The following is a 71,180-nucleotide window of genomic DNA, read 5'->3' as shown; positions in this document are numbered from 1 at the left end:
CATAAAATGATGATTAATGAATTTATTGGCCGCTGCTCATCAAACAAGGGCTGGAGAGCTCCCGTCCTCACTGGCGGCCTGACGGCGGCGCTCAGCACAGCTGGGGTACGGCCTAGAGGGCGGGGGGTGCTCAGCGCTGCAAGGGTTTCCCCTAGCGCCTGGCCCTGGGCGCTTTCCTTGACTTTAGCTGCTTTCTGCTGGCCAACCCTGCATTCAGGGCGACTCCAGACGTGCTACCATCGCCCCCCTGCGGGCGGGCTGCTCAGGCCTGGGGCGGGGGTGGGGGGGGTGGGGCGGTGGAGAGACTGGACTCCCGCGGCTGCAGGCCCAGAGCGGGCAGCAGCCTCTCCAGCCTCAGCCCTGTAATAGCTGGGACGAGTGTGACCAGGGAACCCCAGGCAGCCCGAGGATGGAGACGAGGGCTCTTGTCCAGAGACGTTATGGCTTCCTGCTTGGGTGCTTGGGCCTTGGTGGCTAAGTCCTATCATCTGTAAAATGAGGTTTGTACCACCCCTGGTTTTGCCAGAATTCTAGTGAGTGGCACACAGTTGTCCTTCAGTATAGTTACTGGGGCCACGCTCTTTTAAGACTACTTCATGAGAGACAGTAGCCAAGGCCTGGGAATAAGGGGAGTGTAGGAGACTGAGACTTTGAGTTCTGTCTTGGGGAGGATCCTTTCGAGAATGGCTGATGTTCCTTAGCAGTCCCCCCTCCTCCCACCTTCTTCCACCACACTGTACTCCCTGGGGCTTGAAAGGCGGGGGCGGGAGGACACTGGGTGCCTAGGAAGGCAGTTAGACAGAGGAGTGACCTGATGATCAGAGCTGAGCTTCGGGAAGCTGGCTGGACCTGCTCTGGGGTACACTCGGTTTCAGATCAGTCCTCTGGGTGGTTCTGAGCTCCTCCCACTCACAACCTATCCTTTGTCTGCAGGGTCCTGTCTTTTGGAATCTGTCCACAAGGGCCTTTTAGCTTCCTCTGGTCTCCATCAAGAAGTTGCAGCCCATGAACTTGTAAATTCGGCTGAGATTCTTTATCTCCACTGCCTACCTTGTTTCCCCCACGTTGCCCCACCTTGATCTCCCAAGAGCCTGCTCTACCTTTGACTCCCCAGGACATCCTGTCCTGCTGAAATAGTGCCAGAAAGACCTTGGCATTGACCCCCCCCCCCCCCCCCCCCCGCCAGTGGAATGCTTAGATTAGCCTCTGGATTAGTGCAGTTCTGCTTAACCTGTTCTGTTCCCTTCCTCCAATATATACTAATTGAGCACCTAAAATATCCCGGATGAGCCATTCCAGGTGTGATTTTGCAGCGGTGAACAAAACAAAGCTTGCCCTTGTAGACCTTCTACTGTGGAGGGGGAGACAGAAAGTGAACAGATGAGTGTGATGATGGCATCTCACAATGTCCGGGTGATGAGTATTGGCAGAAAAATTAAGTAGGGTGAGGACGTGGAAGGAAGTGTGCTCTTTTAGCCAGGGCAGTCTGGGAAGCAACCCTTAGGAGGGGGCACTTGAGCAGATACCTGAAAGAAGTTGGAGAGTAGGCCATGAAGATATTGGAGGGAGCAATTTCTGGGCAGAAGGAACAGCAAGTGCAAAGATCCTGAGGTAGGAACAGATTTGAGCAACAGCAAAGGGACCTTTGTGGGAGGTGATGAGGCCAAGGCAAAGCCAGGTTCAGGTTATGGGGCCTTTATTGGTCCTGGTGAGATCTTTGGGTTTAATGATGAGAGAGAGAAAAGAAGAGAGGGATGGTCTGGGCGGGGGGGGGGGGGTTGAGTGACAGGATTTAATTTATGTCTTCAAGGCATCCCCAGGTGTGAGGAGTTGAGGCTCTGGGTGGGCAAGACAGAAGCAGGGCCCAGTTAGGAGGCTGATGGGAGAATCCAGGGGGAGGTAATGCTGGACCTTGGACCGTGGTGGTCACCAGAGAAGTGGTGGTTGCTCCTAGTGATCAGGTTTAGGCTATATTTTGAAAGTAGAGTCAACAAGCTTTGCTGATAGATTGAATGTACGGGCGTGTGCGGAGGGGAGTTCTGGATGCCTCCAAGGATTTGGGCACTAGGGGCTTGAGAGATGCCATTTGTTGAGATGTCAAATATAAGAGAGGAACGGGGATTTTGTTTTATTATTTATTTTATTTTATTTTTTTAGAGGGAGAAAGTAAGACACTATTTGACCTGACCTCCATGCCCTTTGGCCCAAAAGAGCTGCTCCCATGGACATGCTGGGCCTCCAGTGACAAACCCTAAAATGAACACACTGTGTTCCCTCCTGAAACCAGACATCTCAGAGCTCCCTGACCACCACATCTGCCCTTTTATTTCTTTTTTTTTTCTTTTTCTTTTTTTTTAATCAGTGGAGCCACTGAGTCCAGAAAGTGAAAATGACTCGCCCAAGCTCACACAGTGCAGAACCGAGCCGGAAATCCAGGTCAGCTAACTCCTCCGCTGTGGTCTGCCTGGGCCTCACCCAAGCTACATTCTCTGGGATATCTGTATTTTAACAGAGAACTGGAAACAAAATGCCTTAACGGAGAGGAATGAATTTATAATGGTGGAATCTCAGACACGGTGACAGGCTGTCAAGGGAGATATTTTTAGGCTCGGCCGGGAAATATCTTAGCCCTCTTCCAACGCTGCTGGAGAACGGCTGCCTCTTCACGACTCCGTGTGTGAAGTACAGATGAGGGGAGAGCTAGGAATGTGCTGTCTCTCCCAGACACTCAACAGCAAGGAGGGACTGAGCCTGCTGCCCCTGCCAAGGAGGGCTTTCTTCCGTAAATCATTGCTATCTGAAAAGATTTGCTCATTTCTCCTGTTGGAAGTGACGGTCCACCTGCTTGCCATTATCCGACATAATGCAAACAAAAATCAATGTTCCTTTACCCCGAGGTTCACAGAGCAACTCCTATCAAACAAAGATTTGAGTAGGGGGCAAGGTCCTGAATCATGGATCTTTCATGTATTTATTTTTGAATTCCTTCCTTCCCCCTTCCCTCGCCCCTCCCTCCCTCCATCCCACCCCATTCCTTCCTTCCTTCCTTCCTTCCTTCCTTCCTTCCTTCCTTCCTTCCTTCCTTCCTTCCTTTCTTTCCCTCCCTCCGCCCCTTCCTCCCTCCCTCCCTCCCTCCGCCCCTTCCTCCCCCCCCTTCCTTCTCTTCCTTATGTCTCAGCTTGACTGTTTTGTTTTTTTTTCCTCAAGTCTTTTCTTGACTTCTTGTGTTGGATATATGGTCGTCAGCTTGGGCATTTTTTCTGTAAAACTATCAGTGGCTTTGTCCCCAAGGGAACCCACAGGCCCTTAGGAACAGCGTCTTGACATCTTTCAAGCAGAGTGAGACATCTGTTAGCCCTAGATTCCAAATACCCTCACAGTTCCAGAGCATCCCAGACACCTTCCCAGCTAACTTGGTTTGACATCAGACTTACCACACAGTTGTCATTTCTGAGACTTCTTTTTTTTTTTTTTTTTTAGATCCAAACCACAGGGTTTTGGTTTTTTTCTTCTTTTTTTTTCTTTCTTTTTGTTTGTTAGTTTTGTTTGCCCTCTATTTGTATCAAGCATCTAAATCCAAACCCTGTGGTAATAGGTGGCTCTAACGCGCAAAGATGTTCATTGGCCGTTGAGGACCGATTTTCCTGGATCACATAAAAGCGTGGATTAGTGGCAACTTGGAGAAAAGGGCTCATTTAGAATAAACACCACCTCTTTGCTCTCTTGAAGAGTGTGGTAGAAAAATCACTAGCCTGGTTTATTTTGGTTGGTGGGGTTGTTTTTTCTCTCCAGACTTTTTTTTTCTCTCACTTTCTTTTTCCTTTTTAATTTTCCCTTTTGTTCTGGCAAACACCTGCCAGGTCCTATACCATGCAGGAGGAATGTCTGAGAAGGTTCCATAGGACTTGAGTCTGTAAGGAATGAGCCCTTACTTTGCGCAGCGCTCCTCAAAACCCTCAGGGCTCCCACCCTCCACAGCCCTGTCCCAGCCTCCAACGATTGCAACTATTATTTCCATAATAACTTCCTTCGAGTTTTGGAGTTTTGTCACCACCTACTTATTTTGAAAGGAATATTTATACTGCTGCCGTAACTGAAAAACAAGTACCACCTGCCATTGACACAAAACAATGATAGAAAGCAAATTCGTGAAACGAGGTTCTTGGTGCCCTGGGCGAGCAGCATCTCTCAGAGTCTCTGGTTGGTCCCAGAGCCCCCCACCCCCACCCCATTCCTCTGCTTTGCAGGCTGCCTTCAAAGTTACATGGGCCACATGAGCTTCCTTTCGCCCAACCTAATACCACCTCATGTGGCCCCGGAGATGGGCTTACCACACTTTGGAAAATGGTAACTGTTCATTTTCTAGATATGGGAACAGAGGCCCTGACTTGTTCAATGTGCTCAAGATCACAAAGCTGTTTGGTGACAGAGCCAGGGATGGCTGCCTCCCCATCCCCAGCCTGCTTCCCCCGTGCTCCTTTCTTAATAAATCCCTTGCACAGTAATCCTCGTCTCCACGTCCGCTTTGGAGAAGGCAGGACCAAAGTGGGGGGGGATCTCTGCAAAGCTGCTGGGCTGTTGGTCCTTCGGTCCCCCTAGATCTGCAAGGCCGGAGCCCTTTTTTTCTTGTCTGTTGGTCACTCTTTGGGGGTAAATGGCCAAGACCAACTACCCAATGTGCCTTTTCACACCACAAAAGACTCTGGTCCTTCTTTCCTTCTTTAGGGAAAGGAGAGGGGGCTGGGGCCTCCAGCTCTGAACAAAGTTGTGGGGAGGGTGGTGGACTTGAGGGGGTGGCCCCTGCCCCCCATGTCCTCTTTCTCCAGCTGCTCATAAGTACCAAGTTTCCATGCCATTCCCCTCTTTCCCGAAGCCACCCACGGTGACGCATGGCAACCTTGTTTACTGTGAATAAGTGGGAGACCGTTGGGGCCCCGGCTGTAATGTCACATGAGGTCAACACTCCCCACATCTCGCCTCTTCCCCCTCTTTTCTCCCTGAGTGAGGACCTTCTGCCCAGCTTGCTCACCTGGTGGGCCCTCCCCTCGGTGGAAGAACTTCAAAAACAGGCCGCCACCTCTCTTTCCTCACATAGCCTCACTCCCTAGGTCCCGGAGACCCTTCCAGGGGATCCCATTCAACGGCCTCCTCTCTGCTGCTTTGGTCTGAGCCTTTGGCATCTGTCACATGGACTATCACACATCCTCCTGACCATCTCCCTGCCCCAGTCACCTTCGTAATACCAACACAGAGTCCAAAGCCTGACGGGGCCAGAGGATTCAATACATGTTAGTGGAAATGCAAACAAATGAATGGATCCCGAGCCAATGCACCGGTCTGTATTGTCCCACAGAAATATGAATTTTGAAACAGTTCTGGGGTCAGACCAAAGTGAGTTCAAACCCGCATGGCACTCTGTTATCCGGAGTATATTTGTGAACCAGATTTAGCGACTGAGAAATCTACACAGAGAGGCCCAGGAGCTGTGGGGATTGAACAGGTGGACCCGAGGGCCAGTCTGCCTGGCTTCCGTTCCCATCTGGGCGGTTTGCGGGCTGTGCAATCCAGGGAGATTTCCTTAACCTCTCTGAAATTCAGTGTCCTCATCTATAAAACAGGGATAACAGTCGTACTTACCTCAGAGGTGAGGATTAAATGAGATAATGTGAGCAAAGCTCACCAGAGCACGTGGTTGACGCTCCAGAAATGTACGCTTTTCCTAATATTACTCCATCCATACAGTTTCGTTTGGTCGAAACCGACTTCACCTGAGAATTTCTAAAATTGCGTGGTGTGTTTTTCCCTCGTCTTAACTACTTCACATCTTTTTGCTGACCAGCAATGGTTAAGATGTCTAGAGTTAAGGGGAAAAAAAAGCTTATTTTAAGAATCACTCCTTGGAACATTATTTCATTACTTAAACTTTCTGCTGACTCATCTATTCCTTGGTGACTGAGTCTTTACCAATAACTTTAATTACATCAATCACTCATTCCAAAAACTGCTGAATAATGAGAAACTCCTAGAGGTGACACTGTGGACTTCTGTCACACAAGCAGGGGCCTGTGGAAAGGGAACTGGTTTTTCTTCCCATTTCTTTCTTTCTTCCTCCCTTCCTCCCTCCCTCCCTCCCTCTCTCTCTCTCTCTTTTCTTTCTTTCTTTCTTTCTTTCTTTCTTTCTTTCTTTCTTTCTTTCTTTCTTTCTTTCTTTCTTTCTTTCTTTCTTCTTTTTCTTTCTTTTTCTTTTCTTTTCTTTCTTTCTTTCTTTCTTTCTTTCTTTCTTTCTTTCTTTCTTTCTTTCTTTCTTTCTTTCTTTCCTTCCTTCCTTCCTTCCTTCCTTCCTTCCTTCCTTCCTTCCTTCCTTCCTTCTTCTTCCCCTCCTTTTTTTAATAGCAATCAGTACTTCAAAGAGAGAACGCATGTTTAGCTTTCACGATTTACTGTCTGCCCACCTATCCCTCCATCCATTTATAGTTAGCAATCTCCACAGCGGGGAGAATGACAATTCATAACTTCTTGAGTCGAATCGAGTGGAATTTGTTTTATCTTCTGACATTTTTTTTAAGTCCAACGGCCCACCTGCCTCCACCTCGTGGCAGGCGGGGAGGAGGGGGGAGGACTGTAAAATACATAATATTTGAGAAGCCCAACCCCCATTCTTTTGCTAAGAGCTGCTAGTCACATGGTTCAAGGGTGAACGTATTACTTAAACAATTATTTGGTTATCAACAGTAACGGCTACCTTACTGAACGACTAGTATATGCCCGTTATTAGACGAAAGTTTTTACGTATGTGATCTCAGGAGAACCTCATCGAACCTCTGGAGTGGGCACTCTCAGTATCCCCCACTTTACAGATGAAGAAACCAAGGCACTGGAGGATTTACTTGCCCGAGTCGGTGCCGGAAATGAGCCCCTAGGAATGTCTGACCCTTTATTTTCTGGGACTCGATGGAACGAGGAAGGAGTTGTTGGCTGCTCTTTGCTGTTTTAGGCAGTAGCTAAAAAAGCTGGCTCTTTGCGGCTCCCTTCTGTGAGTAGAATAAGGTACCTGCTCATTGCTAAACTGGAAAGGTTATCTGATGCTGCCAGGAAGCAGTGACGCTTACTTGGGTGAGAGTAGTAGGGTGCCAGTGGGGGGCTTCCCTCAGAATCCTGCCCCAGAGTGTGTTCTCTTCCTTTCTCGCCTCCTCGGCACACTTTGTCCTCTCCCTCTTGGACTGTGATGCCTAATAGGTCTATCTCCAGGCTTTCCCCCACATCTTTTCATCTACATATGAGAGTACTCACCAGGAGACGGTAGCCAAGGGAGCTACAGAAGGTTGTAGAGCAGGAGAGTGACAAAATCAAAGCTGCACTTCAAAAATATTCAAAGTCTCCATTCCTCTCTGTCATTCGAGGCTCTTCATCAGTCTGACCCCTCTCTCTTATGTGGCTCCGTCTCCCAAGACCCCTCATGGGTAACCTGTACCGTGGTCCCACTGGCTAAACACTCACTGCCCGAGCCCTCTTTCCCAGGCTGGATTCTTTGGCTCAGAACGATCCATGCCAGGCAGCTGCCTAAATCCACTCCTGCTTCAGAGATTGAGCTCAAGAACTTCTGGGAGCTTCCAGGCTTTCTCAGTGGCTCCAGCCCATATTGCTTTCTCTCTCTGCGGGGCAGCTGGGGAACAAGAAGCAGCAGAGAGCACGGGCTCTGGGGTCAGAGTAAGCTGGGTTTGCATCCCACCCCTGCCGCGTACTAGCTGTATGACCTTGGGCAAGTTTCTTAACCTCTCGGAGGCTGAGTTCCCCACAGTCAAGTCATGATAATGATATCTGTGTCCTGGAAGTCTGGTTGGGATGAGTGTGAGCCTGCCTGTGGGGTGCTTTAAGAAGTCATTCGTTTTAGCACTGCCTACAAGACTGGTGTGTTCATTGATCACATACTGAGTGCCTGTATGTTAGGACAGAAACAAGATGATTCCAGAAAGCACACTCTTCCGTGAGCTTTGAACTGGCTTTTCGTCTTTGCACGTATGTTTCCATAAACACGGAGACGTGGTTCTAAACTCTCCTGGTCTGTTGGTCTTAAGCCAGTCCTGTACTGTTTGTCTTACTGTGACTTTGTGGTATGTCTTGAAATTTGGCAGGGCGGTCCTTACTCTTGATTTTTCTTTTTTGAAACTATTTATTTGACTTAGCTCTTTGAGGGCATTGGTTCTTCAATGCACGTTTTAAGATGACCTTCTCAAGTGTTTAAATCACTTATCTTTGCACCCTTGTCATCAATACTGTTCCAGGCATAGAGGCTTAGCTTCAGGGTTATGGGGTGAGAGCACCCAAGTGATTTTCTGGGAATACAGGTTAAGGAAGTAATAAAGTGCACACCAGAGTTCTATCAGGATCTGTATCAGGCTCCTCGGTGGTCTGTCCTGGGGCAAAGCTGAGGGCTCAGGTGTCTTATCTTACGTGGAGGGAGGAGAAAAGGCCCATGGTGGCTCTGAGGCACAGTTCGGAGCTGGCTGCCTGAGGGCTTAGGAAGTCCAGTGTACCCACATCCAGGGAGGGAGGTTTTATCACTTTGATTAGGGTTCCCTTAATGCCCCTGGCCCAGTCTTGAGACCTGAGTCTAGAGCACAGAGTGACAAAGCGTGTAGGCTTTGGAGTCAGGCTGCCTGGGTTCCCGTCCTCCATGTTTCCCTCCCTCCTGCCCACCTCAGGAAAGGGCAACACCATCTAGAAACCACGAGTCAGGGGGCGCCTGGGTGGCACAGTCATTTGAGCATCTGATCCTTGATTTCAACTTAGGTCTCGATCTCATGGTTCATGGGATTGAGCCCCGCGTGCACTGCCTGCTAAGTGGGGAGTCGGCTTAAAGATTCTCTCCCTCTGTCCCTCCCCCTGCTCTCTCTCTCTCTAATAAGTGAATAAATCTTAAAAAAAAAAAAAAGAAAGAAAGAAACCTACGGGTCACTTCTAAGCTTTTCCCAGCTTCTCTCAATTGTCACCTCCAGTCACCAAATCTGGACTCAGATTTGGTGGATTCCATATCTCCGATTTTTCCCTTGAGGCTCTACTTCCCTTCATTCCGGCCACCATCACTGTGATCCAGGCCACTGATCACTGTCAACTCTCGCCTCCTTGATGGCCTCCCAGCTCTAGTCCTGCTCCGGCAGTTAGTTGATTTTCCCCACTGAAGATAGACTGCATATGTAACGATGTAATTTCCTGCCTAAAATATTTAATGGCTCTTTACGGGCCTCATACAAGACCCAAACTCCTCAGGATGATGCTCCTTCAGATCCTGTGCTCTAAACCTATAAAACTGTTTTCCATTGCTATGTCCCATTTGGCCTCTAGGCCTTTGCGCATGCTGTTCCCTCTGCCTGGCCTGCCCCCATTCGCACTCTGTCCCCCACCCTCTACAGTCAATACCTATGTGGTAAAAGGTCCGTGCTTGAAGCTCCCTCCTCCCTCAGTATTCTGTCTCTCTCTGTGCTGAAGGCATATAGTAAAGGATAAGCAAAATTTACTAGTTGCATGATCTTGGGTATGCAATTCACTTCTGAGTTTCAGTCTGTCCATCTGTAAAAGGAACACAGTCATATGGATGAGTCCATTGCAGGTGGACACCTTAGTTGTGTTTTGTTTTGTTTTTAATTTTTTTAAAGTAAACTCCATCCACGATGTGAGGCTGGAACTCATGACCCCGAGATCAAGAGCCACGTGCCCTACTGACTGAGCCAGCCAGGCCACCCACCCCTGGGTGGACACTTTAAAAGCCAGTGTATGATTCATTGTCTCACAGGACTCTGGGGAGGAGTGAGGGAGATCATTGCAGGCAAATTCATAGACCAGTGGAGGAATAAACAGAGGCATAAGGGCCAGCTGTAGCCTTAAAGAATTTTCAGTGAGATCAGACTCATACCACCAGAGCCGACAGCTCCTTGAGAGTCATCTCCTTCCTTTTTTCTTGAAAGAACCTCAACTTTGTTTGGGGTGGCAGTGTGCCCACTCTTAGGGAATATGCCCTTTATGTCTAGGCCATTCATGATAATTTCATTTCCCTTTGCCAGATGCTTACTTTCCCAGCATCTCTTGCAGCTAGATGTCCATGTGACCAATTCTGGCCAATGAGACATGAGGAGAAAGCTAATCTTTCCGAATTTCAATTTCTTGTAAAATGAGGAGGTGGGATCAAAGAGCAGTGATGTTTAATGCCCCTGCTTGCTTGCTTGCTTGCTTGCTTGCTTTCTTAAAGCAGAGGACCTCCCGTTTTGGTTCCAAACAGATTTTTCCTTGGAATCCTAATCTATACAGCAAACAAAGTACAATTACTTTAATTGAAAGGAAGATTAAAGATCTGCTATTGGATTTGAGGGTTTGTCAGTTCATAAATTCCCTTCTAAGTAGTTTCACCTTCAACACAACCACAGAGTCCCAACTAGTATAAATCCTTTCCAGATCCTGAATCCTGGAAACTCTGAGAGGCAGATATAAAGATTGGTCACAGAGCGTCCCGTTTTTCTCCTGGGCTTGTGGTAGGATTGTACTTCTCCAGTCGTTCCGAGTGAGGCACGGCCTAGGACGTCCTTTGCCAATGAAACGTGAGGAGAAGTGATATGCGTCACTTCCGGGTGGGATTCTTTAAAAGTCAGTGCATGATTTACCTCTCTCTCTCTTTCCTTCCCATCATGATGTTCCAGATGGTGGAGGCTCCATCAGCCTGGGTCCCAGACTGAGGACAATGTGGAGCAGAGAGCCCTGCTGACCCTCGATGGATCTGTACCGTGAGCAAGAAATAAACCTTTGTTGATTCAAGCCATTGAGATGTTGCCTCGTTTGTTAGAGCAACTTCCGTTAGCCCATCCCAAATAATATACGCAGAATTATTCTCCTCCTCCTGCTCTCTCTTCTTCCCCTGCCTTCTCCCTCCCTCTTTCTCTCTCTCTCTCTTCTGCTGCCCTGCTCTGCCCAGCACTCTTACGTAACTCTATTTCTTAACTTATCTTCTGTCAACAGCCTTTAAAGTTTTTCATGATTGTTCATCTACTGCCTTCCCAGTGATATCCAAGTGGACATTGGCAGGAGATAACTAGCCTGCCCCAACAAAGCCGTGCTCCTGGCATCAATACCAGTGCCAATCAATTACAGCAGTCAGCTAGGCACTCTCCCTAGCGCTCCAACCTCCCCAGCGGGCCAACCTCTTAATCATATTATTGGACTCCCAAGGCTCCGAATCAAACCTTCTCCGGTCATTATATTATGAAAACGGACAAGACCCTGAAGTTTGTGCTGTGGTCTTCATCACGTAAGGCTCTTGCCAAGATTTAAAAACTCAATGACTAAAAAAAATCCTATACGTTGGCTTTCATCGTTAATAAGCAATTTCTAGAGCGGATCAGTTAATTGAGCCAATGCACGAGATTCTGCAGCTGGGGAGGACGTTTGGCAAATGCCTCAGTTCTTTGGGAAGCAGAAAAGTAGGAGTCAAACATTCCTGCAGCTTGAGAGTGATTATCATCATTACCCTCTATGATGCTGGGATAGCTCAGGAGTCTCAGAGGTACCTGCTGACGGGGGCCGGATGGGCAATGTCAATGCGTGGTGGGGACCATAGGATACTCTGTGGTGATGTCTCTTCCACATTCGGCTCCAGCTGAGAGTCACCGTACAAGAATATAGGTCCAGCGTTGCTAGCTCTTTCAGTGTTTTTCCCCCTCGCCCCCCTCCGGGAAAGTTGAAATCCATATAAATTGTCAACGTCATCACATTTTTCCTAAAATTCTATTCTATCCAAACTCAGTGGGCAAATCGCAGGTAGAATGTTTGATGGTATATAACACAGTCATCCCTTCCCCTTCCCATTCTGCCTGATCTCCATTTTACAGATGAGGAAACTGAGGCTCAGAGAGGTCAAGTGATTCACCCCAAAGGACACAGCCAGAATCTGAAGCTCAAGCCTATACCTCCGGACTCCAACTCAACCAGATCCCAGGGGTCGCCTGACAGCGCAAGTACGTGGCAGAGAGGCTAACTGTCCACCAAAGACTCATGCTCCCATTTCCCTAGTATAGGTTTGCCAGTGGGTGGCAGTGAGAAGCCAGAACTACAGTTCCCTGCCTGGCTTCTAGGTGAAGTCACTTGACTAGTTCTTGTCAATGGAATCTGATAGGAAGTGCTACCTCTGGGCACTCTTTCTGAAGAAGTGGGTGGGCCTTCCCCACCCTCCCTTACTCCCTCCACAGCCTGTTGCAGATGAACACAACCACCACCTTGGAAACCATGCTTGAAAATCAAAGAACCTCAAGACAATGAATCTGTGGATTCCTAAATCATCTTTTGGAGGAAAGCCACCTCTAATCAGGAGCATCCATTTTGGACTCGACATCAGGAATCAATAAACCTCTCTTGTATTTGAGCCATTATACACTTTTGGTTTTATTAGTTGCCATGACTAGCGTGACCCTCACTACACCAAAATGAATGGATTTTTAAAAAATCTATCCTTTTCTTCTTTCTTTATTGGCGGGAGGAGTTTATGATGGACAGGGTCATCCTCTTGAATCCAATGGGTCCTGGGTGAGAAAATGACTCAGATGGAGTTTGGGTTCTCGGGGTGAGGGTGTAGCGGCCCCAAGGGTCACTGCATCTTGCCCACCTCCCCCACCCCAACCTGGCTTTGAAGAGGGACTTGTTCATATTTCAGCTGGAGGTGAACATATTATCACTGAACCCTCCTGGAGAAAGACGAAAGACAAAACAAGCATTTGGCCTGTCTGGGCCACACACCCTCAACCTAGATAGGAGTCAACATGTTTGGGAACATCAAAGACAGTGTGTGATATCTTAAGCATAAGGAGATTAACATTTACAAAGGTTTGCCCCTCGGCCTGTTCCCAGGAATCCAGCAGACAGAGCCAGAAGGGACAATTAACATTACCCATCTGCATTGGGGTCTTCTGGCATTTTGTATTAGAGGGTTTTTTGTTTTGGTTTTGGTTTTTTCGTTGTGTTTTTTTTTGTTTGTTTTGTTTTGTTTTTGAGCTTTCTCCTGGATTGGGTATGAAGGAGGTGAAGTCCAGTGTCCTCTTTAAGCAAGAACCCTCTGCACCTTTAGGGAGTTGCTAGAACAGTCCAGGAAATGACAGCACGGGTATGAAGATCCAGGGGACGGGGGCGGATTTCTGCCCCCATAAGTACCAAGCCTGAGAGAGAGCAAGCGAGAGAGTCTTTGCCCATCTTCGTATAGTCAGAAACAGTCCGTGCCTCCGAAGCCAGCCAGCCAGTACAAAACAGGGCTGAGACAGTGTGCAGGAATGGAGGGGGGTGGGGGTGAGGCACTGGTTCATCTCTTTGAAGCAAGAGGCCAAGAATATCTCAACACACTCCAAGTACCAGCAACAGTAGGCAATGGATGGGGACCAAAATCCCTTACAGCTGTTGGAAACCATACCCTATTCAGAGATAATTGGCAATTAGTTGAACAACTCCTGTTGAAAACACTCCTCCTCCCCACCCTCAAAGACAGCTGTGTTCAAAAAGGGGCGGGGAGAGAGTTCTCCAGAAATGTGGAAACCTAATCTTCAAGTCAATAAAACAAAACAGGGCCCTGGGAGTAAATGAGTGAGAGGGTTTAAAACTATGGGAGGTAGTGGAACATCTTTTGGAAATCCAGTGCTCTCCTCCTCTCTCGAAGGGTAACAGGGTGGGCAGGGACACAGACGCCGGGGGCCGAAAGGCGTGGGTCAGAGCAGCTGTTCTGCCACTGGCCACCTGGGTGAACTTGGCACATTTCTTAAACACTCTGAGCCTCAGTTTGCTCAGCTGCAAAATGGGGATGACAGTAATTACGCCGGGGAGATTAAATGAGACAGTGCATGGGGCCCGGCACATAATAAGTGCTCCGAAGCCAGGGGTCTCAGGCGTACACGCTTATTGGGGTCCAGGTTCCTTAGCCTGGTGTTCAAGGCCCTCTACGATTTGTCTCCCACCTACGCTTCAGAAGTCTTCCCCGTTTTCACGTTCCCTGTTGACTAGCAACCAAATGGAACCAGTCCCCTGGGCCTCTCTTTTCTAATCTGAGAAATGAGATCGATGAACTAGATCCTCTCAAAGGTCCCTATTAATCCTGTCTTCCCACCTCACATGTCAGTCTTACCATGTCCTCAAGGCCAGGCTCAAACTCCACAAGGAAGCCTTCCCTGGGAAAGAGTTGATTTCTTCTTATGAAGCTCAAACCAGACTTGTAAGTCAGTGGCCCTTTGCTTTGATTTGCATTACATTTTTTATTTTTATTATTTTTTTAAGATTTTATTTATTTGAGAGAGAGAGCACGAGCGAGGGGAGGGGGCAGAGGGAGAAGCAGACTCCCCATTGAGCCGGGACCCCGATGCGGGGACTCCACCCCAGGACCCCGAGGTCATGAGCAGAGCCGAGGGCAGACACTTAACTGACTGAGCCACCCAGGCGCCCCTGCATTGTATCCTTAAAAATCGGAAAATACTGCAATAAAATTTGGATTTTCAGCTTCTCTAAAAAAAGTCAGAAGACCTGGCAATCCTGGCCCCACTACTCCTGAACAAAAGCCATTGTCTGGAGATGGGTCACTGCTGCCCCCTGCAGGTGGGGCAGGCGCTCCTAGATTTTTCTACCTCTGATATGTCCCTGATTGACTTTAACAGTCTGAGCCCTGAAGGCAACTGAGATCCCTACCCGCCCCTTGTCCGGGTTCTTCTTCCTCTACTTTCTATTTTTATCTTGTAAGGGCTATTTCTTGCTTTCTACCTTATGCTGGAATTACTGATGTTTATAGACATCTTCATCTCCTCTGCTACAGACTGAGATCCTTGGGTGGGGGGGCTCTCTTTTGTTCATCTGTGAAGCCCAAAGGCCCCAGCCCACTGTCTGGCTTCAGAAAGGGAATGAGCAGGGCCCCTGATACATCCGAGTGTCACCCCCTGGTGTTGTGCAAACCAGTGCTGTGATTGACTAGTGAGTGAGTAAAATGATGAATGAATGATGAAGATGTGCACTTATACAGCACCTACTGTGGGCCAGGCACTGTGCTAAGTGCTTTGCAGATCCTGACTTATTCATAAAATGAGCGCACATATGAATGAATATCAAATGAATGGGTCTCACTATTTGGTTCTCAGCTCAGGGCTGGAGACCCCTCCTCCCCGGGAGACACGGGTGGATATTTTCAGCTCTGACCTTCATAGGTCTGGAGGCTCTGTCCATTAGAGATACACTCACATCAGTGGCATGGGGATTGGGGAGACTGTGATTGCTCCCAATCTGGAAACACGTTGTCCAAAGACCAGCCCCAGGCCTCAGTGGAACCCCAAAACCAGTAGACAGAGGTCACTATCACCTAGCAGAGCTAGATTATCTTCCCAGTTTCCCCTTCGGTGTCACCCAGAGCATCAATTACAAGTCTTATTCCCTGGAGTGCAGAGTAGAACAGTCTGTGTTTGCAGGGCACCTGGATGGCTCAGTCAGTTAAGAGTCTGACTCTTGGTTTTGGCTCAGGCCCTGATCTCAGGATTGCGAGACTGAGCCTCGATTTGGGCTCTACGCTCAGCATGAGTCTGTTTGAGATTCTCTCTCCCTCTCCCTTTGCCCCTCCTGCTCATGCTCTCTTTCTAAAATAAATAAATAAATCTTAAAAAAAAAAACACACCTCTGTGTTTGCACAAAGATTTGTAGCAATCGGTTTCCTGTGTATGATGTTTTAAAGCTTCAAAAATCTTTCTTCACTGCTTACCTACTTTGATCTTGGAGAATTACCCCATTTCTCTCCCTCCTTCTTTATGTCCACTGTGCGGTACATAAAACATGCATTACCTTATAGTCATTTCACAGATGAGAAAAACGAGGTCAAAATGGAGGAAAGGATTTGCTCGAGGTGGAGCTTGCAAGGCAGACATTATAACCTGGATTTCTGGCTCAAATCTTTGTTTATGTTTCATCGCAAAAATTTGCTTAGGTGGGGAAAACATACCAATCCATTGGGCCTGGTGGTTATGGAGATTGAGGATAGGGGAAAAAGGTGCTGGGAAGAGAGGCCTGATGGGAATGTAGCTGGGGAAGGCCCCGAGGGCAAGGGAAGCAAGAGGGCAAAGCCCATGGGAACAGATTCTAAGCGAATCAGAGAGGAAGAGAACAGGAAGGGGCCTTGGGAATCTCAAGAGGAGCAGGGCAGAGTGACTAAGAGCAGAGTCTTTGGAGCTGGATAGGCCTGGGTTTAAATCTCACTTCCAGCTGTGTGATCTTGGGCAACTGACCTCAGTTTGCTCATCTTGTAAATGGGGATTGGGATTGTCCCCAGGCTGTTGTGAAGATGGACTGAGACAGTACCTAGTCAGTGCTCCATAACCGCTAGCTGTTAACAAATATCAGCTACTTTGATCTCCTTCCCAAGCCTTTGAGAGAAGGGAACGGGCTTGCTCTAGCCGCACGGCCAATAAGGGACAGAGACTGGACCTCCTGCCGACGAGGTCCAGTCTCTGTCCCTTACTGGCCGTGCGGCTAGAGCTCTTCTGACACACCGTGCAGCATTCCGGGTGGGTGCTCTGGAAAGCCCACTCCCCAGCAAACTGATGCTGGCTCCACTGTCTTCACTACTGATTGTTTGCTCCAGTCTTGGCAAAATTCCCTGTTGGGTAAAAGCCAGGGCAGAAGACCCATTTTATGCCACCTTCAGTCTCTTCCTACTCCCCCAGAAATATGTTCCTTCATCCTAGGTGAGGAAAATGTGTTCTGATAGCTCCCTGACCCCCGATAATGTCCCAGGACCACCGCGGAAACAGCTCAGCCCCCCTGAGCCCCAGCCCACTGCCCCCCTCCATTCCCACCTCCAGCTGCTGCCTCCCTCCCCTCCCATTACCCATTACCGCCCCTCTTCTTAAGCCCGCTGCCCTGACCGGCGTCCTCACTGAAGTTCAACTGCACCCCTGCTTCTGAGGCTGAGAAGAATCCACCATCGCAGGGCCATGGACGAATGCAATAGAAATTAGCCAGAGCCAGAGAGAGAGGCAGATACATAATTTATGGTATGGCGGAGTGTGAGTGACAGGCAGCAGCGGGGGGCCCAGCACCTTATCGATCCTTTCAAAAAACCTGAGAAAGGGCCCCGTGCTGAGGGCCAGGGGAGGCCTGGAAGGTGCAGGCGGGGGCAAGGCCATTAAGGACGCACTGTGACCAGGCCAGCCGCCGGGGTGGGCGGGGGGGGGGGGGGGCTCCGGCAGGTGGGGCACACACGCGTGCCTCCGATCGATGACACCATGTCAAAACATAAAATGTATGCTTTGGCTTTTAAGCCAAATGTGCGTGAGATTTTTTAAAAGCATTGATTCAGGATGGATCAATGGAAATCGAGGCATATTTTTTTTTTCCCTGTGCAAAAAGGGGGTTATAACACTTTGCAGAGAGGCCCCCGTCAGGGGTGGCAAGAGTAAATGTTCTGTGAGGAGTGCCTTCTCCGCTGGCCACCAGAGATTTCTGGGAGGAAGGTCAAGGTGTTGCCTCGGCTTCCCACCCCCACACCACCCCCACAGTGGAGGCGCCCGCTTAGCTAGGGGGTGAGGGCTTCCTTGTGGGCACCCCCGGGGTGCTCATCCAGTCATCATCCAAAGATAATCCCACTCCTTCTCCAATGTCTAAGCAAGTCGGGCCAGCTCTACCTTCCAAACACAGCCAGGATCCCCCCCAGTTCACATCTCCACTGCCTCCACCTGGTGCACCTCTCACCTGGGCCATTGCCTCCATGGCTGCTTCCCACGTGGAAGCCAGACAACCCGCATCTCGCCCAGAGATCAGTCGGTCCCACAGGAACCCACCCCACATCCTCCCAACAGACCTCACCTCCCACCACTCTTGTGCTTGCTCACGGACCGCCTCAGAGACACCTTCCCTACTGCCCCATCTCGTAGCGCCCTCCTGCCCTCACATCCTTCCCTGCCCCACCCAGGCATGACCCTCTTTTTTAAAAAAAATAGCACCTAACACTATTTATAATATTGTTTGTGGGTTTATTTATTGCCTGTAATTTCTTATAGGATGTAAATTACATGAAGGCAGGGACCTTGTTTGTCTTCTTTTTAAAAAAAAAAAATTATTTGAGGAAGAACGAGAGGGAGCAGGAATCGGGGCAGGGTCAGGGGGAGAGGGAGGGGAAAAGAATCTCAAGCAGACTCTGCACTGAGCCCGGAGTCCCACACGGGGCTCGGGGCTCCATCTCATGACCCTGAGATCATGACCCGAGCCAAAACCAAGAGTCGGAGGCTTGACTGACTGAGCCACCCAGGCGCCCCTCCTTTGTCTTCTTCACTGTTACATTCTCAGAGCTTGGAACAGTGTTTAGCACCAGAGCAGGTGCACAGTAAACACTTGTTGAAATAAGGGAGGGAGGGACGGAGAGAGGGAGGAAGGAAGGAAGGAGTGAGCCATAACCCAGGTAAGCGCCAGCAGCGTGGTGTGAGCACGGTTGCTTTCAAATACAAAAACGACAAGCAATCCCACCCGTTATGATCTGCAGAGACTTTCGGGGGAGCTGGTCACCTGTAGCTGGGAGTTCTAACCAGAAGCTCTGAATTTAGGATTTAGAGTCATGGAGGAAAGTATGTTATTAAAGTTACTCTTTTGCAGGGACAAGCTTCTCTATCTGATCAAATGAAACTCAGGGAGCATTGCAAGCCTTGCTTCCCCCTGCCCAGTAATGTGGGAGCAGGGGCATAATCAGGGGTGAACCTCTCTCTCCCGGGGGGTCCTGAAGAGTAACAGAGGTTCCTGCCCTAAAACCGTGGAGCAAAGGGCTGCGGAATTTGGGGGGGTCTCAGGGGACTCTCCCGGGCTCCGAGTCACCCTGGGTGCTGGCTTCTTGGCTCCCAGTCAGAGAGAAAGAAGGCTGGAGGCCTGCCTTTATTTCTCCGGTGCCCTTTCTGGAGCCACAGATCATTTTTCACTGTCGTGAGCACTTACCTGGCCAGGACACTCAGGCATGATGATGAGATGAAATGAATCTTCAGCACCCATGAGAGAGCCTGAGAGGTAATTCCATCAGCAGACATGTGACCCGGTTCCCTTGCCCTTCCCCCACCACCCCAGCCCCGCCTCCTGGGAAGAAAAAGCTGGAGAGAACCATTTTATTCGGCCAGTGCTTGCGAAGACAATTATTCAATCATTTCCCTCAATCATCTGCCAGAAGGCCAGTCTCATTCTGTTTGTTATTTATAGGATGACTGTCACCAACTTGGGGCAGGGGAAGAGGGAGGAGGAAAAGAGGGATGGCGTGAAAGACGTGGGGGAGGGGACATGAACAAGGGCTTGCTCACAATTCTTCTCTCCCCTTTTGCGTTTCCCTCAATTGCTTCAATATGTCTCTCTTCTCTTCCTCCCTTCTCTCTCCCTGTCTTACTCTTGCCCCCTCCCCCCTCTTCTGTCTGCTTTAATAGCCCCCTCTCATCTTCCCGCTCCCCTTCCTCGGCCCCCGGCCTGGCTCACAGACAAACTTGACCCCTAATAGTTTCTGACAGTGAGCTCACCCCTGTGCAGAGCAAGGTGCCCACCTTCCCCATCAGCAACATCTTTTACTGGGCATAGCCTGTGGGTTTCCATTAGTGAACCCAGCCCCTGGTAGGGGTGGGGGAGAGGCTCAGACAAGAGCATCTCATTTTGGGGCCCTCACTGTCCCAGCTGGAAGTGCCCCTCGACCCTTGGTTTGGGCTCCACGTGCTATTCATCTGGCACGGTTCCGAGTGGGGGAGGCCAGTGTTCCCCTAGATACCTTCCCCCATCCCTAGACCCCGTCCTCAGTGGTTAGTGCCCCGCGGGCCTAAAGGGAGCTTTTGTCTAGGAGATAAGACAGAGAAGCAGAAGGACTCTGGACCAGACTGCTCCACTTCCGAGCTGTGTGATCCTGGCCAATTACCTAACCTCTCTGGGCCTTGGTTCCCTCACCTGTAACGGCAGTAAGTCCTACCTTCCTCAGAGGGCTCATACAAGGATTACATGTGTTAATACTTGCAAAGCACTCAGAACGGTAGCTGACACATTACAAGTACACATTCAATGTTCGCTGTCATCAGTATCTACCATCTCATGTCTCAACCTGGGGATACAGATGTGAGGCGCGGGAGTTGCCATCTGGCCAGGACCCAAAGAGAACAAGCCTATTGACTTGCCGCTAACAAGTCTTAAACCTTGGGCAGATCACGTTTCCTCCTTGCATCTCAGTTTTGCTACCTCTGCTATGCAGGTACTGAGAGCACCTGGGTACAGGAGTGTTGGGAAGCTGACATGAGCTAACGCATGTTAAGAGCAAAGATTCTAAAGCCAGGCCTTGTGAGTTGAAATCGCAGCTCGATGCCTTATTAGCTGTGTGACCTTGGACAAGTTACTTAACCTCTCTGTGCCTCAGATACTTCATCTGCTTATAACACTGCCGCCCCTGCACCCCACCAGCCTCATAGGGTGATTGGGAGGATGAAATGAGTTAATTTAAGTAAAGTGCTTGGCACAGAGAAATACTTGGGCAAGTGTTGGTTATTCCTGGTTACTTCCAGAAAATGCTTCTCTCCTGCCTTCTATCTCTGAAGTCTTTCTTCTCCTCTCTTCACTCTTTTTGTTAGGTGGCTTGAGGCAGAAGTTCTTAGTTTTTAACCAAAATCCAAATCAGTCTGATAGGCTTAGGCTAGCAGCTACTACCTTTGGAAGCAGAAGGGGAGTTGAGTTGTTAGGAGGGGCACCCATGTCAGGGACATTATGGACACGGTGATGAGGAGCTGAAACTCCTAGAACGGGGCCCTGGGGGAGCAGGTCCTGGCTAGGCCTGCAACACCCTCTGTCACCTTGGACAAACTCCCTCTTCTCGACCTCGGTTTTCTCATCTGTTGAATGGAAATGACCGTTTGCCCACCTCCCACATTATCACAAAACTCAAATAAGATAATCAGGAAGCAGATGTCCTGAGATTGGGGAAAGCACTCCAGAGTTCAAAGCTGCCTGTTCCATGTGGGTTCGATTGGCAGCAAGAAACAGCCTCACTCAAGGGACCTCATGTCTTAGAGGGCACACGGGCAAGATCCTGAGAAAGAAGGGCTACCAGTTTCTGGAAAGGTAGGAATCGAAGAGGGGCTCCAGCCCTAAGTCAGCAGCGCATGGGTTCCCTGTCTATATGACTCTAGTACCCTTGAAGCCTCGCTGAGAGTCGGCTTCTTCAGCCTCCGGGGAAGTACTTTGTTCTTCTACTCTTACACCTGCTTTCCTCAGCGTTTTGCTGTCTTAAAACATCAGCTTGCCCATGGCCTTGCTTGGCTTCTGGGTCCTCTCTCAACGTTGTGGGTCACAAATGCACTTGTCCATGGATCCAGGCAGCTAACGTAACGGGTATAGCGGGCCAGGTGGCAAGCGGATACCATCTGAGACATCTGAAGGGTGGTTGGTCATTCACCTGTTTGCTCTCAGTCGGGTCCCCCTTCCCTTTCCTGCTGTGTGCTGCATTGCAGGGTGGATCCCTGTAAACTACATTTCCCATGATCCTTTAACCACCGGCTTCCAGCTAGGTTCAGCCAATAGGAGTTGCTGGTGGGAGACTGGGGGACGAGAAGAGGGGACAAGCTGGGGTATTTCTCCCCCTCTCTCTATTGTGGATAGTGTCCCTGGCAGCAGGTGTTCTTGGTCTGTGATTCCTCCTGCTGGCTGGCCCCTCTCTCCACAATCCTCGCTTTTGCAGGGCAGGCCCTCCATGGTTCTAGACTCCGCCAGTTGTGTTTATGCCTGAGCTGTCGTAACATCTCATCCTCCCTCTGTCCCTTATTGTCCCAGTTCCTAGTCTCAGGATTGCCTCACCTTTTCCTCATTGATTTTTTTTTTTTTTTTTTTTTTTTTTTTTTTTTTTTTTTAGCTCTCCTAACAACTTTGTAGCTAAGTACCTGCATTAAATTCCCTCTGTTGAATTCCTGCAGGCGGGCCTAGCCTTGCCTGATCTTATCTCTCAAGCGAAGGTAGGTAGCTGGATTTCTAGATGATGTCTGAGTTTTACAGGTTAGCAGCTAACTTAAGTTTTAAGCTGTTATTCTGAAGGCTGAATAAAACCAGTTTGTGGGTCCTAGGCTGCAACTCTGCTCTCTCTTTATCATGACTGCGTCACTGGGTATTTCTGCTACTCTTCTTCTCCTGATATTTCCTGGATTAGATCCTCGGGAAGGACCTAGGATTGGTTAGCTCATGTGTTTAGGCGGGATTGCTGACTCCTCAATGGCTTTGCTGCTTTTGGATTGTTGATCTCTTTAAGCCAAGCAGCCACGGTTGGGGGGTGGTCATGTGGGATAAAACCAAGTTGAGCAAGGAACATGAGGCTAGGTATGTGAATGGGGATTAGAGTCCATTTGGCAAAATACTTGAGTTCCAATCCAGTGCTCTTTCCACTTTAGCCTCTAGCTACTCAGCAACTCAGCATTTGGCGGGGCTGGGGGTGGGGGTCGGTTCCAGAATCAAAGACACTATAATCCAGATGTCTGGGCTTGGATGAGTCTATTCTGGTCTCAGGATTTCAGCTTATTTTTCTGGAAGATGAGAGGCTTAGACTTTCTTTCTGAAAATTATTCTAGGCCTGATGGTCTATGGTTCTACAGTTGCTATTCCTGTGACTTCCATGAATATGTTCACTCATCTTTCCATTCATCATCCATCCATCCATCCATCATCCATCCAGCCAGCCACCCACCTATCTGCCTATTCATCCATCCATCCATCCACCTATCCATCTGTCCACCCATCCATCCACTCAACAAATATTTATTAATCATCTACTGTGCACCAGACACTGTAGCAGGTGCTGGATAAAATAAGACAGACTAGGACTGCCCTAATGGAACTACATTCTAGTCAGGGGAGAGAGATAATAAATAAGCAAATAAGTACATATGTCAGATGCATTTTGAGTGATAGGTGCTATAAGAAAAATTGAATAGATGGATAGGACCAAGAACAGAGGGATAGTTTTGCTTGGCTGATCAGGAAAAGCCTGTGTGAGAGGTGACATCTCAGCTCAGATTTGAAAAAGGATTTGTGGGGAGAATATTCTAGATGGAGAATGTTCTAGATGGAGGGCTCAGTAAATTCAAAGGTCCTGAAAGAAAGGGAGGAGCAAAAAGAAGCCCAGAGTGGTCAGAGCACAGAAGAGGGAGAATGTTAGGAGACAGGGTTGGAGATAGAGCAGGGGCTAGATTTTCCAGAGCCCTCTGGACCATAGAAGGAACTTGAGGTTTGGTTCTCAGTGCAATGGGAATCCATTTCTGACCAGTGAGAAGCATCCTTGCCTGTCGTGTAGCTGTGACCACTGTGATGGTGTTATTTCTTCACTGAGACCAGCACCAGCCAATGTGGCCAGGCCAGGTCCCAGGAGTGACCGAGTCAGGAATGAGGGAGGTCCTGGAGATCCTGCCACTGAATGCTGAGCCAGGCTGGCTTAGTCCAGTCTAGAGCTGAGGAGGGGATAGGTGGGGTCCACAGGGCTCTAGACATCCAACTTGGCCTGGATGAAGCTCTGGACCGCCCCCCCCCCCCCTTCCCCAGGCCCTGCACTTCAGCGTTGGGGATAAGCTATGACGTCAGGCAGATCAGGTGGTTAAGGCTCAGCCAGACTGCTCTGTTATTTACTAGCTGATGACCTTGCACAAGGTACTTACCTCCCTGAGCCTGTTTTCCCATCTCCAGCAAGGACACAATCACAGTGCCCTCCTATGGGCATCCAAAGAAACCAATGATAATGCAAAGAAGAGCAGAACACATACATTTGAGCTATTTTTCTTCTTCTTATACTCTTGTTATCATCGACAAGCACTAGCATTTCTAGACAATGTCAGTAATAAAATACTCCTCCCCACCTTGACTGGTAAGTGGGGGGCCTTATGAGTTACCGTCCACACTGGGGCATGGGGACAAAAGATATAAACTGAGACCTATAAGATTCTATAGGGGATCTGGCCCCTACCTACCTCTCTAACCTAATTTCTTGGCACCTTCTACCTCATTTAAGCTAAATGGCCCACTCTTGGCTCCACAAATGTCCCAAGCTTCTTCCTGCGTTGGGGTACTGCCCAAGACCTGGAGGATGGACTTCTCTGGGGCACGGGAATTGGCACTGCAGCCAGGAGGAGGGCCCTGCATGAGGCCCTCAGAGCACTTCTCTTGGCCCTCATCCAAGACCATGGGAACTCCTTAGAGTCTTGGGTTAGATCCTCAGAGGCCCTCCCTGTGACCAAACCTAGAGTAGGACAGGGTCTCTTTTACATTGTTCTGTCCCTTCCCATCTTTTATCACAAGGGCCATTGTTTTGTTATTCATGGGATCGCTATTTTATGACCCTCTCCCCAGCAGGCTCTGAATTCCCTGATGTCAGAGACCATGTCTGATTTGCTCACGCATTAGATCCTCAACCCCTACTACAGAGCCGGCACGCAGTAGGCACCCACTAAGTGTCAGTCAAGGGGATGGATGGCTGCCTGGTGAAGCTGAGATTCCCAAGCACCCCATGTTCTTCCCACAGCCTCATTCTGAGACTGGCAGCCTGGCTGGAGATGCTGATCATATGCGGGCTAGAGATGCTCCTTATCAAAGTCAAGACCAAGATGAGTGAGAAAGGATCAGGTCAAAGCCAAAGATCCAGATGTGCAAATTCCCCACAGTGAGGCAGGTGTGACCCAGTGATTCCATGCCAGGCATAACCGCTGCATCTGATTCTTCTTCATTTCCATTAAAGGAATTGTAGCAGGTGCAAAAACTGGAGATTATCCCAAGAATTAAGATATGAAAAGCATGTTAGATCACTAAACTCCAATTAGGGAAATTAAATTGTGCACACTCCCCTCCTGACGCAATATCAGGAGCTTGCATTAGCTCTGGGCTCTGGTTCTAATAAAATTAGAGAATAACACTTTAATTGAATTGTGCTTAAAAGGATCATGCTGACAAATGTGATTGTATCTGGCTGGGATGCACACCTTCTCCGGCAATCATTAAATCCAATGAAATGCCAGTCTCGGGATCCTGACAGTTTTCTGAAACAATCTGTGAACCGTGCTGTATCTTGGAGTATCTAATCAATTTAGAGCCGCCTCATTAGGACTTGGCTGCTAACGGATACTTAAAAATCAAAGCAAATTACTGCACTCCATGGATAACTAGCTAATCATATCGATACAACATGGCTGGATTGTGTTGCAACAATTCATTTCCTCTTTAAGAAGCCACTGTCACCCATAATTTAGGGATTGAGATTCATAAGCCTGACGCAGACAGCTCCAAAGTCAAGGATTTTCCTGAGCTCAGCACCAAGGGGCGCATGCCACCCCAGCTAGTGGGGTGAGCCAAAGCCAACCCCTTGACTCCTTTGATTTACATTCCACTAACCCCAAGTTCATTGCCGGGTAATCAACCCAAGATCCTTATTGTACAAAAGAGAAATCAGAAGATCCGAGGTGGACAGCATCTTTCCAAAGATCACAGAGTAAATTCGTGGCAGAGCCAGGATTTAGCCCTTCTTGACATCACATCAAATTTTCTAATATCATTTCTATAGCAGTTTAGGACAGTGATTACTTTCATTGATAGTTTACTTGGGTCCTATTTTTCTAAACATTTTATTTATTTATTTGAGAGAGAGAGAGAGAGAATGAATGGGGGGGCAGAGGGCGAGGGAGAAGCAGACCCCCCCCACCCCCACCCCCACCGCTGAGCAGGGAGCCTTACTTGGGGCTGGATCCCAGGGCCCTAAAATCATGACCTGAGCTGAAGGCAGATGCTTAACCAACTGAGCCACCCAGGCGCCCCTCCTCAGGTCCTATTTTAATATTCTTACTAATAAGCACCACCACCACCACCACCACCATCCTCATCACAATACAAACAGCCTATACTCATATAGGACTTACTGCAAATTTAGGTCATTTCCTTTCCTCAATATCCTTAGAAGTCCATTCTGTGATTACTGTGGTAGGCATTACTGCTGTTCACTGGGTATTTTGGACACATGGTAAGACTCCGTTTTCTGGCTCCCTGTGGTTGGATGGATCGGGACACTGGTTCTGGCGCATGAACACGAACGAAAGAGACACATGTTGTTTATAGGGATTGCTGCCTCAAGACCTCCGTCATTCTTTCTCCCTCTAGTCCATCAACCAGCAATGTTTGAGTTGGTCCCTGCTCCGACTGCAATGCGCAGAAACTCCCAACTGACCCGCAACGGACCTGGCACCCGAGCGGTAAATAAACCTGGGTTGTTGGAAGCCGCCGAGCTTTTGGGGGTGGTTAGTTATTGCAGGATAACCTAGCTTGTCCTGATTGGTAGAATTACCACTCCTGTTTTACAGGTGAGGAGCGAAAGCACGCAGAGATTAAGTGAAGATGAGGTCGGATTCAGGCACTCTCGACGACTTTCTCTCCAGCCCAGAAGTTTCCTTGGCTCCTGCTCTTTGCACTTGCCAGGCCCTCTCCTTATTTGGTGGCACCTCCCCAACACCAGTTTCTGGACCGAAGGGGCTTACGGTGAGTGGTGAGTGCCACAGAACTACTTTTCAGAGACTCGGGTCAGGCCTGTCCAGACCACTCACCCCCACCCCCTGTCCCTTGGCTCATGCCTGGGCAGATACACTTTTTAACACGCTCCTTTGCAGGCATCTAAACTTGGCTTTCTGTGTAGAAGAGCCTTCGGTATTCTCCAAGATAAAAGGTTGTTCAGCAGGTAGTTTATGAGAGCCGTACTTTGCCAAAAGGCCCGGCTCTTTGGCGTAGAGGGTCTGGGTGCAGCGAAGGTCGGGCAGGGATATCCGATGGGGACTCTTCCCCACCGCACCTCCCCCACCTCCAGCGCAACTCATCTGGTGCCGCGATGTATTATGGGTGAGGAAGGAAGGCTCTGCTGTTTTGTTCTCTTGAGTATGCCTCACCATTGGCCTCACAGAAGTCCGAGGGGTGTGGCTGTGAGCCTGAGCCCCCGGCCCTAGAACACGAGAGAGAGGAGGAGAGAGTTTGCAGAAATTGTATACAGCTTTGGGAAATGTATACCCTTTGTGAACCATATCGGAGTCGGTTAAGACGGTAATTGCAGACCTTCCCCGACACAGAGAGAGGGCAGGATGGCAGGGCCTGCTATTATCATGTTCTTTCAGGCACAACAGCTTGTTTACAGGAGGGCTGGGGACTGTGGGGCGATTGTCTGGTGGCTCCGGGGGCTCCGGGGGCCCCGGGCTGTTTGCCCCACCCCACCCCCCCTTGCATTCGGGTCCGTGGCCAGCAGCCCTTTGTGATGAGTCCTGGGGTGCCCCCGGCCTGGATGCTCAGAGGGGGTGCAGACAGCTATACCTAGAAGTGCAGGTTCCCTTATCAGCTCCTGTTCATGCTTCATGTCCTCCCCACCTGCCACAGCCCCAGAGAAGGTCAGCGTGCCCCAGCTGCGCCACTTCACTGGAAGGCACTTGGAGCCCGAAGGCAAGAAATCTGGGTCCTGCTCTGGGCTCTTGCTCACCCCCTGTGGGACGCTGGCACTTCCCTTCTCCTTCCACATCCTCAGTCTTCTCATTTTAAAATAAGAGGCTCGCTAGGTTAGCAATGATCAGATTTAGATTATGTAACCAATCCTTTTGGGGGAAGGGATGCTTCCTGTGGATGCTGACGATGGACACAGATTATTTTTATTTTAATATCACTTCAATATTCAGATGTATGATGCAAACAACAGAAAACAGCGGTGCCAATAAAAAAAAAAAACGTATTAATGAAAGATGTAGAGTGGTTTCTAGACACTTCTTGAGGACCAGAGAACAAGGAACAAGACCCCACAACATCCAAACAAAGGCAGAACTCGCCCTACAGAGACCCATATGGGTCCTGTACTGGCTTAGATGCCAAAGCTGTTTCTGCAGAAACCACCCTCAGCCACCCTAGCTGCCAACCTCCTCTGAAAGGGTTCTCTATACCCTTTCTCCTTTTTCCCATCCTAAGCTTCTGATCAAAGTCTGGTGAGGGTGCATCGGATTGGTGGGCCCAGGTCATGTGATTGTTCTCTAGCTGCAAGGGAAGCTGGGAAAGCAAATCCCTGGTTTCAGCTTCTCGATATGGAAGAAGGCCTTGGTGGCAAAAAAGGTCAACAAGTGTCCCCTACAAATTACAAGTGTGAAACTAGCTTATAGCCCTTATATAGCAGTCTAATGCAAATGCATTGATGAATTAAATATAAACTTAGCCAAAAAAGCGTAATCTTTGGGGCCCCTGGGTGGCTCAGTTGGTTGAGCATTGGACTCTTGATCTCAGCTCAGGTCTTGATCTCAAGGTCGTGAGTTCAAGCCCCGCACTGGGCTCCACACTGGGTGTGGAGCCTACTTAAATAAAAAATTTTTTTTAGAAAGCAGTAACATTCAGATTTCAAAATATAAACGTTCAAATTTTAAAATAAAAATATTTTAAGGTGAAGAATATTTTTGTTTTACAGAACCAAATCACCACTTGAAATAAGAATATGGTGCGGACTGTTATACCAGTGCTCTTCCGGAGTTCCAGAAGCATTCCATAATCTGTCAGTTGGTCCTCATTTGGCACTACTGCATCTTTTCATATTAAGTTTATCTGTGTTTTTTTTTCTCCTTAGCTCTCAGTGATTACAGTTGTATTTCTTGACACCTGTGACTGTAAACATGAAAATAGACATGACATTGGACGTTGTGGTGGTTCTCAGTTATAAGGTAGTCATCCCAGTGGCCAGAATATTCTGAGGATAGTAATGAATGTGAAAACTCTTTACAGTCTCCAAAACCTTCTCTGATGTAAGGGATTCTCCCACATGCTCCTCCTCAGACTTTGGTATGGGGACTATTAGCCCAAATTTCTAGTTCTACTTTCCTTCCAGATAGGCAGAGGGATTGCACTTCCTTCTCTCCTTAAAGTTAGGTGTGGCTTTGCAATCTACCCAGATCTATGAGCGCATCACTTCTGGGTGGATAGCATTTCAGAGTTAATTCATGATTCTCCACATTCCCTTCCCCCTGTCATGATGGCCGGTGGTATTCCAGCTGGTGCCCCTGTCAGCCTATGGGAATGAAGATGGAGTTGTGCTCCATGCCAACATGTGATGGACATGTAGTGTGAGTGAGCAAATAAATTATTCCTGTTTTAAGCCACTGAAATCGTTTGTTATGCAGCATGACCTAGCCTGCGCTGACCGATAAACTTAGTACGGTAGGGATTACAATTGCTGCTATCTCATTTCTACACAACAAAGAACTCTGGTACAGAGAGTTTGAGAACTTTGCTCAAAGTCAGACAGCTAGAAAAATTCAGATGTAAAACTCAAGTCCCCATCCAAGGCATTCCAAATCTCGTGCTTCTCCCAGTAACCCACATGGCTGAGAATACAGTCTCTGTAACAAGCAGGCAGGACTGATGGAAAACATGGTGTGTCTCGGTGGTGGGAGTGCAGGTTTTCAGAGCCTATGTAAAAGAACAGTCTGAGTGCCAAGTACATTTCCACTTCAAAGAGTCCTAAGTTTAAGAGTGAGCCATTCCCAATGTTTAAATGTAAAAAGTCAGTTCTCAAATTCCCCCCAACAGCCAGGGAGGTTGACAAGATGATAGATGCATTTGGAACGGCGAAGCTTCTATTCCAAGAAGCCGTTCCTGGCTGTAAACCTGTTCACAAGAGTGATGTGTGTCCCCATGTCTGTGGGTGGCCACACAGAGTGCAGGAGAAGGGTTCTCCTTTCTGCCTGCGGGCTCCACCCACCTCCACTTGAGCAGCAAGCTGCTCATCTGAAGGCAGAACATGTGGCCTGTAAGACAGGTGGCTTGGAGAAACACCAGGGCTCACTGCAGAGTTCATAGTCACTCCAACTATCACACTCATGATATTAGGGGAATGTGACTGGAAGTCAGCAGAGATTGCATAATTTAGCCAATATTTTCTCCAAATGAAGCGGCATTCATGGTGGGGGGAGGGCAGAGGCAGACTCAATTCTGATCTCCTTTTGAGAACCAAGAGCTTCTTGCAGGTTTCTGAGCATTTCCAACTCTCTCTCTCTAATATATATAATATACAAATAATACATAATAATATATTTATAAGTATAAAATCTATTTACACATATTTACACATATATATGTATATATTTATATCCAGAGAGAGATTTATTTTAAGGAATTGGCTAATGTGATTTGGGGGGGGCTGCTAGGTCCCACACTCACAGGGCAAGTCGGCAGGCTGGAGATTCAGGGAAGAGTTGATGTTGCATTCTTGAGTGCAAAGGCTAGAAACTCAGAATTTTTCTGTCACAATCTGGAGACAGAATTCCTTTTTTGAGAAACCTCAGTCTTTGTTCTTAAGGTCTTCAACTGATTGGATGAGGCTAATCTTTCCTTAAAGTCAATTTCATGCAAATGTTAATCACATCTTTAAAAATATCTTCAGAGCAACATCTAATGTTTGACCAAATAATTGGTCACCACAGTCCAGCCAAACTGACATAAGATTAACCATCACACCAGGTTGCATCTCAAGAGTGTGCAATGGACAGAGGCATGTCCATGAACGGATGAAGCCAGCTGAGGTCCTATGAGCTATGACCATATACGGTGTTTTCCACTTCTGATGTCTCCAAGCTCCTAGCTCCAATTCCAACTTCAGGAATCTTCTGATGAGAAATAGCGTTTGATAAAAGTACTAATAATGATAGCAGATAGCATTCGTCAAACGGATGTTTTACATTCATGCCTTCATTCAGCTGTTAGAACAGTCCTGTGAAATAAGGATTATTGATATTCCATTTTACAGAAGGGGAAACTGAGCCACAGAGAGATGAAGCAGTAAGGACTGGAACCCACATTTCTCTCATCCTCTGTTCTACTTTTCCTCATAAACTTCCCCTACAGTCCATTCTAAAGGGAGTCGCCATTTTATTTTCTTCAGCATGGAGCCGGAAACACCAATATTCTGGGACTGAGCATGCTCAGTGTCTGCTTTCTGTCACTTGGTACCAGAATCGGTACCAGAGCCCCAGGTCTCCAGGCTCAGCTTAGTTCTTATCTGGGAATAAGACACCTACATACTTGCATCTGCCAGAGTTGTTAGCTCTTACGTTTTCTCATTTATGCATCCTCTCACCCATGCGACAACATTTGTATTCACTCTGTTCTAGGAGCTAAGGATGTAATAATGGTAGTGGTGATGATGATGATGACGGTGAAGAAGGTGAAGGTCCTAGCGCAAGACCTGAGCTGAAATCAAGAGTCAGAGGCTTAACCGACTGAGCCACCCAGGGGCCCCTAGAAACAACTCTTCTATACAAGTATCCTGTGCCACGTTTGGGGAACTGATGCCTGCCACTTGGTAATTTCACAGCCATGTCAGCCATCAGCATACACAATGGCACACATGCCCCATCACCCACCACCTCACACCAGGCCCTTTCGTGTCTGGGTAACTCAGAAGAAGGGGGGTCCTAGGTCATGGCAGGGTGGGGATCAGGGAATTTGGTCTTGCTCTCTCCTGCCTCAAGATCTTGTCTTCCTGCTGTCGGTGCATGAGTGTCACTTGGTTGCTGCTAAGGAGAGGTAACCACACATTTTCATTCAGTAGGGGTGGGTTCTTCCTCAGCCTCATCTCTACAAGAACCTCCAAAAGAAAAGAAGCAGGGACAGTGGCCACTTCCTCTGGCCATGTTACCTCGGCTGCCAGACCAAAGGCTCTCAACTACAGTGTAAAGATCTGGAGGGTTTTTTTTGTTTTTGTTTTTGTTTTTTTACCCCCTCTGGGCTCCTTTGTCATAAATTAATTGACCCCGTCTATGTGTTGCTTTATTTCTGGTCTCTCTATTCTATTCCATTGATCTATGTGTCTGTTTTTACTCCAATATCATACTGTTTTTTTTTAAAGATTTATTTATTTGAGAGAGAGAGAGACATACAGAGAGAGCATAAGCAGGGGAGCAGCAGAGGGAGAGGGAGAAGCAGACTCCCTGCTGAGCTGGGAGCCCGATGTGGGGCTCGATCCCAGGACCTGGAGATCATGACCTGAGCCGAAGGCAGATGCTTAACCGACTGAGCCACCCAGGCGCCCCTCAATATCATACTGTTGTGATTGCTACCGGTTTGTGTTATAGTTTGACATCAGGGAGCGTGATACCTTCAGCTTTGTTCTTTCTCAAGATTGTGTTGGCTATTTGGCACGTTTTGTGATTCCACACATGTTAGGATTGTGTATTTTACTTCTGTGAAAAATGAAATTGAAATTTTGATGGGGAGTGCACTGGATCTGTAGGTGGTTTTGGGTACTACGGACTTTTTAGACAAAATTAATTCTTCCAATCCATGAGCATGGAATACCTTTCTGTTTATTTGTGTCTTCTTCAATTGTTTTTTTCATCCATGGCTTCTATTTTCCAGTGAGGTCTTTTTTTGCTTCCTTGGCTAAGTTTATTCCAAATATTTTATTCTTTTTGATGCAGTTGTAAATGGGATTGTTTTCTTAATTTATTTTTCTGCTCATTCATTATTAGTGTATAGAAATGCAACTGCTCTTGGCATATTGATGTGTATCCCGCAACTGTACTGAATTCCTTTATTAGTTGTAACAGCAAAGTTTCAGGTTCACTACTTCTCAGAAAAGACAAGGTGACAGAGATAAAGGTAGGGAATGATAACTAGCTTGGTCATTCCCTTGTTTCATGAAGGTCCTTGCAAACCCAGACCTTCACTGGGATGGTTCCCTACTTCTCCCACCCCACACCACCACGGATGATCTTTATCCTCTAGATTACTCTCTCTCTTAAAATTTTTCTTTAAAAATATTTCCACATCTCTCCATATGCAGGCATTTTTGAGCTCTGCAAAATGGTGACTGCAACCTGTCCCCAAGACGCTGCTTCCTACAGGATGGAGGGAAAGGGGTTTTACACACAGGTTGCTTCCTGTGCCCCCAACAGACCCTCTTTGAGGCTTTGCCAGCTCAGCCACAGCAATCCCGAAAAGGGGGCTAGGGATGGGATCAAGCCCCATGATTGAGGGTAAAAGCGGGTGCTCCAATTCCACTTTGGTCTCCCCATCCGAGAGATGCGTACCAACGTTCCTTCTAGATCACCTGTGAGGCTGGCACACCCCTCACGGCGAGCATTCTTCTTCTTTGGAGTCAGTTCAGTTTATTCCCGTGTGGAGGAAGGGCTATTTCCCCAGTTAGCAGGGCTTTGCTGCTGTGTACTGGAAATCACTGCTACCCCCACCCCCCACTCTTATTGGGCTACGAAGCATTCCAGTTCTCTCTTTCTGCTCCTACTTGAAGCTGGCTTTTCTTATAGAATTGTAAAGAGGTCTGTCTGTGCACCCCCCCCCCCAAGGAAAAGACCAAATCCTAGAAGATGCTTTAGATTTTAAGTCTCCCTTTGAAAGAGGGCACGGGCTCCTACCATATGCATTTTCTTAATAGATTCTCCCAGCTAAGTTGTGATGGATAGATCATAATCCCTGCTTTGTGCATTTGAGCACAGTTCAGAGAAGTCAAGTCACTTTTCCAAGATCACGCAGCCTGTGAACAAGATTGCAAACCCAGGTAGGCAAGGGCTGTATACGATAAGGTAATACCTGCTGCCACGACACATAACCCCCAGAACCTCAGCGGTTAGATAGAGAAAAAGTTCAATTTCTCACTTGGGTCCAGTATCTCTGATTGGGAGGTTCTCCCGCAATCCGGGGACACGGGCACCTTCCCTCCTGTAGCTCTGTCCTTTATAGCCCTTGACTCCCAATGTCACCCTGGGGTCCTTTTCTAGTCCTGCCAGCCGGAAAGGAAAAGAGCATGGAGGATCACACTGGAAAGGAACGGTTACAGGAGAGTTCTGTGTACCCATCGCCCCCAGGCCAGACCCATTCCCTTCCGCGCTGGGCAGCCTCAGTCTTCACGCAGCTCTTTAGGTGGCTGCTACTGATTAACTGAAGCTCATCCCTAAGGCGAAACTTTTCCTGCCACCACCTTGATTTGAGTGGCTCAAGAGACACACATTTCTTTGCTACTCTGTTTTGGAAATGGAGGGGAGGCGTGGGGAGGGTACCATGACTGTGTCAGAAAACATTGTGAAAGGCTTTGAAAGAAACAGAAAAAAAAAAAACAAAACAATGCTGTGTGTCCTGTCTAGCCCATCCTTCTGGATTCTCCCCACACTTCATAGTCTCTGAGCTATTTTACATCTCTGAAAATTATAGAAAATGAATAATACTTCAAATACCTCCTGTCCGTAGGAATGCGAATGAATTTTGTTTGGTCAGAATGCAGTTGATTCATGACGCATGGGTAGGTTATTTTTTGCATTTATTTCTGAATTCATTTCAGCTTTCTTGATTGCCTGTCCATGTGGTTCTTTGGATGTTCCACTGGATAGCTGTTGCCTCATTAATTAATGCGTTAAATAAAATCTTTAATGCGTGTTCACTTTTTATTTGTGTATGTGTTTACATCTATGTAAATAGATGTGTGTGTATATATGCCCTTTAACAACTACAAGTCCCCTAGGATACATTATAGTCCCCACCTTCCCAGGAGCCGCACACTCATCATGGAAGAGAGGCAGAGCGAGGATTGTTAGTTCCATTTTGCAGCTGAGAAAACTGAGACCCGCAGTGGGGGGACTCTCAGATACCAGGGGTCACAGGACTAGAAACGGTGGGGCTGCGAATTCAAACGCAAACGAGTCTGATCGTTTCGCCCGTGGTTCTCATCCAGCCAGTTTTTTTTTTTTAAGATTTTTAAATTTGTATTTATTTGACAGAGAGACAGCGACAGAAGGAACACAAGCAGGGGGAGAGGGAGAAGCAGGCCTCCCGCGCAGCTGGGAGCCTGACGCGGGGCTCGATCCCGGGACGCCGGGATCACGACACGAGCCGAAGAAAGACGCCCAACGACTGAGCCACCCAGGCGCGCCTCGCCCAACCAGTTCTTGAGGCAAATGGGGTATTGACAGGGTGGATATTAACACCTCTCTTACTTGGTAAATGACAAAACTGAGGCTCAGGTAAGTTAAATGACTTTGAGACAAATCTGTATCCAGAAACAATCCTGGACCTCTATTTTCTGGGACATCTTTAGGTGATCCAAGTGAGCATACTTTTCTAGCTCAGATGTTCCTTGAACATCTGTTCTAGGTTTTTGTTTTGTTTTGTTTTGTTTTGTTTTTAAAAAAAGACAGGGAAGATCACTAGGTGGTTTTGGTTCCTAAAATGCTCTCTGAACCTTTATTCATAGAAGAGTAAGTGAGATGGGAACCTGGGCCAAAGCAGGCAGCATCTGCCTTGTAGGGTTCAGGTCTGGGTCCTGGAAAGGGCCAGGAGCCCCAGAGCCGGCACGGGACACCGCTCTGGGGCCGCGGGAAGGTCATGGTCTGCTGAGGTTCCTGCTCCCAGGCCTCTGCCCAGGGTTCGCTAAAGCAGAGCAGAGTCAGAATTGAGAAGTTTCTGGAACTGTGGAAGACTCCCAGGCTTTGGGGTCAGGCAGGCTTGAAATCAGATCCCGCCTCTGCCACTTGCCAAACGTGAGATTTTAAGCAGTAAAGTCTAAAGCATTCACTGAGACTGAAGCATTACATGTCTGACATCTCTCTGGACCTCGTCTTCTTCATCTGTAGGCTGGGGATAATAATCCTAACTTCACAGGGGGACCCCAGTCCAGCCTGCCTTCCACTCAACCCAGCCCTGTGACTGGGGGCTGCTTCTGCCCGGGAGTGGGCTCACATGTCACCTGGGCTTGGGGCCACCGGGGCTGTCAGAGGCCTCGGAGGCACCTTGCTTTCTATGTCTCTTTCCTCTCTCTGACAGTAAAGCTTCTTCACTTCTGCAAGGTGCCCAGCACGTCAAATACTGTCGGCTTCTGCTCACAAAGGGTAAGCAGGTGCTCCCTGAGCCTGAGCTGGGGCCCCTCCTTGATAATGCTGGTCAAGCTGTGGGGCTACCATCTTGTTTATTTCCATGTCCCAAAGAAAAATCCACCCCTCGAGAAGCCCCAGGTCTGCCCGTCTATTCTAGTCTATTCTAGCAGACTTTGCTGGGTGATTGCGTCACCCGCCAAGCCCTTGTTTTTGACTCCTGCGGGCCTGTGGGAGTCCTCTGTAAACTCTACCTCTTGTCAATGGTCCCCGCTCAGGAAAATTGGCTCCTTTGACACCGTTTTAGACAAACCATAATGTGTGTGGAGCTGAAAGAGGTTCTATTTACAAGTCTGCAGGAAATAGCCCTGGGCAGAGGATGGTAATTGTAGGGTGAAGGTTCACCGGGGGCTCAGAGGGGAGAGAGGACTGCCCTGGGGAGAGGGTGCTGTGATGGGCAAGAGAGGGTGCAGGGGTCACCTCCGTCCCCGGGACCTGCGCAGGCAGGAGAAGGGTGGATGAAGGGTGCGGAGGTCTCTCCGTTCTCCTGCAAGCCTGCTGCCCCCTCAGCACCTTTGTACTTCACACCCTCTCCTGGAATGCTCTCCCCCCCAGGTATCTGAATGGCTCACACTCACTACTTTCGAATCCTGGTGCAGCTATGACCTTTCCTGATCACCATTCCTAGCCCTTGCCCAATCACACACACGCACACACATGCTCTCTCTTTCTTGAACCCCGTTTTATTCTTTTCATGACACCCATCACCTCCAGACATAGTGGTTCATTTACTTGTGTGCTGTCAATTCCTTCTGTGTTGTAAGTTCTGCTAGAACGTGGGCTTTCATTTGCTTCCCCACTGGATTCCCAGCGCCTGGAACAATTCCTACGTGGAGATGGTGCTCACTCCTGAGGTATTTAAGGAATGGATTAACAAATGAGCAAATGAGTGAATGAATGCATAACTAAATCCAACATCAAGGGCCTCTTAGGTTCTCTCGTCTGATGGGCCCCATCTCGCCAGGTAGCGGGGATGCTCCCATGCAGGGGACCTTGACCTTCAAGCTGAATACATCACAGATCCAGTGGTGGAGTTGCCATCCGGTAGAAGCCTGGGGGAGTCACCAGAGAGGTGTTTACAAAGGTGGTCAGAGCCAACGATGTGAGGCCCAGGAAGCTGGGGGGTAGGTCCGTGATCACCTGAGACCGAGGTGTAACTGAGAGTCCTCCTGACCCTGGCCCCCCAGGCCCGCTTGCTTAGGAAATGAGGGAGATCACAGCTGCCTGGGGTCCTCACTCCAGCCATCCTCGAGGAGCCGACCTTGGCTGGCGGGATTTAGGTGTGTGGACAAGGGACAGAGGTGGTGGGGTTACTGGGGTCTTTCTGCAGCAAGGGGAGGGTTGGAGGAGCCTGGGGGTGGTGATGGCATCATGGATTTCTTCCAAACCATATCCTCAGCAGGAGGCCACTCTGACTGGGCTGTCCATTGCTCCACTTATAGCTACTTCTCAACACCCCAGACATCTGTCCTCCCCCTACCCACTGCGTGACCTCAGCGGGTCACCGAGCCCCAGTGGGACCTCCTGACTAATGGTGGCCATGACTAACATTAGCCAAAACAAAAGGGCTGTCAGGTGGTTTGGGGCCCTCAGCAGCCTGTCCCCAGGACAGAACAGGACCAGGCTCTCCTCTACCCAGGAAGGGAGGCCAGGCCTGTTGAGAGGGTAGAGGCCAGTCACCTCAGTCTGGCCTCCGTATTTTTAGCATCTTCCCTCCTTCCCTCCCTCCCGCAAGCCACTAGCCCACTCCTTGCCCAAATAACAGTCACCAAAATAGCCCTGGCAGTTGACTGAGGGGTACTGAGAGGGTCCCCTCCCTCCTGCTGGTCAGTCAGGCAGGAGCGGAGGCCCCGGGGCTGGGCAAGGCCCAAGCGGAGGCTGTTAATTGTACCTTTGGTCCGAATAAAAAATAGCTCTCCTCAGGGCTGATTGCAGCACTTGTTCTGAGGAACCAGGTGCAGGCCTCTCGCCGGGCTCGCCGAGGACGGACACCTCGGGGTCTGGACACGGCCCTCAGCGACAGAGCAGGACAGCCTCCCCCTGCCCTGAAGGCGGCAGCAAGGTGTGCCAAGGACCAGAGAGAACGTCTCACTCGGGTCTCCCTGGCACACGGAGGAAAATACACGGGCTTGGCCATCACCTCCTCAGAGACACCTTGGCCACCCACTTTGTGGAAACCGTCCCCCAACCCCTGGCCCCTTACCTGCCTTTATTTTCTTCATAGTGTGGCTGGTAGCCTGTATCTGTTCGCATCTGTACTTCTTGCCTCCTCCCCAAAAGCCCGCCCTCCAAGGCAGGGCACAGGTCTGCTCCGTCCCCTTTGTGTCTTCACACATAGACTAATGGCTGGAACTCAATAAAGTCAACATTAGCCAATAACTGGATGAAGAAGGAAGCTACAGCGTACAGCAGATCTGGCCAGGTCCTGACTCCTGTAGTGTGGGACAAGCCAGCAGAAGAGAAAGAAGCAAGAAGCAAGCCCCCCTCCCCCCACGTCAAACTCCCCAAACTGGCCCCCAGGCACCCTCGAGAACAATCCTTCCCATGAGCCCAGAACCCACCGTCTGTCCTCACGACAGCCATGGGCAGCAGAGATGGTGCCCTTTAGGGACAAGGGCCCGAGCACTCTCGGACTGCTTTATTTATGTAACTCACACAGGTAGCTCTGGTGGTAAGCCCTAAGTACAAGTGAGACCCCTTATTGTCCCCATTTTCTAAAAGATGAAACTGAGATCCGGAGAAACAAAGCAACTTGGCCCAAATTGCACGACCCCTGAGCATCAGTGCTGGAATTCGAGCCCAGGGTGGGATTTGAATCCAGGTGGCCTGGCCCCAGAAGGCCTTGCCTTTCATTTCTGCACGGACAGCCTGTTGTCTCATGAGGCCCCCGACGTTCGGATAGTCCAAGGTCTTCCCTGGCCAAACTGGACTCTCGTTCTCCTGCGTCTGTTCGTCATACCCTCTGCGGTGCTGGCCCATCTCTTTAACAGTTTTTATGGGATTTCATGCATGTCACCTGATCGGCCCTTCACGGCAACCCCGAGAGTTTGTCTTGCTATCATTCCATTCAGCCCCATGGTTGAGAGGTGGCTGCGGAGGCCCAGAGAGGGTGACTTGCTGAAGGGCGCGTGGGTAGTCTCCTGACTTGCCCTGCTTTGTCCGGGCACCACCCCGTCGGCCTCCCTTTCTCCCCCTTGGCGCTTCGCCCCACTTCTGGCTAATGCCTGCGAGGTTATTGGTCCCTTGGCTCAGGAGGTAGGGCTGCCAGGGGCCCTTATGGCCACTGGGTGGCTGTGAAACACCTTTTTGACTTTTTATGAGCTTCGTCACCCTGCCACGCGCCGAGTTGCCTTTACAGCACAGCACCATTAATGCAAGTCATCAAGATGAACAAAGAACCCTCTGTGGGGTTGGACGCCAGACTGTTGTATCAGAGAGTACAGGTGGCAGATACGGATGCCGTGGCAGTGTGGCTTCCGGCCTCCCCTGCTCCCCTGGAAGGCTTCCCCAGAACGCAGGGGCCCCAGACCCTAGAGCCTTCCCCACTAGCTTCTTTGTGCCCCAGACACCTGGTCTTGCCCACGGGGACATGTGTCCGTGGTTTGGGGTCTGGCTCGGACCACAGGTGATGGGACACAGGGTTTGAAGGTGTGACTGCAGCGGGACCGCTCCCCGCCCGTGGCCTCGCACAAATCTCTAAGTTTTCAAAGCCATTTTTCAATGTCAAAGCTGCCTCTCTAAGGTTCCCTGAGGCTTCGGTCTAGTGGCCCAAGTGGGCCAGCCTGCCCCAACCCCATCCACAATCTGGATTTTTCTCTACCATTTCATTTTTCATTCATTCATTCTTCATTCATTCATTCATTCATTCTTCATTCATTCCCTGCTCAAATTGACCTCCTCAGTGTCCTCCCCTTCCTCCTTAACCAGCATTGCAACGCTTGTCCTCTCTCCCCTTCCTCTATTCTTCTTCCTTATATGAGTAACTCCTCGACATTCCTCAGCATCTTCGCGCTGTTTCTCTTGCTAGAATGTCAGCTGTGTGAGGGCCGGAGCCTTGTCCCATCGGCTCCCCTCAGGATCCCCTGAGCTCAGCACGGCACCTGGCACAGAGGAGGAGCTCAGGAAAGATTTGCTGAATGTTCAGTTCAGTTGCCCCGCACAGGTGGAGTCAGGCCGTTCCTCTCTCGGGGTCCGCCTAGAGACCTGGCTCCTCCGCTGAAATGCGACAGGAGCACGTAGACCATGCAGCTCTGGTGTGAACAAAGAGGCCTGAGCAGGAGAGGCTATTTTTCACCTGGGGGCTTCAGACTCTCTTCCAGCTCTTCAGGGAGTCCACAGAGCCTCCTCACAGTCCTTACCCAAGCCCACCCAACTGAACGGAACAGGGCCCCCTTCGATGAGCTCTACACATGGAAGGTCTGCCCAAGATTTTGTTTGAGGAAAGAATTCCGCTAGGTAGAAAATAAATTATTCAAAAAAAAATCCTGCCTTATTTTTAATAGAGCAATAAGGCAACATATAATGCAGGAATTAGCAAACTTTTTCTGCAAGAGGTCTGATGGTAAATATTTTAGGCTCTGGGGGTTATCCCGCCTCTGGAAGTCACTCAGCTCCTATAGCTTGAAAGCAGCCAGAGATAATGTGGAAACTGTGTTTCAGGAAGACTTTTTCTTTATGGACCCTTAAATTTCATGTAATTTTCAGATGCCCTAACCTATTATTCTTTTAAATTTTTTTTTTAGCCATTGAAACATGTAAAAGCTATTTTTAGCTTGCAGGCTGCAAAAAGGCAGGTGGCAGGCAGGGTCGGCCCCGTGAGCCCTAGTTTGCTGACCCCTGGTACGTACGTTACTAGGAAACCTGAGTTCAAATCTCGCCTGATCAGCAACTTGGCAGGCAACCTTGAGCAGTTAGCTATGTTCACCTCTCTGGGGCTCAGTTTCCCTATCCGGAAAAGGAGGGCCTGGGGCAGATGGTCTCCCAAGCTCTATCCCACTTGAATACTTAGTGGGAATTTCAGGGATTTTGCTAGGTAGGTGGAAGGACACAGTTTCGCCAAGAGTAAGGCACCCCGCCCTCTGGGGGCCCTCAAATCCCATCATCTGGGAAGGGAAGAGGGTGTCCACTTGGCTACGCCTGGCTACCTTGGAGGCTGAGTGGGTCTTGGAGTCTTAGGGACCCGACGACCCATGGACAAAGGGTTTTTGGCTGAGACTTCAGAGACCATCATCCCCACCCCTCCTTCCCATCTCCCAGCGGGGGGCCCCTCACCATTCATGCCTGTCCCCCCTTACCCCATGCCTTGCTTAACAAAGACAGAGACAGCAGTTAACACTGTAATGTTGAAAATTGCTTGTTTCAGAACATCCCAGTAAACAAGCCCGTCTTTGTTTTAATCCCAGCCTAGCTTACTGTAGTTAATTATAGGAATTTGTGGCTATTTATGTGAACCGAGGACAGGCAAAAACATTCATTTGTCGGCCGTGTAAGTGCTGGGTGGGAATGGGCTCCAAGTACCGCGGAGACCTAGGTAGCATTTGTCCTGGGGGGCTGTGCAAGGTAGCAGAGGGCCAGGTGTGTAATTATCCGCTCTGCCCCCAAAAAGAGAGAAGACTGCCACAGAAAGTGACACCTAATGACTGTTTTCAGCCCACAGTGGGTAACGGGAAAGGCCCCATGTTTAAAGCCATTGCCTGAGATGTGGGGCTTGCACCTGCCAGGTGAGCTGAGTTATTTCTGGGCCCCTTCAGCGGCCTGCCCCATGTTCCTGTCCCCGGCGGGTGCGGGGAGAGGTTCCCAGGGGCTCGAGGGACTGGGAGCAGGGTCACAGAAGCTAGCGGACCCGGGTGCCGCCTTTTCGCTCTCTGGTTCAGCCCCGGAGGAGCCACAGTTAGTGAGGAATGTTAACAAAGAGGAGACAGAGCTGGTAAACAGAGGCCTTCCGACAATTCCCGGCCCAAACAGAGCTGCCCGGGGCCCCCACCCGGACGAGAAAACAAGCCAGGCCTTTGTGCACACTCAATAATTATCACTGGAAATTACCCGAGTCGGGGCTGCCGAGCTGGGCTGGGGCGGCGGGCACGGCGGGGAAGGGACTTCTAAAAATTCTGGGCAACGGGGGGTAGAGGACCTACTGCTCAGGCCAATTGTCCAGGATACTGCCTGTCCGAGAACCCCCCCCAGGGCTCCAGGCACCCTGCTGCGGACTCCCCGTGGCCCAGACTTCTGCTCTGGGCCTGGCTTTCGGGAGCCCCTGATAGAGAGCCCTAGTTACTGGCTCAGGTCCCGTGCTAATGGTGGGTTCGGGCCTGCTCTCTGCGCTAAACTCTCAGTCCCCTTGGCTCCCACCCCCATGTCTGTGCCCTCACATGTGCCCCCTTCTCTCTGTGTCCTGGCCCCCAATCTTCCACTCACTCCTTTTCCTCTTCTCTCCTCCAGATCCAGATCTTGCTTCCTCCAGGAAGCCTTCCAGGACTCCTCCGCCCAATGCTTATCTCTCCTTGCCTGACCTTTCAACAAGTTAGTGATTCACTATCCTGTATCCATCTCCAAGCCAGAGCAGGTATAACTGACCCTCGAACAACAGGGGGGTTAAGGGTGCCGATCCCCGCACTCGAAAATCCACATATAACTTCTGACTCTTCCAGACTTTTTTCTTTCTTTTTTTTTAAGATTTTATTTATTTATTTATTTATTTGAGAGAGAGAGAGAGAGAGAGAGCACAAACAGGGGGAGCTGCAGAGGCAGAGGGAGAAGCAGGCTCCCCGCTGAGCAGGGAGCCCAATACAGGGCTCGATCCCAGGACCCCCAGGATCATGACCTGAGCTGAAGGCACACATTTAACTGAATGAGTCCCCCAGGCGCCCCTTGACTCTCCCAGAACTTAACTACTAATAGCCTACTGTCGACCCATAACATAAAGAGTTGATTAACACACATTTTATATGTTTCATGTATTCTACACTGTATTCTTACAATAAAGCCAGCTACAGAAAAGCAAATGTTATTAAGAAAGTCATAAGGAAAAGAAAACACATTTACAGCACTGTACTGTACTTATCGAAAAAAATCCACATGCAAGCAGACCCATGTAGTTCAAACCCATGTCGTTCGAGGGTCAACTGTTCACAGTCACACGTGTGCACGTGAGCGCTGTTCTGCGAACGCAGTCACGCACTTCATAACCACTGAGCCTTGACTCTATGCCAGGCATGGCACTAAATATTCTCCGGGCATTTATCATTTTAAAATCTTAACAACAATCTTACGAGTAGACACTAGTACTATCCTCGCTTTACACTTGCGGAAACCGAGGCACACAGAGGTTAAGTACATTGGTTGAGGCCACAGAGCCGCAAAGAGCAGAGACGGAGCCGGTGGTGAGCTGGAGCTGGTGGGTAAGGGCTTGTGAGACCTGGTCAGGCGCATCTTCCCCCAAGTCTGCGTTTAGTCACCCTGGTGCCTTGAGATCGGCCCTGGTGGTAATATTTATGCCACAAGAATCATTAGCAAATGCCACCATAAGGGCTATGAGCCCCCCACCCCCATCTCTGAAAGTCAGTTGTCAGACATTCGAGAGCACACCACGGGACTGGGTTCGTGCTGTTCAACTTCCAAGCCTGTGCTTGCTGCATTATGATCTGGGGCGTCTTTGTATCTCCCCCACCGATCCCCACACCCCAGGGCACTTCTGGGTACATAAGAGGTAGGTTTGCTCGTCTGTCCACGCAGAAGAGCAGGGACTGATTTCCAGGCTGCCGGAAAGGGGAGGGGGACTTGGGCTGGAGGGCTCTGACTTGGGTGGGGACGGAACATCACCCTCTTCCTTGGTGCCGGATGCCCATTGGTGTACGGAGGTCCCTGTTAGTCCTCTGCGAGTCCAGGACCCTGATCCACCAACAGCTCCATGAGAATGAGTGTCTCCCGGGCTTGACCTTGGCAAAGGCCCCTCACCTCTGTCCAGCTGCCAGGCGCGGCCGAGACCTGCAGACACAGACCAATTAGCGGCTAGCTTCATCTTTGCTTCAAAAAAAGACGAGACAAGAAAAGCTGTGGATAATGTTAGAAAGGGTCAAAGTTAGCCCTTTCCTGAGAGCCCCAGCAGGGCCGGGCCTGGACGGCTGTCTCATGAAGTTATTTTGGTTCCTTGCCTGGTGGCTCAGAGCAATTTGCTGGGCACCCATCGGCCAGAGAGGCCAAGAGGCTCTTGCCTTTGGGAACTGCCATTTCACACCAGGATAATGATGGTTTTTGGGCAAGAGAGATCAATAGGGGATAAAAATAGGTTTCCGTCACATCTGGAGGGCTGCTCCGGGTCCCTCGATGACTCAGAGGCACCCCGTAAGCAGCCGGGGTGGAAACCACTTGACACGCCAGGTCTGGCAAAGCACTGCGGGGAGAGGGGGCCTGTCCCAGCTCCCCAAGGTCCCGTAGCCCCCAGCCCCAAGTGGAGAGGCCACTTAGGATAGTTCCGTGTGGAGGAGGCCCTCATGGTGCCCACATGCTCGCCCAGTTTCCTCGGAAAAGGCCCCTCTTAGCTTTCCACAGAGCAAGGGGAGTGGGAACATGGAACAAGGGAAGCCAGTAAGTGCCCCTCGGGCCAAGTTTGGTGGATGCAAGGGACAAGAAGACACAGGCTCTTTGGCCCTTAAGGAACTCACGGTCCAGGGGAGGGGATAGCCAGGGAAGCAGACAAATATTTTACAGAGTTAGCCCTGCAGGGGGCCCTGAAGGCACAGGGCAGGACCCCAAAGTCAGCAAAGCAAACAAAGATAAACAGTAAATGATTACTATTATTTAGGTGCCAGCCAATGGAGATGCATCATCACACTCAGTCCTCCTATTGGCCCATTAACTTATTATCCCATTTTACAGACAACTAAACTGAGGCTCCGAGATCCACTGTAACATGCCCAGAGTCACCTATCACTGGAGCCAGTCCCCTATCACTGTCCTCTGCCTCCCAGAGCTGCGGTCTCAACTTTCTGCCTTAGACCAGGGGTTGGCAAACGTCTTCATAAAGGACCAGATGGTAAATATTTTAAGCTGTGAGGGCCAGACGGTTTCTACGACGACTCGTCTCTGCTGTTGTGGCGTGAAGTCAGCATTAGATAATAGACTAATGACTAAGCGTGGCTCTGTTCCAATAAAACTTTATTTACAAAAGTAGATGTCGGGGTGGATTCAGCCCCCTGGCCTATCCCTACTCTAGTGCCCTGAGGTATATTTTATTATGAAGCCATCTTGAGGGAATTCAACTTCTGGAGCTTGGAAGGCTCTGGTAAGTTCCAGCATTTTCCACAGTATTGAATCTGGACTTTTCACTCTGTGCCTTGCTCTGGAGCAGCGTAGTCTAATAAAAATATAAACTATGACATGCATATAACTTCATATTTTCTAGTAATTACATTAGAAAGGAAAAAAAGAAACAGGTAAACTTAATTTTAATAATATATTTGATGTAATCCAATGTAGCAAGATTATTATGATTCCAACAGGTAATCAATACAATAAATTACTGGTAAGATTTTTCACATTCTTTTTTCACACTCAGTCTTCAAATTCCGACGTGTATTTTATACTCATAGCACATTTCAATTCCTACTTCCTTGTTTCAAGGGCTCAGCCAGCACATATGGCCAGTGGCTATCTTATGGGATAGTGGAGCTTTAAAATAAAGCTAAGGCATTTTTACTGGTATAAGCTGAAGTCCCTGGTATAAGTTGAAAATACAAGAACAACATAAATGAGAAATTCCCGGATGGATCAGTGCATTAGTCAAGTTTCTCCAGAGAAAGAGAACCACGGGGGACCACGCATATGGTTATTCATATATATTCACAGTTGACTCTTGAACAACAGAAGCTTACATGAATGTTCTTTTCTGTCCAGTACAGGTCTGGAGATGTACTTCCTCTTCCTTAAATTTTCTTAGTAACACGTTCTTTTCTCTAGCTTACTTTATTGTAAGAATACAGTATAGAATACATATAACATGCAAAATATGTGTGCACTGACTCTTTATGTTATTGGTGAGGCTTCTGGTCAACAGCAGGCCGTCAGTAGTTAAATTTGGGGGGGGGGCTGTCAAAAGTTATATTCGAGTTTTCAATCGCCCAGGAAGTTGGTGCTTCAACTCCCAAGTTGTTCAAGTTGACATGGTATGTCAATTATACCTCAGTAATAAAAAAAATTTTTAAATAAATATACATACGTATATAAGGAATGTATCCGCACATCTATAAGGCATTGGCTTATGTGGTTATGGGGGCTGGCAATTCCCAGTATTTGTAGTTAGCAAGCTAGAACCCCAGGACGGCCTATGGTATAGTTCTACTCTCAAAGTTTGTGGGTGGGGACCCACAAACTGATGTTTCAGTTCAAGTTCGGAGGCAGGAAAAAAAAAAACCCAAAACAATAACCAGTCAGGCAGGAGGAGTTGCTCCTTTCTCCAAGGAGTGCCAGTTTTTTTGTTCTATTCAGGCCTTCCATGGATTGGAGGGAGCCCACCCACATTGGGGAGGACAGTCTACCTGACTCAGTCTACCAATTCAAATGTGAATCTCATCCAGAAACACCCTCACAAACACACTCAGAATAGTGTTTGACCAAATATCCGGGCACCGCATAACCCGGCCGAGTTGACACGTAAAATTAACCTTCCCAATCTGGGAGGGCTTCCTGGAAGAGGAGTCATTTGAATTGGAATCTGAAAGCAGAGTTCACTACAAAGAGAGGTGGGCATTGGGGTTCTGTGCGGAGGGACCAGTGTGTGAAAGGGCCCGGAAGCAACAGAGCATGGAGTTGTTATAGAACAGCAAGTTCAAATGGTTGTGCTCTGGACAGCAGGGTTGCAGTAGACAGGGCATGGCTCTGGGGGTGGTCAGCCACAGAGGGGTCTAGGGTAGATGTTGCAGGCTCCCAAAGTCTTGGGAAGAACTTTGAACTTGATTCTGAAGACAAAGGGAAGTCACGAAGGATGGGAGCCCCTTGATAATCTCCATCAGATACCCCAAGGCCTCTCCAGATACAGGCACAATCTAAGTAACAGCGGCAGCCGCAGCTTCGAGACAAACCCTCAAACCCTCAGTGTGTGGCTCCCAGACCAGTAGCACCAGCCCGAGAGCTTGCTGGAAATGCAGCAACTTGGGCCCCAGCCCAGACTTGCTGAATCGGAATCTGCATTTTAACAAGATGTCCAGTGCACACGCGTGGATTTGAGACCAGTGACCTAAGTGACTTTGGTTTTGGTAGGACGGGACCTTCCTGAACTCACTGCACTAAATGCACCACCTTCTCAATCCTGCTTCCTGCCAGCAACACCCAGCCCCCCTTACATCTCCCTGCACCTCCCCGCTTCCTCGGTCCTTCTGCCCAGAGGGCTCAGAAAACTCTTCCCGCTCCTACCATAAAGGAGGCAAATTAAAGAGATGCCCTGGACCCCATTTCCCGTTCCTTTGGTATTTTAAATATTCCCTGTTTGGATTTCCTAGAGCTGTTTCAGATGTCTGCTTTTCTCTCCCAGGGCAAACACGGTAATGGCTGGCGCTGCTGGGGCTGCAGTGTTTTGCAGTAAATGCTAAGCAAGTGGAGACGAGGAGGCCACTCGCTTGACTTCCAAAGCCCCCACCGTGGGCCGGCCTGCTGGGCACAGGGGTGTGGGTGAGGCAGGAGGCACGTTACTTTGGGGGAATGGATTCTCATCACGGAGGGAAGCCTTTGATTGGTTTCCGTCCTTGGCAAGTTCCCAGGCTGCCCGACCGGCATTTGTCATCCTGTTCATTTCATTCCTATCTGAGGCGGGCTGTTAAGATGACTTCTTTCCACACTGCTTCTGGGCAGGAGAGAGGGCCCGCCTTTGCAGCAGAATGTGGGGGACATCGTCAGGTTCCGGCTCTGAGACCAAAGAGGGGTTCTGAGCACGGTCCAAGCAGCTCTCTAGCACTGGCTGAAGATGCTCATGCTTGATGGCTGAGGCCTTTTTGGGGGTCCCCACTAGATAGCCCCATGGTCTGCTTACAGCAGAGGGGGGTCATGAGAAGACATTTAAAATCTTATGATGATGATGAGTGGAGAGCAATTTCGCTCGCAGGTTTTCTGACTCCTGAAGCGTTTGGGGGAATTGTATAAAAAGTAACTCCCGTTGAACATGGTAATTACCATTGATTGGCTTTTATTTCACTGACATCAAAATTATTTTTAAGAATAGTTTTTCATCTTCAGATTTATCCTCCCTTGGGATAATATTCTGGGCATAAAGAAAGAAATGGCTCTTGTGATATTCGGCAGACAACTGTCCTGCCCGAGCCAGGGATGTAAGTTTGAGCTGCACACAAAGAACAAGTCATGTAATTTTAACAGCAATTGTAATAATAATGATAATGATAATAATGCGCATTTATTGAGCACCTAGGCTGTGGCCCCATGCTAAGCACTTCATGTGTTAATGCACAGAGCAGGTTGACCTTTTCCCATACCCATTTTACAGATGAGAAAAAAGAGGCACTGGCCATGCAGCCTGGCCATGACAAATCCAGGATTTAAATGCAGTCTGATTCTGATGCTTCTGCTCTTTATCCCCGTGCGGTTCTGCCTCTTGGTGATTTGTACAGTCTTATTTGAACCTTGCAACCACCTTAAAAAAGAAATTGTTATGACCTGTGTTTTACAGATGGAATAACGGAGTTTCCAAGAGGTTGTAAGAGCTTGGGAAGGGCAGGATGAAGACATTAACCCAGATCTTCTGGCATCACATCTTCTGCTCTTTTCATTTTCTCGGAGGTGACAAACCCCGGGCCAGGCAGGAAATGCAAACCAGCAAAGCAGGCTGCAGGGGAACTTGGGTGACTTGGAGGGAGTGCACCATCTGGGGTAGGGGGCACATACCATCTGGGGGGTGGGGGGGACAGCCGTCACACGGCTCCAGGAACTCTGCAAGGCTGGTGCTGGGCTTCTGGCTGCCCCATCCTCTGATTTTCTTCGAGAAACTCAGAAAGCTCTAGAAGCTCAATTTTGTTTTGTTTTTAAAGATTTATTTATTTATTTTTGAGGTTGCAGGGAGGGGCGGGGGAAAGGGAAAGAGCAGCCTACGTGCTGAGCACAGAGCCTGACACGGGGCTCGATCTCACGACCCTGAGATCATGACCTGAGCTGAAACCAAGAGTCAGATGCTCACCTGACTGCACCACCCAGATGCCCCCGGAAGCCCAGATTTTTTATGCAAAATTCCCCTACTTGGAAATGTGGACAACTAATGACAGTCTTCTAAAAAAAACGTTTCTGTTTCCAACAACTCAGTCTGTGGATTGAAGGAAGCCCACAGGCAGCCTTGAATGACCGGTGCTCATGGGACAACTGAAATGGCCACTGAAATGGTTAGAAAACCGCCTTCTTCCCGTGCTCCGAATAAAGCTAGACCCTCACAACTCGGGCTGGAATGGAAGCTTCTGGACTCAAGTGCCCTCCATTAAAGTTTTTTCTCCAAGGCCGTTGTTAACTCTTGGCAATCAAGGCCCCCCTCTGCCATTCTAGCCCACGTGGCATGGGGTGTTAAAATATTAAAATATATCCAACCAGGTGGCATACAGTTGCTATCTCAAGATCCTGAGTAACTTCCCTCCCTCCAGGCTTCTTAAGGATCCCTGATTTCTCACAATTCAAGCAAATCGAGGAGAACCTCTGACCCAGCCTGGGCCACCCAGAATGTGCTCCCGAAAGCCTGCTAGGGCTTGCATGAAGGAATAACTAAATATTTGGAATATCACCCCTGCTCTGTTACTCAAGGACCACTTCCCTCAGCTGGCTCCTCCCTGACATTTGGGGTCAGTCTTTTTCCGGTCTTCCTGACACACTTGCTCCCCCCGCCGGCCTCTTCGAACCTCTTCCACACAAACTAGGTCAGGGCAAAGGCCCACATCGTCTGTCCCAGCCTGTTTCCCCCACCTCCTAACCATGGGAGAGGTAGGCAGTGGGATTTTCATCCTGCAGAGAGAACGCTCTCCAAGGCCTCCGTGCATTTGATGAGCTCTTTCCCTGGGCAGAAAGCCGGGGACCCCTAAGGCAAAGTGCTCATTTTCAGGAAAATGGCAGGTGTGTGGGGACATGGGAACTGGTTCCTTCAAATCCACAGAGCATAGGGGGTGGGGTGGAGCTCCTTACCGGGAGAAATCATACTTGCATGCAATCAGGGAGAGATAGAAAGAGCTTCAACTCTATCTCATAAGCCGGGGTTGTTCATTTCTATTACTTTCCCTTTTGTGCATCTGAAATATTTTGTCCTCGTTTGTTCAAATTGGAAAAAATGACGTAGATGGGGCCATCTCTGCAGGCACCTTCATCCCCTGAGGGAGAGACGCTGACGCTCGCCCTCCAGGGAACAGGGTTCAGGAAAATCTGTTTTGAAGCTACTTGTGTCCTGGTGTGACACACACCAAGGGAGACTGGGAAGGGAAGGCAGTCGTGGTAGGAGCCTGCTGTCTGTCATCTAGCGAGGGCACCCCCTTCGAATCATAGAATTCAACGAAACTGCGCTTTCATTCCGTCTGATATTTCTTGTCCATTTCCTCCTGCTAGAATGTGGAATTCTGGTGGACAGGGATGGGTGTCGGTCTTCTTTGTGCTACATCTCAAGTGCTCAGAACAGAGCCCAGCACATAGTAGGTGCTCAAATATTTAAAAAAATGAATGATGACATACAGCCCTAGAGCTACAAGGGGTTATCTCAATTAACCGCCTCTTTGTGTCGTAGGGGAAACCGAGGCCTGGGGAGTGGAGGGGATTAGTCTCACAGCCAGCTGGAGACGGAGCCTAGACCTGTAGGGTCTGCTCCTGACGGCATATCAGGAAGGCGCTCATTACTGCCCCACTTCGCTTCATCTGTCTACCCCACACACTCAAGTATTTGTTGTGATGTCGGCCATCCCACTGGCATTTTCCAGCGTTTTCATCTCTTCTAGTTACGTCCTCCCAAAAGAGAGCACAACGGGCTCTTCCAAGTGGCTGGTGATGTTCCGAGTCTAGACCTGGAAGCTAGTTGCAAGGGATGTTCACTTTGTGAGAATTCTTTGAACTGTGCCTTTCCGATCTGTTCACATTTCTGTTTATATAGTACACTTCGGTATAAACATCACCCGCATAAGACTAACACACGCGTGCATGCATGCACAAGTGCACACACACATACAGCCATAGACGGGCATCTGAGCTGTTTGAGAAATAGGATTGATAGCAATAATATTATTAGTTAACCCTTATTGAGATTGGCTATGTACCAGGCACTTTTCTGAGTTCTTCAACATCAATTAACTCATTTAATCTGTATGACAACTACAAAGCAGGACTCTGTAAAAAAAAAAAAAAAAAAAAAAAAATATATATATATATATATATATATATATCATTTTGTAGAAAAGGAACTCAAGTACCAGAAGGTAAATGAGTTTCCCGAGGTCACAAACGAGGACGTGCAGAGCCAGAGTTGACCCAGGCTGGCTGACCCTGGAGCCTGCTTGTTCCCTTCAGGCTGCAATGATGTGTGGTACTTACCCAAGGTCTAAAGAAAGCGAAACCATGGATATTTCAGATCCGTTATCAACAATCAAGGGTGGCTTTCTGGAAGAGGGGAGACTTCAGCCAGATCCTAAGGTAAGTGATGAGCTGAAGAAAGGAAAGAAGGGACCCAGCTCTTCTGGCTCAGATTTGACAAGTTATCACTTAGGCAGTGTGCGGGCACTTCCCTATAGGTTTTTTTAATTGTATGTGCACAGCTCTGTGAAGTGGGAAGTGTTCATACCCATTTCACAGATGGGGAAACTGAGGCACGCACTGAGCGTTGACATGCCTTGCCCAGGTTTACCTGTCAGGCAAGCCGCGGAGCTGAATCTGTGTCTGTCTGTGTGTGTGTGAGTGTGTGTGTTCTGGTACCCAGGCAAGCCCCTGGCCCAAACCCATGCTTCCTGAGGCCGGGAAGGAGCTCCTTCTCCCAGGAGCCCCTGTAATCCTCAGCTGCCAGGACTGCCCGTCCCTTGGCCTTGACTTGCCCACCCCGGGTTCCTGGGGGAATAAAAACCCTTGACTGTGTTTCTTTAAACTGATCGTCAATTTCCCCTTTATGAAAATTAACACCAGATAGGAAATGCCTTGAAAAATACATCAAGGGCAGGCAAATAGCTTTTTGAGATCAATCCCAGGCACCCATAGGTTTGGGCAGACTTCATCTGATTCCCTCTCCAAACTGGGGCTGGGGAGCCAAAGAATATAGCGTCCTTCTCTGAGTAATCACATCCCCTGTGGCGGCCCCAGGAAGCCACGTGGAGGGGTCTTCTCCCTCCGACTCCCCTTCCCTCCCACTCCACTCTCCTCAAGGTATTTCGACTTAATTTTGTTTAGAAATTTGAAGAGCAAGTGCAAGTGCGGCATGATTATAGACTTTATTTAAAGGTTTGATTTAGGTTTCTCTCTGTTCTTATATCAAAGATAAAGTGGAAGTGGTGGTATCATGTTCAGGTAATGAGATTTTATATTAAAAAGAATAAATTAAGCTCATAAAACCGTAGGTGGAAGGGCCAGGTGGGGCTGACGTTCACAGAGGAAGCCCATGCATTTATGTAACGAGTATCCACCATGATTGGGAGTCCAGATCTGGGCCAGGGCTTTTAAGTCAAGAGACTTAAAAGTCTCTTGAGAGACTTTTCCTGCTTCATTTTTTTTTTTTTTTTTTTTTTGGAAATTGCCCCCAGAGCTCCTCAGGGATGAGATTCCAGGGGTCCAGGATCCAGAAACCACCACTTATTGGCTGTGTGACCGGGGGCCGGTGGCTTACCGTCTCTGATCCCCTCCCTTTCCTTTCCTCTAACACTGGAGCCCCATTGTGTGAGAAGGAGCGTGTAAAGTGTACATTGTCAGCACTCAGAGACTGTCAACCAACGTAACTTTTTAAGGGTCAGTTTCCTTATCTGGATGTTGCTAAGCATCCGGTCGCACTATCAGAGCTAGTAAATGAAATAAGAAAATAAAGATCTTAGTACCCCCCAAAAAAGGTAACTATTATGTTTGTAATTAATTACTGCTCAGACACTGAATGCGGCAGGGTGCTGGGAAGAATCTCCCAATGTTCGTCAAGCAGGGCTGAATCCCCTGCCAGAGGCTGGTTGAAAACCGTCAGAAATTCCAAACCTTCCTTCTGCCCTCTCCCCACTCCCCCGCCCCCCTTCCTTCCCTGTGAGCAATAAAACAAAATACAAAGAACAGGAATCAAATAAAGACTCTGAAACCGAGCCGTCTGTGGTCATTTTAAAACAGATCCTTTTTGAAAAGCCGGGTGACATTTTCCTTTAACGCCTGATTTTTTTTTAATGCCGGCTGCATTTTTTAAGCACCCGGCCGGCTTGTAAGTAGCCGCGGCAGTACAGGGCCTGCGCCGAGTGCACCATTTGATCATTAATTTATCACAGTTCTAGCAGTTTGTCTGACAGGTGATAGCACTTTCATCTAATGAGCCCGCAGCCAGGGCGGGGGGGGGGGGGGGCAAGGGAGCCCAGGCTGGCGAGCCTGCAGGGCCAGTGCCACACACCTGTTCTCTACCCGCCTGGGTTCATTCCAGGGACCACCGAAGGCCCAGAAAATGGCCGTCTACTAGGGCTGGGGTCCTGCCAAGTGGATAAGGCTTGGGAGGCCCCCCGTGGTGCGCCAAGGGCAAGAGGAAACTGTGGGTGGAACCCTACTTGGGGCCAGCCGAGAGTCCCTGTATCGGTCAGGATGAGCTTGGGTATGCTGCTGTAACAAGTACCTCCTCAGTCTTTCATCTCAGAGGCTTCCCACAACACAGTTGATTTTTAAAAAGACTTTATTTATTTATTTTGAGAGAGAGAGAGTGCACAAGTGAGGGGGGAGAGGCAGAGTGAGAGGGAGAACCAGGCTCCCCACTGAGCAGGGAGCCAGACTCGGGGCTTCATCCCAGGACCCCGGGGTCGTGACCCAAGCCAAAAGCAGACGCCCAACCGACTGAGCCCCCCAGGCGCCCCAACACAGCTGATTTTTCACTTGTGTGACACATCCACTGTGGGATGGGGGAAGGTCTGTTCAACATAGCTGCCCTGGGGGCCAACCCATGGAGTGTGATCCCGCCATGTGTCCTTAAACAAAAAAACCCAATATTTGCCAACAGCCCTGTTGACTAGCATGGTCGTAAATTCTGCTCATAAAAAGAGCTCTGCCTCCTGCGGTGGATCCTGGATCCCTGGATCAATCCACTTTTCTCCATGCTCTGCCACCACCTCCACACAGACTGCTGTCATCTCTCACCTCCACTACCTGTGTCCCTCCCAATGCCATCCTGAGCCCGTTCTGGGCCCTGGGCCGCAGTAGTTCTGTGCTTTGGAGTCTAAGTTTGTAAGTCTAAGTCCCCCTTCTAGTGCCTGGAACCAGCTGGGGCCAGCGGTGTCACTGGGTACCCTGAGTCCTGACGGGGACTCGTTTAGGCATGGTTCCCATCTCCCTCTTCCTCTGTGGTCCCGGTCAGAAACCTGTCCCTGAAGTTTGCAACATTGGGTAGACCAGCTGTCCCAGGGAGCTCCAGGACTCCTACCTATGGGGTCATCCTGGGCCCCAAGGCCTGGCTGTAGTTCCAGGAGGGCAGTCTGGCAAGCAGATCACTTGCAATGGTCAGTGAAGTGTTTCTTTCATGGGATCCTGTGAGTTCTGGCCACCTGAATGGGGCTGACTCATTGATTTTGGATGTCTCAAATTATTTATGTCGACAGAGGCCCTGAAAAAACACTTGCCTAGGGCCCCACATACCCTAGGATCCCTGGGCATACCCTGTTTGCCCCTTCTACCCTTGTTCTATTTAGATCCACCCTCCATCTGGCAGCAGAGAAGACTTAAAAAATCCCCCTGTGAATTTCTAACACATTGAGTAGACTTCTTATGATGGTCGATGAGGCCCTATGCCCCTGGTTCTTGCCTCATTGCTCTGTAGAATCACTTGGAGAGCTTTTGAAACAAAGAGATCTGGGCCCCACTCTAGACCAATTCCATCAGAATCTCTAGGGATGGGACCAAGAGCATGGTATGGTTTGAAGAGCTTCCCAGGTGATTCTAATGCTCAGCTCAGAGTGAGAACCTCCAGCCTCCATGAACTGGCTTCTCATCTCCACCTCATATTCCTCTCCTCCTCATCTTATGCTTTGCCATTCTTCTTGCCCCTCTCCTCCTAAATGCCAAGTCCTCCCTCCTATCCCCAGGACATTTGCACTTGCTGTTCCTGCTACTTGGAATATCGTCTCGCCTCAAATGTTGCCAAGGCTTCTGTTTTCTTGCCATTCTGCTCTCTGCTCGAATGCTACTTTTGCAAAGATGCTTTCTTGACCTTCCAAGGTAGCGTCACCCCTCTCTGCCCCCAACCCTATCATTTTCAGGGCTGTACTTATTATCTCATCTTTTCTTGTTTATTTACTTGGTGTTGTTTATTACATACTGTGTGTTTTCCTTCACTAAAATATACTTTACGAGGGCAGCTACTTTGTTAGCTTTGTTCAGCCCATATCCCCACCATTCGTAACACCTGGCATCTTGCTCAGTAAGTAGTCATTGAGTGAATCAATGTAAAGACCAATATTTATAGAGCAGTTTTTGAGGTTTGGTATCTTTGTCAATTTGTTTCCGAATTTAATTCCGGGGAAAAGGTGGTCTCTCTTGAACAACTGGTAGGAGTGGATTTTCTTTGAACAGGTAATTATCTGGATTGAGTAACTCTGGAATAATAAATTTAGCCCTGAGCTTCCTGGGATCCAAGGCAAAAAGGGTCAGATTAACCACAGAAACTATGTCAGTCCATGCGGCTGGCATATTTGCCTCTTCTTCCTCCTTCCTCGTGGTCTTTGATTTTCCACATCTATTTTCACAGCATCTGATTACAAGCTGTCTCAAATCCTTTTTGGAAGCAGGCGGGGTATAAATAGCTAGGAACACAAACAAGTGATTTATGTGTGTAATGCCTACTTTACAGACGTGCAATACAAGTCCCGGGCAGGTGGGGCGGCTTGTCTGAGGGCACGCAGCCTGGGCGAGAACCCACATCCCTTGAATTCCGGGCCCGTTCACCCTCCTCCGCCCGACACCAGAGGGACCATGCCCTATGCCTTGTTTTGGCTTCCTCAAAGTCTTAACGTGCTATTGGTGACCTCACGTTATTGGTACCTCTTCACCTAAATTGAACCCCAGAGAGATGAAGTCCCGGCCCAGGGCGGGCTCAAAAGTTAGGGACAGAGCCAGGTCCCTGCAGGGAGTAGCTGGGGGCCTCTCCGTGTTGATCTCTACCCCAGCAAGGGGCTTGATTGCCTCCTGATAATGCATGGTGCTCAGGGAGGGAAACTAGCTGCGACATTTGCCTAGCTGGAAGGGTGGGGGGGCGGGGACATTCTCTAATTCTCTGCTCGGAGGCCGTAACTGCCTTCCATGGAAATTGTCACCAGGGAGGGAAACGCCAAGAAGATGTGGGAAGTAGCAACAATCCCAGGGCTGGATCAAGTACTGATCTGACAGATAGACGTCCTACAGCACCGGCCCTTTAATCGCAAGCATCATTATGAGCTGAAAACATCCTTCAGCTCCTCCAATCCAGAAAAGCAAGAGGGGACAACACAACCAGAAGGCAGAGGAATCAGAAGCCGGGACAGGGTCTTGTCAATCACATAAAAATGACACCCACCCATTATGGAACACCAGCCATGTGCCAGGCGTTGGCCTAGACACATCAGATGTGTTTTCTTGTTTCATCTTCCCTCCTTGGAAGGCACTGTTGTTGCTCTCTTAGACAACAGAACACTGAGGCTCAGAGAACTTGAAGTGACTCGCTGGAGGCTACATTGCTGTAAGAAAGACTTACCCTGTGCTTCCTGAGTGCCAGGGAATGTTCTAGTGTTTTTCATGTATCAACTCACTTCCTCTGGCCAGGCTCCCGTGGGGTAGGGTGTGACAGATCCCGAGGTGTGGAGGGTGAAGTGACCTGCCCAGAGTCATACACCGTCGGTATGGGGATTTGAACCCAGACCCTGGGAGGCCAGAGTGTGCTCTCCTAAGCTCTGTGCCGCAGAGAACCTTCACAAAGGGCCTCAGGGTTCAAGGCCCGCCATCCAGCTCCCATGCCCCTCCCACTCTGCTCCACGGCCTCCTCTGAGGCCCTCGCCGAGAGTGCCTTCGTCTGGCTGGAGGCTGATTTCCGGCCCATACGGTCGGTGGCTGGAGTGACGGGGAAATGCAATTCTGCGTGCGCCCCCCCTGCCGGGGCCCTCGGAGGGCCCTGCTGTCCGTTGTCCAACACCTGCCCCAGGCTGCGTGACCGTGGGCCGGTGGGGGCCCGGCTCGGAGCAGCCGGCTCTGGCCCTTCAGTGGCCGTAGGGCTCCGCGGCAAGGAGTGGACGCTCCCACTGTCTGCACAGCAGAGGCCGAGCTGGGCCTCGCTGCAAATCCGGGGCCTCGCGGAGCTACACCTTCAGTCATTCATTGGATCAGCTCTCTGATCCCTTAATGCTGCAATACGGGCACTCCTCCTCTCTCTTTGGCCTGTGTGCTGAAGGCCGTGTTGGGACGGGGAACACGAATCCGTGGGAATCAGGGGACCCGCCCCCCTTCACTGCCCAGGCCAGCCATCCACGGGAAGAAAGACGCCTCCATACCTCTCTGCACCCCACCTTTGAGACAGCCCCACTCCGGGGCTGGATTTGACTTTGTTATGGGTAAGGAAATGGACCCCCTTCTTTCAAATGCCCTAGAAAAGCAGGGCGGCTTCATCTCGGATCCCATATGGAGCCATAGGGGCTGTGCCTAAGACCTACTTTCTTGAGCAATGAAGAATAATTCATAATCATTTATAATGAGCGCACACAGCAGCAGCAATATGCACGTAAAAAAAAAAAGCCCTGGAAAGCGGGTTTTGTTCTGAAGGCCAAATCTGCCCCGTGCAGTCTTGTGCACAGGCTTGGCTCTACCAGCCCGCTGCCCATCGCAGCCCAGAGGAGACTTGCGCGGAGTACTCCCAGGACCAATCCATTCCTCTTTCAGTCCTTCTTCCCGCGAACATTCTTTACCTTGTGCTCCCAGGTTGGCTTTGGTTCAAATGTATATGGTTTTATGGTCACCTGACCATCGTCTAAATAACAGCAGTGGTCACAGCAACACGTGATGCACGACGCTCTGGCCAGGGGTTCTCCACGGGGGGCAATCCTGTACCGCCAGCCCCAGGGGAATTTTGCAATGTCTTGGAGACATTTTTGGTTGTCACGCGGGGAGGAACGTGCTCCCGGAATCTAGCCCGAGAGGCCAGGGTGTATAATGCAGAGGGCCCACCCCCAACAAAGAATTATCTGGCCCCAAATGTCAATAGTGCCAAGGTGGAGAAACATTAGCTACAATGGTCTTGACAGGGTTAATCATGCCTTATTTGGTTGCTGGTTGTTAAATAAAACTTGTTACTTTTATTAGAGTCTTGGGCCCATCAAGAGGTTTGTAAACTCACCCTATTGTGTTTTGAATTCTACTGGAAACTTCTCCAGAGTCTTGATATCCTGACATCACCAATCAATGTTGCCTAAAGCAACGAGTGATTACTTGTGTAGCTGGTTGAGCAAGCGTAGATCTTAACCACTGTTTGCTAATTGTCCTTCCTGGCTCTGACACCAGCTGCTCCAAGGGGCTTTGGGCTAAAAACAGAATCTCCTGAGTTGTGTCTGACCTGAGATAATCCACAGGAGAGGTGGATTTTTAAGCTGTTGCATGTGATTGTGTTTTTATGCTGATTAGCTCAACTTACGATGTTGGCACAAATTTCTCAAAAAATTAAAACTAGCTTTACCGTATGACCCAGCAATTCCACTGCTGGGTGTATGTCCAAGAGAATTGACACCAGGGACTCAAAAAGATACACGTACACGCATCTTCATAGCAGCATTATTCACAGTAGCCAAAAGGTGGAAACAATGCAAGTATCCATCAATGGGTGAATGGATCAACAAATGTGATATATACATACCTGGAACATTATTCATCCTTACAAAGGAGGGAATTCTGACCCCTGCTACAACACGGATGAACCTTGAGAACGTTGTGCTAAGCAAAATAAGCCAGTTACAAAAAGACAAATACTGTCTGATTCCACTTATATGAGATATCTAGAATAGCTAATTCATAGAATGCATACAATGGTGATTTCCAGGGGTCCTGGGGAGAGGGGAGGGGACAGTTGTTTAAAGTGTATGAACAAGTTTGGAGATCTTGGTGCACAACGACGCTCATATAATGAACCACATACATGTAAAAATGGTTACAATGGTCAATTTTACGTTCTGTGTATTTTACCCAAATTAAAGAGAAAAAAGATGCTGGCAGGTAGGAGCCAGGTACAGACAAGCAAGGACCCAGCTGATTAGCAGAGGAGCCTGGGGGTAGGAGTGGAGCTCCTGGGGGGGTGGTTCTGGGTGGCCCATGGGTCAGACTGTCATAGAGGTGTCTAGGTAGACCAACTTGTCCCAAGACTGTGTCGGCAATGTGCAAAGCCAGGGGGAAAGTGGCCTTGCTTGAGCTGGGGAGGAGGAGCAGGGGAAATGGGAAGAGAAATTGAACAACCCCCCAAGAGCTCCCTTGGCCACCCTCCCAGCCACCCCAGTGCAGGGGGGGCTTTCCCCCTAGAAATTTCTCGCTAGGGCGAGGACACTACTAATCTTGTTCAGCATTCTGTCCCTAGAGCCTGAAATGGTATTTCAAATGTAGTAGTTGCTCAATAAATATTTGTGCAAGGGATGAATGAATCCTCATTATTGCAACCGAAGTTATTTTCCTAAGTGATCTTGGAGTGGGTCAGCCTCCCGATCCACAGCTTTCCATGGCTCCTGGACAGGATGAAGTCTAGATGCCTCTGTGCGGGGCGCTAGGCTCTTAGCATTCTGAGCTGTTAGGTAGCAGCTTCATTTCATCTCATATCCCCCTCCAGACTTCACCTATTCCCAAAAATGCCCTGGGCTTTCTCACTCACGTGACTCTTTTTCCCCCCAGAAAATGTTCAGCTTTTATAAAATGCTGAGAGTCTTTGCTTCCTTCCAGACATGGCAGATGCCAGAGGAGGAGTGGTATTCATGGGGGAAAAAGACACGTCCCCCCCAAATCCTGCTTTACACCATTCAACTCAACACCCCCTAATGTAATGTGGGAGGTAGGGGGCGGGGGGGGCGTGCTGGCTTCTCAACCTGAGGACAGGCTGCAAGTGTCTAACCCTTGATGGGACTGATGGGGTGGATTAGGGGATGGGAAGGAGCCAGCGGAGGGGCTGGGTGGAAACTGAGATCATAGGAGCCTTCCCAGGACTGACCAGCACCTTGGTGCACAGGCTCTGAGACGGGCATCATGGAGGGGACAGTGGATGACACCCGGGCTGACTAAGGCCTGTGGGGCAGGGCCCCGCTTCATCTAGTTGGGAGCCCCCAGCACGAGGCTGGGGCCTGGGAGCCTCAGTAAAAGCACACTGCTCACGAGGGCACTGGGGCTCATCGGTCAAGGGCAGGCTCTGGAGTGAAATCAGACCCAACTTCAAATCTAGGCCTCTCCATCCTCCGTGATCTTGAATAGGTTCCTCAACTTGTCTATGCCTCAGTTTCCCCATCTGCAAAGTGGGAATGACAAGTGTGCCCATCGGATTGAGGTGAGGTGAGCACACGAGCAGGCAGTGCAGAGGGAGGTACATAGCACAAGTGTCTAGTGATATAAAGGCGCCTATTTTGCAGATATGAAAACTGAGGCTCAGGAAGGCTTGAACTTGCCTCCAGCCAGTAAATGGCAGAGTTAGGCTAGGCCCCCAGATCTGATTCAAACTGGTGTCTGTGTCAAGAGTGACAGGGGAGAGGAGAGGCCTGAGGAAGAGGAGGAGTGGGCTCCCAGCTCTTGCTTCCCTACTCTGTCCTCTCCAGCATGCGGGGCTGGCCCTCTGAGGCCAGGAGGAGGCTGCGGGGTGGAGAGGCTGCAGGGGGCAGGGGCTGGGGTTCCTGCTGGTAGCCAGGGTGTTCAGAGGTCAGGCTGGGAGGGTCTTTTGTGCCCCAGAGCCTCCTTTCCAGACTCCAAGAGGGCACTTGATCCCAACGACGGAGAGTGGCTGGGACAGCCAGCACCTTGCATGATCTGAGAGCTTGCGATGGCATCCAGTTAAAACCCAGACAGCACTCACCCCATCTTGGCCTTGAATCTGGGAGCCTGCAGGCCTCCTGGGCCTCAGAGTTGTGCCTGGATGGGCACAGTCACCCCTGGTCAGCCCTGGTACTGCAGACAGAAGGACCACTGGCATGGACCAGGGGCTCGTTGGTCATATGGACATTCTATAGAAGAGGCATCAAGGGGCCGCCCGGCCTGGTGACACCCATCTCCTATTCTTTGCCCTGTTGGCTGGGCCAGCTCCCAAAAAGCGAGGATCACGCCTAGGCCTTTTAGACTTCCCCACTGCCTCTGGGCCGCAGAAGGAGGGGAAGGGGGCCCCCCAGTTCAAGGAGGACGGGGCTGACAATTCCTTTGACTACTTGAAGAGCGTGTCTCGCCCATCCCTACGTCTTGTCATCCTAGAGATGAGCTTTGCGGGCAGGCAGTCCGGCAGCGTTTGTGGGAAGCGAAAGCGTCCTGAGGGCAGAGAAGAGGATAGTCTGTGTGCATGGGGCCAGGGGACAGGGCGGGGTGAGGCTTCCAGGGTGGCCCCCGGGGAAGCCGAGCCACCGCACACCCTGCGTGGTAGCTGTCCGTTAGCCGGGGCTGTGTGCTGGGCCTAGCATGTGCTTTCACCTGCACTGGCCCCGGACCTCCTACGGGGCCCTGGGAGAATCACCCCCATTTCATAGATGAGAAAGCTGAGGCCCGGAAAGGAAAAGTGATTTCTCAAAGGCCACATGGGGAGCTGGTAGTGAGGTGGCTTCTGGACCATGAGCTGGGCAGGCGCCCAGGTCCAGAGATGTCCCCGGGTCGCTGGCCTGGCCTGTTGGCTTTTTCACATACCGGAGGTGCTCCTTTCCCCGAGCCCCTTTGCCCTCGGCTACCTTGGGCTCCAAAGTCATGGTTAGTGCTCATGATCTCTGACCTCAGGCTATAAGATTTCATGTGTGCCACTAAATCAGGGCGATTGTTTGGGTATTGAAGCAAAATGTGGGTGGACTCATTTAGGGAATGGATGTCCAGTGGGACGGGAACACTAGGACCCCTTGCTAGCTCATACGGTGCCCTTGTGCCCATTAGCAGAGGTGCGCCTTCATCAGGGCAGACGAGCCCCTGTATCAGGCACTCTGCTAAAAACAATGGAGCACAGGCTGAATTCCTTCTTCTCTTAGCTTTATTAGGGATGTTCTGGTGCAGTGAACAACCTGCGCAACTGTGCACACTGGTCCTGAGGAACATGGTACCCCAGAGCCCCCAAAGCTGAGCTTCATTCCCCACCCTATTCTTAGATCTCTACTTTCTCTGCACTACTCTTCTTAGATCTGAGCCTGTCAAGTGTCCCTGGGTCAGCAACTTAAAGCAGAACAGGTTTTCTGGAATTAGAGAGACTGGAGGGGCGGAATGAAATCACCTTAACCCTCCTCATGGCAGAGGCAGGGACACTGAGGCCCAGACAGAGCCATGAAGTGCCCGTGGCCACCCAGGGCTGGTGCCTTGCTGCATCACCCACCATAGGCAGGCCCAGCTATGCCCCCGTTCCCTCCTGAGGGATGTTTGAGTCAAGGACTAACAGGAGGGGCTCTTTCCCTCCCTGCCTTGCAAAGTCAGGTTTTGATTATGGTTTATTGTGAGGCCGCATTCCACTCACAGCTTTTCAGAAGAACGAGTCCAATTCTTCGGCTCAGTCTGGTTCTAAAAATAGGTACCAGCCGAGGGGTTGCTTCTCCCTCCCATGCACATAGTGGAAGGAGGGCTAACCCTTTGCCACTGCCTGCCCATGTGAACTTGGCAAGTTAACCTCGCCTCTGGACGCCCCAGCTGGCGCAGCTGAATCAAGCAAGTGAGAGCCACCCTTCCTTGGGTGAGATGAGCCCACGGAGATAAGCAAGCACAAATGGCTTTGACATAGAAGGTCCCGTAGCAGGTGGGACAATGTAGTGTGAGGACACAGAAGTGACTCTAATCTTGCAGGTGGTCTATCAGTTTGTCCCAATATTTCTGTCATCTTAAGAACAGAAAATTGGACCCAGCACCATGAATCTACCAAAACATTTTTGGATCTTGCTCCCGCTACCAGAATGACCTCCTAGATTAAGATAATAAGTCCCCCAAAGCTTTTTCCCCTCTGCCTGGCAGAGAACCTTTGGTTTGTTCTAAAACAGAGCTGTTTAATAGCAATGTAATGTGAGCCATGTATGTAATTTTAAATTCTCTAGTAGCCACATTTTTAAAGAGTAAAATGAAACAGGTGAAGTTAATTTATTAATATAGTTTATTCAACTCAATATGTCCAAAATATTATCATTTCAACATGCAACCAATATTGAAATGTTAATGAGACATGTTACACACCTTTTTCATGTTAAGTCTTCAAGAGCCAATGTATGTTTTATAATTGTACATCTTAATTCAGACCAACTGCGTTTCAAGTGCTCAATAGCCACATGTGGCTAGTGGGCCACCACAGTGGACAGCCCTGTTCTAAACCATCTACCTCCTCCTTGCTGGGTGACTTTGGGCGAATTACCCTCCTCTCTGGACCACCACCCTCTCTATATAATAAAGGCAGTGGACTAGAGCAAGGAGAGCAAATCTCTGGCATTCTTCCTGCTCCTCTCATTCTGCTCGGGGCAGACGTTAATAATGGATAGCCAATCGCCTGTGGCCGTCTTTCCCACTGAGTCTGGACCGGAGGCTAAGGAATCTTCTTATCACAACAGACATTAGCAAATGATTGCAGTCTGCAAACCAAATGAACTCTCTTTGCTACACTGAATCTTGATGTCCTCAATGGGCTTGTGGAGTCTAGGTTTCTACGATTCCATCTCTTTCGTGTCTGTAAACCCGCCTCCTGCCTCCTCCCCGGCATTGTTGAATTCAGATCGCAGATGCCCACCACTCTGGTTTATCCTCACCTACTTCAGATGCTTCTTTTTTTCAGCTTGGTCTTATCCCACCAACATCTTAGAACCAGGGCTCTATGCCAGGCTCAGGGCTGGGCAGGAGTCAGGAGTGTGAAGTCCATTCTGGGTTGTGAGCCTGTGCTCAGGTGGGCATCTCCTTCCGTGGGGCCAAGCCTTGTGTTGGGGTCATCAGGACACTGGTGCGGGCACAGAACGTGGATCTCCAATTACAGAGAGACCCGAAGAGGACAGAAACAGACTAGCACTCATGCAATAAGCACTTGGGTTGCCTCAGTTAGTCAGAATCATGGAGCAACGAAGCTTACCCACATGTTTGAATTTTTAGATAATTGAAGGTCACCCTTTCTCTATGCAATTTTTTTAATTTAATCTTTTTCACGGGAAAATCTTCTAAAATAGATCATATATATTCCTATTTCCTTGGAGAGCTCTGACTATTATTTAACCTTTTATGGATGACTTCAGAGATGAACATTCATTATTGTTCTGTGCTTCAATACACTGAGAATGTATTCGAGACCCACACACCAAGTGTGGAGGACTGGATTTTTTTTCTGTTTTGTTTTGTTTTGTTTTTGCCCTGAATGTCCCAGGGGACTCTGTTTCTCCAGTCTCCTGTTTGCTTTTTAGTATTTCTTTCTCATTTTCCTATTGAGATGCACAGTAAATACTCCTGTGGATGGATACCTAAGGCCAGTTCTAGCTAAACCAGAAGAAGCAGAGGAAGGTGAGGTGGATTGGACTGAGGCAGTCACGGACAGTTTCCTGGAGGAGGTGAGATTGAGCTGTGCTGGGAAGGATGAAAACAAACAGGGTGAGGCAGGGGTCCCGGGAAGAGGCTATAGCAGAAGCAAGACCCTCGGATGATCATATTTCATCAGCTAAGGTGTGATGATAAGGAGAATGTGGGTTTCTTTTTTTTTCTATCTTAAAGAAATGAAATGTTTCCCTTACCGGTCATCTTCTAATGCTTCTGGGTAGAGTCCTCACTAGGACTAGGCGCCTCCTTTTTTTTTTTTTTTAAAGATTTTATTTATTTATTTGACAGAGAGAGAGCGAGCGAGCACAAGCAGGGGGAGTGGTAGGAAGTGGGAAAGGGAGAAGCAGGCTCTATGTGGGGCTCGATCCCAAAACCCAGGGATCGTGACCTGAGCTGGAGGCAGATGCTTAACCAACTGAGCCACCCAGGCACCCCAGGAGACTCTTGATCAGTATCTGTAATGCACTTGATTTTCCCATCTGTAAAATGGGGCTCTCCTGGCTCTGCTGAGTTACAAACTCTGATATGAGAAATGCTTTGGAAAGTGTCATGTGCTCTAAAGATGAAAGAGTCAGGAGCATAAATTTCAACTGAGTGTTCACTTAGCTGTAATTTAGATTAAATTTGGATTACACAAGGAACACATGACTATATGCAGATATACATATTACAGATTCAATTGAAGTTCCTTTGGCCATGGTCTCCTTGTCCTGGTCCCTTACCCCATTCCCTGGAGACAACTTCTGGTATCATATTGCTGGAAATTCTTCCAGACATGTTTTTATGGATTTACATACCTCTGCATGTACCTGTGGAAATAGATGGTAGTTCGTTTCGTTTTGATTTGCTATAAGTCGGCTGAAAGTACTCTGCTTCTTTCCTCCCAACAACATGCCTTCATGACCGCCCCTCGTGAGAACATACACAACTACATTGTTCATTTTAATGGCGGTACAGTGTTCTATGCTATGCCCACGCTATGGCTTAATTAGACATTCCCCACCTGTTGGACATTTAGCTTGTTTCCAGTTTTTCAACTTTTATAAGTCATGTTGTTGTGATCATCTCTGCAAACACCCTTTTTTACACACAGTGGTGTTTTTTTCTGGGGTAGCCATGAAGAGGTGTAATTTGTGGGTCATAGGATCTACGTGCATTTGGACTTTCAGCAACCACCACCCAATTGCCCTCCAAAAGAGCCGTGCCCACTTTGACGATGGCCATTTACCCCAGCATGAGGACCCCATGGGGACCCGGGCAGGAGGAGTCCCCGCTCTGGGTCCTGCACTTGGGAGGGCCCAGCTCTGTCCATCCTGCAGCCATGCCCCTCCCCATGGGGTGAGGAGTCTTCAGAGGCAGGCATTGAGGCATCTGTGGGGTTAAGGAGAGGTATGCACTCGGAGCCTGCACCCCCATTTCTAGATCATGCTCTCTGGGTACCTGGGACTCATGAACTCTTGCCCAAATGGCCCTTCCCGGGCTGATGTGGGTCTGTTCTTTGAGTCCATCCCTCCAAAGGTGAGCTACAAACCTTACATGTGCACCTCTGGTCCCGAGGTTGGCCCTCGGTGGCTGTTGTGGGGTGGCAGTGTGTGGACAGAGCTGGATGCCTGGGCTGGAGAGTCCACACCCAGCTGAGGACGCCCCTTCCCCCCGCCGCTGCACACACACCCAGGTGAGGAGCCCCCACAGCAAGGCATGGAGTTGGGGGAGGGGCATTAGAAAGGGGGGCTCCTTGTCCTTGGCTCCACAAATGTCATGGGTAGGCATGATATCATCGACCTTTACAATTTGGTTCCAACATTTTCTAGCGCTATCCTTCCAACGTGTGTGTGTGTGTGTGTGTGTGTGTGTGTGTGTGTGTGTGTGTGTGTGTGTGTGTGTGTGTGTGTTGGGGAGGGGGCCTTGGGTTTTCGTTTTTACAGAGAGGTTAGGAAATGAGACCCTGCTAGTCAACCAGAATGTGGCCAACATGAGCCCCGCTTCAGCCTCATTCCCCGATCAGGCTCCTCATTATTATTTTTTTCTCCTCCGTCCTAATTTCCAACCAATATGATTCTTCCGTTAAAAGACTTTCTCTTCCTCCCCATCTCCGGGAAGGGGGAGCCCAATGTCTGGGGTGGGGGCTGCCTCCTGGGACTCATTTCCAGCCAACCTGGAGCACTTCAAAGGGGTTCCTTCCCAGGAAGCACGCTTTTCATGGAAATGAAACACACCGAGCAGGTGTCTCTCCCCCCACCCCCGCCCCTCTCAGGAGAGAGGGGCAGGGGCTGCCCAGGAACTGAAGTAAATGGTGCAAATAAACCTCGGCACCTTTTAGCGACTGCTCCCAGAATTTAAAGGGACACGTAATCACTCCTAATACACATCCAGGGCAGAGAGCCAGATGTCGCTGATGGCAAAGAACATGTTGGCAGGGAGAGGAGAAAGCAGCACCCCCAGCTCCCACTGACAAAGCTCGGGGGGCCCGCTTCCTGCACCCTGGCTAGACTAACACGGACATCTTCCTCTTCTTCCTCCTCTTTCTCCTTACTGCCACCATCACCACGGACGTCTCCATGTATTGAGAGCTTGATGGTGCCCCAGGCTCTGTGCAAGGAGCCTTCCACGGGTCAGCTCATTTAAGCCTCCCACCAACCCTACGCAGGAAATACTATCCCCATTTCACAGATAAAGAAACTGAGGCTCTGAGAGAGGACCACTTGCCCGAAGTTGCATGCTCATTTGGGGCAGAGATGAAAGGCAGGCGCAGGTTTCTCTGACTCCCCAGTCGGGCACGCCACCTCCTAGGGTTGCTCCTTGCCCCTAGCAAGGCTGAGCACACAGGCAGAGAGGCTGCTGAAGACCAAAGGTCCCACACTCCTCTGGGCAGCCCCTCCACCCCAGCATGACTCACATAAGGAGGATGGGGGTCCACTCGCCTCTAACCTCTGGGCCCCATCTCCCCTACCACTCGGTGGTACTGGGACAAACAAAATAGAAAGCCCTAGAGAATCATACTCACCACTCATTATACTGGGGGACATGGCTGCTAGGGCTGACCTATGACTTAAGGAGCCAGGGGAGGGACTTTTCTGCTCTTAGACCCCTCCTCTGTGGGCCCCCCCCCGCAAGGTGCCACCAAATGCTGAGCTGGACCACTGGGGTAAGCCTGGCCCCATTTAGCTCATCTTTGAAAAAATCAATGAGTCTGGAGACACATTTAGTTTCTGCCACCTTGGAGTGAATTAATTTGCATTGACAGAAGCCTGAGGGCAGCATGGAAGCTTCTGGGCCCTGGAAACATGAGAATGTGTGCCAAGAGGAAGGGAAACGGGCCTGGTGTGCATTACTGGTAAGAAGCCTCACGGCAACCCAGGGCTGGGCAGGCTGGGGCGGGGGGGGGGGGGGGGGGGGGGGGGGGGGGGGGGGGGCGCAATTAGACCACAGTGAAGACCAACCAAATCCATGATGAAGCCTGTTTTATGCAGATGTGGGGGACCAGGGGCTCAAGCAGGACTCACAACAGTTCTGGAAGGACAGGAGGCAGCTCAGAGAAATGGGGCTCAGAAAGGGAGAGTGGCTCACCCAAAGATACACAGCAGTTTAGAGTTGAATGCAAACCCCGCCTACATACACCCACAGCTCTGCGCATGCTCCCGGCTGCCCCTGCCTCGGCCAGGACCCTCTTGGGTCTCTCCAGTTGTCATGCCTGGGACAGGCCAGGGATGGGGAGGGGTGTCAGTGCCAGCTCTCGGCGCCAGCAGTAGGCCCTGTTTCTTAAGAACGGACAGGACGTCACTGGCCCCATTTAGCCAGGGGGATAAAAAAGGCTCAGAGGAGCATTGAGATCCCACACGGGCAGGAGCAGAGGTAGAATTTGAACCCCGGACCCTCGGCCTCTAAATGTCACGCTCTAGAGCTTCCTTTCTGGTCAAGAGGCCTCAGGCCACAGCGCCACGCCCTCCCCTCCCCTGGGCACTGCCCCCACTTTGGGCCCTTTTGAAGGTGGCTATAAGTGGCTCCCGTTGGCGTGTGCGCCTGTCTGGACGGGTAAGTAAGTGGCTTTGGTGACGAACGGGATGTCAGTCCTTCCCCTGTGCTATGTTTAGAAAGGTGTCAGCCCCAAAATGGCCTGTCTCAAAGGTCACCCAGGAGGTAATCACGAGTGTCTCTAAAACCCCATCTCTGACCTTCCTGCCCCCAGACACGGGGGCCAGTAGGGTCACCACGAGGGATGGGATCCGGTGCGGCCTGCGGGCCTGGTGCGGAACGTGCCGTCCACCAGGCCTAGCCGAGGTCGGCCCCAGGCAGAGAGCAGAGGCTGGGGGATGGGGCTCTCACTCCCGTTCCTCCTTCAGATACTGGCGAGGACCTACAGGAAAGTGCTGTGGAGGACCGCTGGTCATTCCCTGGGCTCTCACACACAGCACAACTCCACCGCTCCAACACACTCACACGTGTGCACTCACGTGTGTGCACACGCCCGCAGCCACACCCGCAACAGAGAGAGAGGAGTTTAAAGTATATTCTACAAACCCTTCGCATGTCAGAGGTGGAATTATAATTTTTTATTTTTATATAGTCTTCAGTATTGAAAAAGCTGATAAAACATTAGAAAAGATTTAAAAATCAAAAGACATACCAAGGTATGTTCTCTAATTTAAACATACTGGAGATCACTGCTGCATTACTATGTGCTGCCAAATTCTATTATTATTACTATTATTATTATTATTATTATTATTATTCTGGTGCAGGCCTCAGAATAAAATTTCTCCACATGCCTTTGTTAAACTAAAATATATTTGGAGATTGCAAGCTGGATCATTAATAAAAAAATAAAAGTGATATCATTTGAGATGATTTTTCAGTGTGAATTAGGATGCTCTTCATAGTGGATGTAAGGAGCAAAATACTGCAATGATTCACACGACGAGTCTGGCAAGACCTTGGGCGAGGCATTTATAAGCCTGGTTTTAAATTTTGACATTCATCCAAGGGTGGTATTCAAAATATTGCCCAACTGGTGCAGCACTGAAAATGTCAAATTAGAATGGACCAAGGCCTCCATGCTAGAGTAGGGTCCCAGGGTCCCTGTCCTGTGCCAGGCATGAACCATTGAGGTATCGGGTGCTGGGGGCTGGGGATTCATGGGGAAGGGGCCAGGGTTTAGAATGTGGTGGGCACGGAAGGCTAGTTCACAACTGGTACGGAAGTATTTCAATATTGTAATAGCTAGTAAGCTGTATCAGCCCCTCGTGTGAATGTCAGGCTTATATTCATCCAAGAGGCTTCTCTGGTCCCTATGACAACCTTTATCCTTATTGAAGATGTCTGCTTCTTAACGAGAGTGTGAAGCCCATAAACATTTAATGAAAGCATGGCTATGGTTGGATTGAGGCCTCCCAATTTATTATTTTTCTTGAATTCTATTATTTGTTTTTTCTTTATTATTTTTATTATTTTATTATGTGTCGCCTCTGGTTTTGTACCCCCCCCTTCTGCTTTCCGTTGGATTACGTAAATATGCTTTTAGAATTCCATGTTAATATATCTGTTGTCTTCTTAGCTTTATACCTTTTAAACTATATCTTTTAGCGGTTGCTCGAAGGACGTCAGCATATGTCCTTCACTCTCCACAGTATACGGACAGGGATGTTGTGTCGTGTGATAGGAAATACAGAAAACTTGCAACCGTCTAGGTCTGTTTACCGCCCCTCCACCGTGGTCTCCATCCAGCCTTTATGAGCTACTTGTTGTATGTAATCCATCTACCTATATTATAAACCTCACACTACAAAGTTATACTTTGTTGCTTGAAACAATTCTATCTACTTTAAAGAGATGAAGAGAAAAAACAGTCTTTTACGTTTATCCAGATGTTCATCATTTCTGATGCTCTTCATTCTTTGTGACTATCCAGATTTCTATCTGGTATCATTTCCGTATAGCCTGAAGGACATCCTTTAGTATTTTTTGTTTATTTATTTGCAGTACAGACCTAAGAGGGACACATTTTCTTAATTTCTTAGTCTGAAAATGCCTCTACTTCATCTTTATCATTTAAGGATATTTTCCCTGAATATGAAACTCTGGCTTGGCATTTCCCGCCCCTCCCCCCCAGAACAATGAAGATGTGATTTGACTGTTTTCTGGCCTTTTTAGCCTCTCCTAAGAAGTTCAAGTGTTTTCAAATTGTTCTTTCCCTGTATGTAATATGTTTTGTTTTGTTTTCTTTTTCTGGCTTCTTTCACATAAAGGTACAGATTTTCTCTTTATCATTAGTTTAATAGTTTGGCTATGATGTGCCTACATGTGGTTTTCTTTGTATTTATCCTGCTTGGGATTCACTGAGCTTAAATCTATACATTTTCTGCTTTTGTCACATTTGGGGAAATTCAG

General features: G+C 49.3%; 1 protein-coding gene and 1 long non-coding RNA gene across 3 annotated transcripts in view; both read left to right on the top strand.

Annotated features, from left to right (window-relative positions):
• Positions 1-10,804, top strand: part of IRX5 (iroquois homeobox 5) — a 19,692-nt gene extending 8,888 nt beyond the window's left edge. Inside the window, exons 4-5 of one of the 2 annotated variants that reach the window (XM_027619606.2) lie at positions 2,363-2,436; positions 10,689-10,798. In XM_027619606.2, coding sequence (XP_027475407.1) covers positions 2,363-2,436; positions 10,689-10,724 — 110 coding nt within the window. In that variant the 3' untranslated portion in view covers positions 10,725-10,798. Of the gene's footprint in view, positions 1-2,362; positions 2,437-10,688 lie in introns of both variants that reach the window. The other variant, XM_027619607.2, reaches the window with a different exon arrangement.
• A 20,473-nt stretch (positions 10,805-31,277) lies between these two features.
• LOC113936661 lies at positions 31,278-42,480 on the top strand. The gene is made up of 6 exons (XR_003524330.1): positions 31,278-31,360; positions 31,530-31,584; positions 34,788-35,030; positions 35,830-35,894; positions 41,542-41,656; positions 42,375-42,480. It is a non-coding gene; the product is annotated as an uncharacterized LOC113936661 (long non-coding RNA).
• The last annotated feature ends 28,700 nt before the right edge of the window (positions 42,481-71,180 follow it).

The sequence above is a fragment of the Zalophus californianus genome, chromosome 17 (assembly GCF_009762305.2).
Source record: "Zalophus californianus isolate mZalCal1 chromosome 17, mZalCal1.pri.v2, whole genome shotgun sequence".
Classification (NCBI taxonomy): domain Eukaryota; kingdom Metazoa; phylum Chordata; class Mammalia; order Carnivora; family Otariidae; genus Zalophus; species Zalophus californianus.
The sequence above is the reverse complement of the archived record's forward strand: the minus strand, read 5'-3'. Positions and strand labels throughout refer to the sequence as shown.